This window comes from Choloepus didactylus, chromosome 22 (assembly GCF_015220235.1).
Source record: "Choloepus didactylus isolate mChoDid1 chromosome 22, mChoDid1.pri, whole genome shotgun sequence".
In the NCBI taxonomy this organism is placed as follows: domain Eukaryota; kingdom Metazoa; phylum Chordata; class Mammalia; order Pilosa; family Megalonychidae; genus Choloepus; species Choloepus didactylus.
In genome coordinates this window covers 991,719-1,063,807 of record NC_051328.1, presented here as the reverse complement: position 1 = coordinate 1,063,807, position 72,089 = coordinate 991,719, and the positions used below count along the sequence as shown (strand labels likewise).

General features: G+C 39.0%; 1 long non-coding RNA gene and 1 pseudogene across 1 annotated transcript; both read right to left on the bottom strand.

Moving 5' to 3' along the window:
- Positions 1–17,964: 17,964 nt before the first annotated feature.
- LOC119519052 lies at positions 17,965–28,646 on the bottom strand (annotated as a pseudogene).
- A 7,671-nt stretch (positions 28,647–36,317) lies between these two features.
- Positions 36,318–71,578, bottom strand: LOC119518860. Its single transcript, XR_005213860.1, has 4 exons — positions 71,063–71,578; positions 69,684–69,827; positions 61,435–61,483; positions 36,318–40,533 (listed from the first exon to the last, which is right to left on the bottom strand). It is a non-coding gene; the product is annotated as an uncharacterized LOC119518860 (long non-coding RNA).
- Between the last annotated feature and the right edge of the window lie 511 nt (positions 71,579–72,089).

Genomic DNA, 72,089 nt, shown 5'->3' with positions numbered 1-72,089 from the left:
TACTGATGGTAAGTCTTGTTGGCTCTACCTTTGAAATATATCTCAAATCCTCCCACTTCTCTCTTTTGTTCCAGGACTGTTGTCGTGGTTTGGAGCAATATACCCCAGAAAACATGTTCTTATTCTATTGTTGAAAATATGTTCTATTCCTGTTGGTGTAAACCCATTTTATATAGGAACATTTGATGAAGTTAATTTGTTAAGGTATGGCCCAACTGAATCAGGATGGATCTTAATCCTATTACTGGAGTCCTTTATAGTCATAATGAAAGTCAGACACACAGAGAAATCCATAGGAAGGAGTCAGAAGCTGGGAGTCAACGGAACTGAGAAGCCAGGACAGGCCACCATGTTCATTGCCAAGGACCGAAGACCACCAGCAGCCAGTCCCAGAATGACAGTCTTCTGGGGTAAAGTATCACCGTGATGACACCTTGATTTTGGATTTCTTTCAGCCTCAAATTCATGAGCCAATAAATTTCCATTGTTTAAGCCAAACCCATTGCATGGTATTTGTTTTAGCAGTCAGGAGACTAAAACACCTACCAACTCTGTCATTTCTCATCTGGGCCACAATGATAACATCCTAATTGGTCTTCCTACAATTCACTCTCCATCAAGCATCTACAGTGATCTGTCCAATGCCTAAACTGGATCATATCACTTTCCTCCCTAAAGTCTCTCAAAGGCTCCTGAAAGCCCAGGATGAAACCTTTACCAGGCTCACATCAAAGCACTCTCTCTTTTGGTGCCTACATTTCACACACATTAACCTCTGTTCCTTTCTTCAAATTTTGCTCTTCTTTCTTCATCAAATAGACCAAGCTCCTCTCTGCCCAGACTTAGCCCTCGCTATTTCCCCTTTCTTGAATATTCTTCCCCTGGTTCTGACTGGGACAGCTGATTTTCATCTGTTAGGCCTTGGCCCTCTGACCACACCATCTCAACGAGTGTCAGCCCTCACTGTTGGCTGCCTTGGACTCTCTCTCATCACAACTGGAAATTAGTCTTTCTATTTTTGGTTTATTTGTTATTGTCCATGAACTGTCAAAGCATCTGACCTGTTCACATGATGCTTGACACATGGTAGCTACTGATAAATGTTTGTGCAGTGAATGAATGTACACTAGTTTCTTATTTTTCCCTTTCGCTCCCTGCTCTTTCTTCCCTCAAGGCCTCTGCATGTGCTGCTGAACCCGTCCTTCCCTTTAGGTCTTATCTTGAGAAGCCTTCACTGACTCCTTCAACCTAAATTAGACATCTCTTGTATGGGTTCCCACACTGCCTGTGAGCCCGTCTCATTGTATTTATCCCATGCCATTGTCCTTGCCTGCATAGTTCTCTGCCTATAAGCTCTGACAGGGCAGGGACATAACTGACTCCCAAACCATTGTAACTTGGAACCTGCATGGTGGTTCCCAGACAACATGATCTAGGGAATCTGGACCACTGGACACATGGTCCTGGTTGGTAATATTGTCATTTGGGTGGCCATTTAAGCCTTTTTTATTCCTTATGTCTTTTGACTTCCATATTTGAGCCCCTAAACTTGGCTCTTCTCTTCTAAAGAGCTCCTTTCCCTCAGAAGGCCTGCTACAGTAATTGTTTCTTCTTCTGCCATACTTGGTTCCTGAGCTTTCCTCCCGGGAAGTCTCCTAGGATGACACAGTAATCAGCTTTTGTCCTGAAGGGGTACCATCCTGAAGAAGGGAGGCTGAATCTTCCTGTGTATCCAAATTTACCAGCTGTCTTGCTGTGTGACATGAAGAGTGTAAGTCATTGGGTCTCTCAGTGTTTGCCTCCATTTTCTCACCTGCAGAAGGGCCTCAATGATAGAGTCACTGGATGCCTTTGGTATTGTCCTGTTCTGTGCAGGAGAGAGGAGCTGCTCCTGCCAAAAAGAAGAATGTGAAGATGAGGAGACAAGCTCCATGCAGTTTTTGTCTGCACAATTTTTAAGGAATTTTGGGATAATTTTATTAAGCCAAAGTTATCAAGAAAGCTTTCATGGCTTTATGGTCATATGACTTTTTGTCAGACTAGCATCTCTTTAGGGGAATGCCTCTTGCCTATTATTATTAGTCTCTGTGGTCCAGGTTAGGACCCCTCCATCCCCTGGCTTCAAGACATTTGACTCACACCTGGCCAATAGGTAATTAGGCTAATTCAAGAAGAGACTACAAAATTGTGGATGGGGTGTAGAGAACCTGAGGCCAGCTGAATGGGGAACTCCTATCATCTCTAGATCCTAAGGGAACCTGGAAGGAAAGTCATGTAGGGAAAATCTGGCTGAGGGAAAGAGCCAGGGGATCCCATACCCTAATCTCATTCTCCTCCCTTGCTGTGCTCTTTTTCTGGGGAAGCAGAAGGAATCTGCAGTACTTCATCAGAGAACAGGGTGGAGAGGATGGAGAGAAGATCTGGAGGAACCTGTGAGAGATGCCCAGCTCATGTGTGAATCTGCAAAGAGCCAGGGGAATAACCAGCTCTTGAGTAAAGCCCGTTATGCAAAGGGAAGGTGAAACTGGTGAAGGATCTGGTTAATGAGCAATTAGTGTATAGAATTTATATCTTGTTGGTTTGTCTGTTTGAGTTAAAAAATTCTATTCTACAATTATTTAGAAATACATCCCTTTTTCATAAAATCTTATAAGGTGAAACATGTTAGCCATGGTTTCACCACTGAGGAAAAATAAGATATGGGAATTTATTTCTCCCCTCCTCCTTTTTTAAACCAGTGAATTATGCTTGGGTGGGTCTAAAATATCTACAACAAATTATGATGATAATGCTTCACATTTAGTAAACACTTCTTAAGTGTCATGTGCTTTTTCTTAGTCAATCATCGTGCAACACTAAGAGGTTATTTCCCCCCAATTTTAGAAAAGAATAAACTAATTTCAGAGGTGTACACAAACTGACCATTGCAGCACTGGGACAGACAGCAGCCTGCATGACTTGGAGCCTGAGTTGGCAGTCTCTCTGTTGCCCTCCTAGCGCTGTGACCAGAGGTTTTCAGGAACCAGCAGGGAACCAGCCTGCTCTAACACTGTCAAGCACCATGAGAAAGCTGCTAATGGTGAGCTCCAGGGAAGAAGATTCCTTTAAAATCCATAAAGCATAATTATGTAGATATTATATGGTACCATCTCATGAAACTCTCACTCTAGTGGAAAAGGCCCTCCATAGTGAATCTTCCGTGAGAGACCATCTCTCTCCATTACTCCAAATAAAGTGAATCTATACTGTAGAGCTCTTAAGAGTACCTTATGACACTATCTGAATCTTTCAATGAAATAAAAATGACTATAAATTAAGTGAAACTGCCTGTATCCTTTATATACACATTTGACCTGCTTGTTATATCAGTTGTTAGAATCTATTCAAGCATCACAAGAAGAGTGAATACAGAGGAATTAAACATGTTGAGACGCAATGGGATGAGCATGAATACAAGATCATGAGTCCTTGTTCCCACCCACGGCACCCAACCCTCTCTTCCCTCCCACCCACCTCCAGAAATGCAGCTGAAACATTTTCCTTTTAACAATTAATTGAAGGCTGGCTTATCAGCAGCATTACCCATGGAATTAACTGTGAAGCTAGAAAGTGGAGGTAAGGAGCCCGTTATTTGGATTTCTTCCAGGGAGGATTTGAGTCTCATTCTCCTGTCAGATGCTCGAGTTTACATTTAAATGTCTGGGAACCATAGGTGTTTTGCCATTCACTGTTGAAGTCACTGCTGAAGTTCACTGTTGAAGTCACTAAAATATTCCAGAGAGACAGCAGGATGGAAAGAAAGCTTTTCACCAGAAATCAAGGGCTTGGAGTACAGCCACATCTCTGTTCCAGGAGGTCTGTGGCTGGGCCACTACTGCCTGTCACAGCCCTCAATTTCTGAGAAAATGGAGAAATGGAGATGATTGTGGCCACCCTGTGCTCCCACTGCCCAGGGCTGATTTGGGAAATAAGTGAGGTAATGACAGAGAAAACACTTCGAAAAGTACAGAGCGGAATGCAAGTTATTATTCCTATTACTCAACCCTGATTTCAGAGAGTTATTTTGAGGAAAATGTCAGTCCTGGCCTGGTGCACTGAGAAGTGTGGGAAGGGGCCTCAGTGGGGCTTGGGCTCTTCACTGCCTACCCCTTCTCCTGAAGACCCTGCTTGAGCTACAAGTCTCTCTAAGCCTGGGTTTCTTTACCAGTAAGAACAAGGTTCTACTGCCTCATGGCTTGTTTTAAGAATTTAATAATAACAATAAAAGCTAACCTTTTATGACGTGCTTGCTATAGACAGGTTTAAACTGTGAAAATGGTCAAGTTATTCAGTCTTCTTCCATTGTCACTTCTGGGTTTCATGCCATGCCTTTTCCTGCCCAAAGATTATAAAAATATTTTTAAAATAGTTTCTTCTGATACTTACATGATTTTTGTGCATTCATCTCATTAAGCCATCTAGAATTCATTTTTGTTTATGGTGTTGGGAGTTTGATCTAAATTTAACTCTTCCCAAGTGGATTGCAAATTGTTGTATGTATTGAATATTTACCTCTCCAGGTTGAAATGTCATCTTTATCACATGCTAAATTCCCACATGGATCTATTTCTGGACTGGTAACCCTATTCCATCAATCTCTTTTGTCAATATAACTGTCAATACCACACTGTTGGAATTATCATAACTGTAAATACAGTGGAAGGATTCTGCATCATTATCCCTCCCCACTTCTGGAATTCTGCCATATTTTCCTTTCCAGAGTAACCATAGAATTTTGTGTCTTTTCAAGATCATACGTCTTAGCATGCCATGAAATGTCATTGTCCATAAAGCTGGCTTAGGCACTGTTGTCTGTAAGCTCATCACAGGATGTGCCCTCCTTATTCATCTCTACAATTAAATAAATGAGCTTCATTAAGTACTAACTGAATGGAGAATGCTACATGTAATAGCAGGGAGCTCACACCTCTTCTGAAGAGGAGATTGTATCACTGGCTATGTTTGCTTCATGTCCGGGATTTTCACCAACTCTTTTAGCATCTAGTTCTTTCCACAGTCTCAACCACCCACCCACCGTCACCTCTCAGACTAGGAGTCAGGGACCTGGATTCTGACACTGGCAATTATGGTCACAGTTTTAGGGGCCTGAGCAAATCCCTGCATCTTGCCGCACAGCCTGGTTTCCTCATGTATGTGTTCTCTCTGGCTCCATGTAATACAAAATATCAGTGCTGGGCTGGTCACAGGCGTTTGCAATTTCCATTTGGTGAATTTCTTAGTGAAAAGGTATTTAAAAGCTTAAAATTTAGTCTGAACTTTCTCATCCTGAGCTGCTTAAAAAAATCTAATTATATGGCTTGCCTTGAGCTCTCCCAACACAATTAGTTTAGACAGTGAATCTTTCATGGTAAATTACCAGGCTGGTGACCTGTGGAATGCCTGCTTTCAAAAAGAGGTGGACTTTGTCAGGTTGCACTGGGTATGGGATTGTTCCAACTAACTCCAACTTGGAAATGAGAATGTTCTTGGCAACTAGTTTTCAAGGGTTGGGGACCCAATCTTTATGAAGAGTAAGGCCTCTTTGCCTCACATGAATCACAGATTTCTCTGGGTAGTTTCTTTTATCAGGGGAGCCCAAAGTCCAAGCAAGTGTCAACCATTGGGTTGGCCACTTGGGTTCTAAAGTTCAGTTCTTTGAAGGCAGTGAGTAGAGGGTCTACACCCATGAGCTCCCAAAGGCACTCTTTGCCATACTGACTAATTTCAAACCTTTAAAAAATGTGCCCCTGAATGCTTCTAGTTCTGGGATTTCCAAGATTGGAGTCATTGCATAATGATATTCCAGAATATGGGCTTTTATCTGCATTGCTGTCCTTTTGCTTGCCTACTTTTTAAAGAAATTATTAAATGAATTATTTGCTTGCATGAAAGCAACCACCATTTAAATCATGGTAATTAACTTTTGAGACTGTGTATGATTATATATATATAGCCTAAATGCAGTATTAACCTTCCATCAAATAATGTAAAAGAAAAAATCCATGCATACCCTCCTCCTTTTCCTCCTCTTCATCGTTCTCTTCCTCCTCACCCTTTCCTTCTTCCTCCCCTTCCTCCTGCTCCCCTTCCTCCTCTTTTTATTTCCTCTCTTTCTCTCTCTTATCCCTTTGTCTGAAGACTTCAGGAGTGAATTTCTAAAGTTGATTGACAGTGTATCTTTTACTGAAAGTGATTCTGTTTTCTAAGGGCCTAGAGAAGATTTAAATGAAACAATGTGTCCATCTCTTGTAGAATAAATGTTAGATATGATGAAGTAGTTAAACATAACCATGGTCTTTGTGTAGTGGGACAGAGAAAATGAAAAGTTGTAAGGGCTGTTTTCAGTCAGAGCTGGTGGGAAAGCAGTTTTCCTGAAGCTCAGTGGATGTGACTTTGACAATGATGATAAGGAAAGAGAGACAGGAACAGAGAGGTGTCAAAGGCATTTGCTGAAACTCTGAAACTTTTGTGACTTTAGGATAAGATACATTTAAAAATTTATTCATTAAGCACCTATAAAACTGGTGAAAACAAAGTTCTGGAAATCAGACATCTTTTGAAGGTCCTTCAGAAGAGCTAGGTGTCCAATGGAATAAGGAAGCCTTTCTTGGAGCCTGCATTAGCTTCCAGGAGCCACGACTGGTGCCTCCTCAGGGGAGAAGGAAAACTTGTGCCCAGGGGACTTTCCTCCGTTGCCCTTCCTTATAGGTTGCCTCTTTGGTCAGATTTTAATTTTCATTTTGTACTTTTAACTTAATGTATTTTGGCACCCATGACTCCTGTGATTACAGCCTTTGTCAAGGGCGGGGGACACAATAGGACAATGCCTTTGGATAATAAAAGAAAAATGTGCTGGATGTCTAATATGATTCATGCAATGTGCAAAGCAGTTTATATACATTAATTTTAAAAACAACTCTCTAAGGCAGATTCTACTTTTTCTATTTCATAAGAAAGAGGACTTCATGGTTTGCCTATGCTCCTGGAGTCTTATGGACTGGACTGTCTGGGGGTGGATGAACTCCTATTTTCTGTATTTCTATCTCAGCAGTTACAAAATTAATTCTTTTGATTCTAGATAACAGAAAACCCTACTCAGATTGGTTTAAGCAATACAGAAAATTCATTGACTTGTGTAATTGAAAAATATGTAGCTGCAGTGTGATCCAGCCTCGAGCAGTATATCCAGGATTTATTTTCTCTATTTCTTGCCTTCACTTCATTGATGTTGGCTCCATTCTCTGGCAGCCTTTTTCTTCAAAGCCTCAAGATGGTTGTCAGTAGTTCAGAGGGTACAGCCTTCCTTGTGCATGCACAGTAGGAAAGAGAAGTTTCTCTACTGGACAGTTGAAGAAAAGTCCTGGGCTTGGCCTAGTACAGGTCAAATGTCCACCCAAGAACAAATTACAGTAGCCAAGATGGTGAATACCGTACATTGTTTAGCTAAAGCTAATCAGGATCCTCCTCTGGGTCTGGAGGGTAGGGTTAATTCCTCTCAAAGATCATGGCATGAGAGTGAGGGGGGTGGTGGATCATTTGGAGTACTATTTTAACAAAAGAAGAGTGAAAGGGCAGCAAGAACAACTGATAGCCACCACAGAGATGGAGAAGATGAGCTCACTGTTGGTCCTACCAAATTGCTGATCAGGTCATTTAGTCTTGATTAACGCACTGATTTTTTTTACTAGGGGATGGACTTACCTTTTTATCCCCTTAAATTGTTGGTCAAATTTGATCTGCATAGTTCTGATAATGAACAGATTAAATTATAGTGTAACATGACTTTTAAATTATATCTTATGATTTCTATATATGTTGTCTTCTTTATTCCTCTTCACAAACTTTTGAGGTGGGAAAGGATAAGATTATCACCTCCACTTTTAGGTGAGGAAACTCAGGCTTAGAAACTGTTGATGATGGGTGTGGGGTATACTTGCTTTTGGCCCAGCTATTCATATGTATTAGGCCTTTTCTCTACAGACACATTTGACAGCACATTTTCTACAGTCACTGTGGTAGGGGCTGTTGACAAGACTCCACATGATGCCATGAGCAGGCTATATTTGGCTTATTCAGTTCTGGGCACCAGGCTTTGGAAAGGTCATTGGTCAACAGGAAGATGTTCAGAGGAGGGTGGCTGGGTAGAGAATGTAACACAATGCCATGCATTCTGAGATGCAGCCAAAGGTAGTGTGGAGTTTTTGGAATGGGGGAGAAAAAGCTACAAGGTGATAGAATTGCTGCCTGTACATGCTTGAAGGACTGCCAAGTGGAAGAGGGAGCCATTCTGACTCCAGTTGGAGGCAGCTCCCAGGTAGGAATAAAGAAGAGATTCCTAATTATGTAATCTGTTTTTTTTTTTTTTTTTTTTTTTGGTACTACTTGAGCAAGGGTTAAATTATAACAGATTGCATTTGTTGGAAGACTGGATTGGATTCAATGAAATTATCTCCTGGAGTCCTTTAAGTTTAGGAATTCCAAGTTCCCTGCTTTCAAGCAGCTTACAATCTAGTCAGGGAGTTAAGGCAGGTACATAAGAGACACTGCCATGAAGAGGTAGAACATGGCCAGGTAATGCAGAGGTGGCTTCTGTGGCTTATCCACCTGGGTTTGAATCTTTGCTCTACCACCTGCCAGCAGTGTGGCCTTGGACAAGCTACATGAGTTCTCTGAGGCTCAGTTTCCTTAATTGTAAAGTGGAAATACAGTGATAACAGTGACATAGGCATTCAGAACAGAGCTTGGCATATAGAAAGTGTTCATTAAAAGCTAGTGATTAATTTTGCTATACAGAGAGATATCAATGCAGTGGGCAGGGATTGGGGTTTCTGACCCCATGAAGTTTGGCTGACAGTTGTGAAAGTGGGGAGGAAGCAGGAAAGGTTCAGTGGCAGTGGAGTCCTTGAGATGTGACAAGAAGGACAGGCTTGCCTCACTCCAGTTCCTGGGCTGGTTCAGGTTCTTTGCATATATCTCATCCCAAACAAATTTTCATAAACCCAAGTTAATACAAACATTATTAGGAGGGCCTCTGGGGGCTTTAATTGTGGGCACACAGCTGAGAGGTTTGGATAATAGTGTAGCCAGACATCAGGGGAGACACTCCTGGCAGGGGTGGGGGGGAGAGGTTCAAGGAAAGGAAGGGAAAAGTTGAGATCCAGGTGCCAGCCCCTCACCCCAGCCCTCTGCCCAGGTACTGCAGCCACTGATATTGCTGGGCCTGGCACGTGAGTGCTGAGATGATGGTTCTTATTGAAATTTAATTTAAGGTTTTTCCCTGGCATCAAGCTCTCTCCTCTACTTATTTACTTATACTCTGTAACTTGTTTCTCAGCACTGCATAAAACTTAATAATAAAATGGTCTTAGTTTCTGTACTTAAGAATTTAATTCTTTCAGCTCAGAGTGCAAGAGTGCCTTTGGAGTTCTTTCCCTCTGGGCTGCTGAAGTGCTTCCCTGGAACCCAAGTCTGTTTCAGGCAAGCAGACCCAGAGGGTTTTGAGGCCAAGGAAAAAGAAATGTGCCAGACACAGTTCTAAACAGTGTGTGTGGAAAAATCTATTTAATTCTCTTAACAATATTTTAAGTTAGGTACTATTATGAGGAAACTGAGGCACCGAGTGGTGAGGTCACCTGCGCAAGGTCACACAGTAAGTGCTGAAGCTGGGAGATGAGCCCGGGTCACCTCACCCAGTCATTTCACGGCAGTGATGCTGTCAGTGCCTCACTCCTACCACCTGCATGCGCATTTCCCCACTTCTCTATTTCCCCACTTCCCTACAGGTGCTTTCTGGGATCTCCTCCCAAATAAACTACTTGCACCCAAACTCATGTCTCAGAGTCTGCTCCTATACTAACCCTTGATAATGCTGTTTTATATGGTTTTACAACACTCCATATTTTAATTTTCTGACTCCTTTGAATACTAAGGAGGTGATGTGAGTAAATTGTAAAAAATAACCATAAATTCTTTCTCTCCATGTGTCCCTGTGGTGAGATAGCCTCCTCCCACATTGATGCTTGAGAAATTAGGAAACGTTGATACAAGCCGAAACTTGAGAAGCAGTTGTCCTTTGCAGCGTGTTCCCTTGCTGTTGTTAAAACTCTAAGACCACCGTATGAATGAACCTGAGCTAGCATGCTGGAGGCTGAGAAGCTGCATGGAGAACTGAGGTCCCTGGCCTCCAGCCTGCCAACTACCCAAGTGAGGCCATCCTAGACCTTCCAGCTGTCGGTTGACCCAGTGAAGATGAGAGAGCCCAGCAGGTGTCAGCCAACTTAATCTGGGCAAGAAGAGTCACCCAGCCAACCATAGAATCATGAGAAATAATAAATGTTTTTTGCTTTAAGCCGCTAAGCTTGAGGCTAGTTTATTATGCAGCAAAAACTAACTGCTACATTTCCATTTATGTTAATGGCAAGTACTGAGCCAGCTGGTCCTTTCTGTTACCCTTGGGGTATGGTCTGCCAAGTTCCACAACCCAGCTGTGTAGCTGGATAGAATGGAAAAGCAAATATCCCTTTAAGCTTTTCTTTGAGACATAATACACCAGCCTAGATGTATGTTATACCTTCATTAATTCTTTCTAACACAGTGTTTGCATCTCAGGTCCCAGAGAGAGCCAGCTGGTTTTCATGCCTGAACAGCCAGGTGTGGATAGTGATTTTGTTGTCTTTCATCCCATTCTGAGATTTCTGTGGGAAGCAAAGGACTGGATAACCTACAAGAAACAGGACCATCTATGGTTCACCACGATTCTGACTCTTCTGCAATTACCATTTCCAAATCAACTGGGAAAAAATATAATGAATTTCATGTTTGTAAGTTCAAGAAAGGTTCGGAACACATGTTTTGAGAGTACGGCTTCATTTCTGATGGTGCCAGAAATATGTGTTTAATTTCACTGGCAGTGAATGTAACTTAAATTATTAGGATTTTGAGATGCATTCTCTCAGTCTCTCCAGCAACACATCCGCCTTCCAGCTTTTGATAAAAGTGTTTATAAAAGGTGTTATCAGACAAGGGTGACCAGTGTTCTTTTTTATTTTAGTTCCTCTTTTTCACTTTAATTATTATTCTGGTTATTTTTGTGTGTGTGCTAATGAAGGTGTCAGGGATTGATTTAGGTGATGAATGCACAACTATGTAATGGTACTGTGAACAATCGAATGTACGATTTGTCTTGTATGACTGCGTGGTATGTGAATATATCTCAATAAAATGAATATTAAAAAAAAGGTGTTATCAATCGGCAGAATTTGGGTATCCCATGGCAGAGTGAGGAAGACACAGAAGCAATGAAAAGTGACTAGGAGACAGAAAGGGTGAAGGAGCAACATGGTAGACCTCTGCCGTTTGGACGTCTCTATCAGATTAGGAAAACAAGACCAGAAATTCTCCCTCTAGAGTCACTCTTGTGTTTGTTGTTGGTGTTTTGTTTTTGTTTTCTTGTTTTGATCCCCTGAGACCATAATGTGCAGAAGAGCCAGATTTCAGTATTTCCACCCTGCAGTGACTTTCCCCTCATCTCACACCTGGGAAGACCCACACTCAACCTCTAGTAGGATGGCTTGAAACTAACCAGTGAGCTTGTAGTAGGATGAGCCTGCACCATGCACTTGGATACAAACTATAGGACATCCAAGTTGAGAGTGAAAAATGGGGCTCGGTTTAAGGGTAAGAATGCTAGATCGGTTGAAAGACTGAACTGGAAATGATGCCATATACCCACATTTGCAGTGTATGTTTTGCCTCTACCTTAGACCAGGAAGTTGTGTGTTGGTGAATGTGGCTTCTCTTCTGAGTCACTGCACACATTGTGATGCCTGCTCTAATGGCAACACATCCTTTCCCAGAAAGGTGACATAATGACAAAGCAGACCAGGGCAGGCATGTTCCTCATTTCCATTTAGGAATAGGCTTTCTTTTATTTTTTCTTGACTCATGCAGCCTTCTCAGGCCATCTTTCCATACATCATTTTAAATAGAAATTAGTACCAAAATTATGTCATTTTTCCTTTTATTGTTGCCAATAGCTCAAGTGTAATAACAAGTGACAATTAACATTAAACAACTGACACTGGGAGGAAATTGGGAGTGTGGGGACTGTGTTCATCTGGAGGACTCAGGACCATCTGAAGAGTAGGCACCACTCAGGTCCAGCCATCTGTTGCCAACAAGGAATATGGGCCCAATGTTGCCAGATTTTTGTTTAAATAAAGAAAAGAGAAGTCTGGATTTTAATGTGAAAAATATCTTTACTTACAATTTTTGCAAGGTAGGGCCTGGGTTTTAGAGGTCACCTTTTGCAGAGCAGGAAACTTGAATGATGAAAGAGCAGCTTGTGCTTCTCTTCTTCCCCTTCAGCCTTGGGGCCAGCCACTCTTGCTCCAGCCACAGGACTACCTGGGTTCTGGAAGGTGTACAGCCTACGGAAACAAGAGAAGTAAGTGTATTCAGGTTTTATTTATAACGTGCATTAGTTTCATTTCAGAACATAAATTATGCCTTCCAAATACTGAAGTGGAAAATCCATTTCAGTTTATCTGCTGAGACTGGAGAGAGTGTGACCTTGCAGGGAAGACTTGTTTATAAAATCTTGCTTTTCCCCAAAGCATTTCATATATTCAGAAAGTTAATTGTTCCATAGAGGTTTTCTTGGGTTTTATTTCATCAGAAAACAACCGGGAAGAGCAAAGGAGTTGACTGGGTCTCAAGCAAAGCAAAATGGTCTTTGGGGCCTGTTAGCTTGATGACTGCTCTCTATTCAGAGGACAAAATGGCTTCTTTCATCCTTCTCCTTGGGGGAATCTGCTTCTGGGACAACTTGCTCCCAGAGAGGATAAGTGCTCCATAAACATGCCTGTTTGGTTAATACAGTCATGAAAAGGATGGATTGGGTTGATTTTGCAAAGGCATTTCCACTGATGGCTAAGGCATTCTGGGAACAGAGTAAATGCCCCCATGTCCAGCACTGATGCTACAGCATTGCCGGGAATTCTGGGTCCCATCCTGAGTACAACTGGGAGAGCAGGACTCAGCTGCAAAGTTTGTTGGGAAAATGGGCTCACCCACACCCTGTGATTGTGTCTACCATGTCAGGGCGATAGGTGTATTTGCCACTTCACAGTCCCTAAAAATGGAGAACTTCAATTGCACCAAAAAGGGAAAGTTCTAATTGCATTTCAAATTATGACCTACAATAAACTGATGGCTGGAAACTTGTCACCAAGCATGGGGGTTCACAAAGCCTTTTTGTTGATGCGAACAGATGTTGCTAATATTTTCTCTTTTCTTATAACCAATTTCCAATTCACACAACCAGCACCAGGTTTAATTTCTCATTTCTTATTACCATTCCTTATTACTAATTTCCTTAGCTCAGTTCTGATGTGCTGCTGGTTCATTCTGGCACAGTTTATAGTAGGCAATGAGGTTTGATTCATACTTCCAGTATTTTGAATCCTTTCCACATTTAGGCTATTTGTAGTGAGTAATTCCATTTACACATAAAACCTCAATTCTTAATGTCGCAATGTTGATGAGACAGATCCAAGCTTACTGTCTGTCCATCACCACTGTGCACACACTGTGGTGTCAACCACATTAAAATCAAACTCTCTTTAGCAGGTATTGTCTGCTTGAATAATTACTGTGGATTTGTTTTAACATGCATTCTGGAGGAGAGAAATATTCTTATTCTGTACAGCTCTTCTATATATGTCTCGGTTGATTGGTTTTAGATTAGCCATTTAATGAAAATAAAATGTATTTGGAGAGCTTCAATGCCGCTGTCAGTTTATCAAGGGATCTGCAGATATAAAAATGAAATCATTTGGTGGGTTCCTCTCCCTTAATGGGAAAGTCATGCTACAGGCAACTCCTTGGGATAATGAAAGGAGCAGGGTGTGAAATGCAAACATGCAATTAGGGAGGCCTAACTGTTTGGTGTGTTTATCTGCCGTGTAATTCTCCAAACTTATTAATTTTATGCTAAAATATGTGAAATCTAGATAATATGGGCCTGATATACGATTACCCGACTCAAAATATCAAAAATCTATCCATCCCTGGACACTGGGATAATTTAGTGTTTGATCCCACACTAGATTAAGGTGGGAGAAAAGGCTGCCATGCCAATAAAATGTTTTGTGAAAATCTGTTTGCATATCATTCCACTCCAATTTAGAGTTAATGCATTGAAACCTCCTAGGTGGTCTGAAAAGTCTTGAAAATCTCAAGCATGTGAGAATGAAACATAAGCCACCTTCTCTAACTTTTCCCCTTCTGAGTTTGGAAAGGTAGATTTCTAGATAGGAGGTTGGGGAGGTTGGCTCCTTTTCCACATTTCAGTCCCAGACCATGGAAAGGAGTTCTTTTCATGTGAGGCTAGCTTTATTTAAGAGTTGGTGGTCTCCTGAATATTGTGATAAATTAACAGGCATTAGATAGTATTCCAGGATCCAAATTCCTGCCTAATTGATCCTTGAAAGTCTTCCATTTGAATCTTCCATTTATAATTCATTTATTTGAGTTTATTGCTTCCTTCCAGAGGGGTCTCTTATAGACTGCAAATGCTCCTGGGTGGGGTAACATGTAAACTTCTTACATCCTACCTAGCTCCTTTTCACTCTTAGCTTTAGGTCCTGCTCTGACATTGTGTTTGATTGAATTTTGGCAGTTGCATAGGTGATTTCCCGGCTGGTCTGGAATTAGGAGCTTGAGGATAGAGGGTGTCAGTGAAAGATGACCAAGAAGAGAGTTCATGTCCTTCTTGGGAAAGCCAAGCAGAGAGGCCTGATTTATGCATTTGTGTTTCACCTTTATCATAATTGTTCTAATGACACTATAACAAGCAGATGGCTCTGCTTATAGGAACTCTCTGGAAACCAGATGGTGCAAACATCTGAGACAAGCAGGGATGGATTGGCGAGGGGAGCCCTCATGGAGTGAAGGGCCACAGGCTCTGACCTATGCAAGGCTCTAAGACTTTTCAAGCTAAGCCACACGGCTGGGGGGTCATCTATCCAGAGATGACCATGGAGGCCTCTGGCCAGTGGGGTATCTTTAAAAACTGACTACTGGGTTGGTAGGAGAAGGCTAGTGAAGACCTTGGTCTCGTTCCTTATGGCCTTCTGCATCCACTCAAAATGGCTGTTCACTACCTCCTGAAGGGGCATCTGAGAACTCACAATTGCCATGTAGAAGGTGTGCATGTGTCATCTGTGCCATAAGGGGTACAATTATTCAGACATAGAGGCAAGTACATTTGAATATGTTATATTTGTAGCCAGGAAAAATGTTGAATAATCTAAGTTGCAAGATGCATGAAGTAGTAGTGATAAAATAATGTATGTAGTGACATTTGAACTTTGTACACAATTGATATTTAATATGTTGAATGGAACCTCTGAATGTTGAATTTCCTCAAGTTAGGTTCTGGAACCTGTTTCTCACCCCTCTTCCTCTCCAATCTTTGACCAATTGATCTCATGCATTCCTGCAGTTTCAAATGCCTTCTAGTAACCAGTGATGCCCATGTAGCCAGACTGGATGTCTCTTCTGATCCACAAAAGCACATATCTACCTGCTGGATGTCTCTTCCCAGAGATGTCTGAAACAACACATCAAGTGTGGAGCCCTTGACTTGTCTCCCAACCTGTTTCCTCCAATGTTTCTCATTTTAGTCAATGGCACCAGTGTCTACTCTGTTGTTCAATCCAAGGAATCCATTCTTGGTTTCTTCCTTTCTCTCTCCCTTCTCACCCCATTCATTATCAAGTCCAGAATATATGTTGAGCCTGTCCTCTTCCCTCCAAACCCAGTGCCACTGTCCTTCTCCAAACCAATGCTCTTTCTGTGTGCAATCAAAGCCTTCAAAGTCTCTCTGTTCTTATGCTTGCCCACTCCCAGGCCATTCTCCACACTGCAGTCCCCATGATCTCTTAAAAACATGAATTAGATCACATCCCTCTCCTGGTTAAAATCTTTCAGTGGCTCACAATTTCACGTGGAAGAAAAAAATCAATTTTCCATGATTCACAAGGCGCTGCACACCTGGCCCTTCCCTCCTTCTGTGATTTCACCTCATCTCCTTCCTCCCTACACCATGTGCCTGCTCCCCTCACATCTTCCAAGCCCCTTTCCACACACCACGTCTGCCCTGCTCCCGTCTGTGCACCCAGCTCCCCAATGTCCACATCAGCTTCTCTGCACATTCTGAGTACCATAGGTGGACTCGTCCACTCTGCATGCTGGAGACTAGCACATTCCTTAGTTATCTTAGCACAAATGTTAGCTCCTCAGAGGCTTTCCTGTCCACCCTATTTTGTTACCTTGTTCCTGTTTTTCTGTAGCTCTGCAAACCATCCACCTATTTCATTGCACTGTATCACAATTTACAACTATGTATTTACTCAGTTTCTTGTATATTCTGCCTCTCCCCGGGACTGTAAATACTCTATAAGAGCAGGAATGATGTCTTTCTTTTTTAGTTCATCCTTGAATGAATGAATAGATGAAATGCCTGCAGTGTTTTGGTAGCATAACCTCAAACTACACTTAAGTTTTGGATACTTAAAAGCCTTCTCAAAGTCAATTCCTTCAGGGAAACATCCTCAGCTTTATATTACCCCGCTCCTGGGCTCCCTTCCAGAACTTCTTACAAAACTGACCACTAACTCCTGGAAGCCCTGGGGTGGAGGAACCTTCCTTCCCAGATAAGGGTGAAAATTTTCTTGATAATAACAAGCATATATGGAATCCTGAACTGTGCAGGCATTGTTCTAGGCTCTGTCTATTTATCAATTTATTCAATTTTCACAACAAGCCTATGAGGCACTGTGACAGTCAAGACCCCAGAAAGACATCAGTGGTAACCCAAAGGGAATTTAGTTAAGTGATTATTTATAGAGATTTGAGTGGAGTTAAGGGAATAAACGAGGGATGGGGACACGTCAAGGGACTGACAGCAGGGGGAAGCTGTCGTCACCCTGTAGTGGGTGCTGTGATGCACTGCCCAAATCCCGCATCAGACCTGGGGGCTCATTACCCCAGCTGGTGGGAGTCAGCTCTCTAGAAGAAAGGCTGAGAGTTGCCCTCAACTGAAGAGAGCCTCCTGCATCCAATATCTGGTCTAAGTGTGAGGGATAGGGGTCTGCTCCTCTCAAGGGCTATTCAGCTTCAGAGCTATCCATGGAGTCAACAGGAACCTGCTCAATCCTGAGCGAAGCAGGATTGACCTGAAAGGTCAACTTCGTGGAGCAAGAGCAGAGCAGGATGAGTCTCCCCCCGAGAACCTCTTTTATTGCTCAGATATGGCCTATATCTCTCTAAGCCCACTCAGCAGGTGAACTCACTGCCCTCCCCACTACATGGGACACAACTTCAAGCAGTGTAAATCTCCCTGGCAGCACAGGATATGACTCCCGAGGATGAATCTGGACCTGGCATTGTGGGATTGAGAAAGTCTTCTTGACCAAAAGGGGGAAGCAAAATGAAACAAAATAAAGTTTCAGTGGCTGAGAGATTCCAAATGGAGTCCAGAGATCACTCTGGGGGATATTCTTATGCACTATATAGATATTCCTTTGTAGTTTTTAGTGTATTAGAATAGCTAGAAGGAAATATCTGAAACTGTTGAACTGCAACCCATTTGCCTTGATTCTTGAAGATGATTGTATAAGTATATAGTTTACACGGTGTGACTGTATGATTGTGAAAACCTTGTGCTCACACTCCCTGTATCCAGTGTACGGACAGATGGGTAGAAAAACAGGGACAAAAATTAAATGAAAAATAGGGCGGGATGGGGGAATGGGATGTTTTAAGTGTTCTTTTTTATTTTTATTTTTTTTCCTAGTAAAATTATTTTCTTTAGTGATAGTATCCATATTCAACAGCTTGAAATAAAAATTTACATGGCCTTCAATTGAATTCTATGTCAATTTCTTTTAGAATGTCCCTCTTTTCTTTGAAATAATTTCCAAACCACTCTGTATGTTCAACCTTCTGTTTAACATTCAGATACGGATTTTTGAAAAGACCACAGGTCACCAGCTCAATGAAGTGGCGAACTGGTCATTTTTTTGGAAAATCCTACAGGTATTTATCCAGAAATATGTGTTTGTGAAATTCAGAACCATCATCATTGAAACCTGCTTCACTGTTAATTGGGAACCCCCAGAGTTCCCCTCTTTCATCCACTGGATCATTTCTTCAAAATCATTCTGAAAGGGTTGTTGATTTACTGTGGCCAACTGCTTAGCAAATTCCACATCCCAGAGCAAAGTGATGTCTCTGCCTCAGGTGTCTCTTCAGTAACTGCCTTAATATCAAAAACATTATTTTTCTCAAAACTTTTTCTAAGATCAGAGGTCTTTTCGTCATCAACAAAATTTTCTGGTCCTTCATCAAATTGAATCTGATGCTCTGGTCTCATACTAATTCTAGCTGTAGCCAATCTGGCAACTTCCATATCTGATATTATGTTACTGAAGTTAACTTTCCAACTTTCTTCATCTTTCGAAGCCCTCGATTCTTCCTCGTGCTGCCGTAGCTGCCTGAGCAGCTCTGACTTGGTCATTTGCTTGTCAAAAGGGAGAGATTCTGTGTCAGCTGATGCAGCTGCCACTAACTCAAGACTCAGAGACTCATTTCTCTTTTTTGTGGTATCTTCTGTAGTGTTTTGAAGCCTACCAATTGTAGCCTCCAAACTTTTACGTGGTCCTCTGTTGGGTGGCTTGGTTGCTTGTACAGTTAGTTTGCTTAATTCAACTTTCATGCCCTTAATAGTATTTAATGTCTTTTTTCATATTCTTTTTTACATTGTCTTGGATCTTTGAAGTTCCCTTGGACATTTCATTGGTTGAAACAGACTGTTGCTCCTCTTTCTTACTATAGATCATGCTGTTAGTGCCAGAATATCTCTGGATATTATTTTTTGTCCTGGCCGTTCACTGACGAGCGGAGAGTAGCAGAATCCCTGCCATGGATGCCTCAGGGATCCCACTAGACAGAGCGTGGAGGGCAGGTGAAAACCTCGGAGTGCCCCAGCTCTTTATTTTTATTTTTATTGGAGTAATGAAAATGTTCAAAAATTGATTGTGGTGGTGAATGCACAACTATATGATGACATTGTGAACAGTTGATTGTATACTCTGGATGACTGTATGGTATGTGAATATATCTCAATAAAACTGAATTTAAAAAAAGCAGGGCAGGGAGATTGGAGAGTCAGTCTGGGGTTGGGAGATGCAGATGGACAAGCACAGGTGGGCACTATTTTTGCTGTTTGTTTAGAGTGAGGAAACAGAGAAAAGTCATGCAGCTTGTATGTGGTGGAACTAAAACTTGAATCTCAAGATCTTTGCCTTAGCCACCGCTCTATGCTGTCTGTCCAGATTACAGTGCTTCTTTTTCTTTCAGGGCTTGGTACTTCCATAAGCACCAGGCTTGGCCCTTCTATCTCTTTTGCAGCCCTCTCATTCCATCATTCAAGGCTTAAGAAATGCAGGAGGCTTGTCCAGCATCTGTGGAGCTTTGACTGGTAGTTTCTGGTATTCTCAGGGCATCTAATGGCTGTGAACACTCAAACTGGATTTAGCCAGTTCGTTTAGGGCCTGAGAGCCAGGAAGAAAAATTAGAAATTGAATGACTGATGTTACCAAATCTTTGTTGAGTATCTGTCCATGTATAGAGCTCTGGGTGGGCCCTGTTGAATTGACTAGCAACTTTGATTTCAGGAATATAATATCAAGTTGTTGTTTGAACTGTGAAATCTTAATTATGTGTAATGCCAGATGTGAAACCCCAGCATGTTATCTTCTCCTGGGCAGTGATGCTTCTGATCAGAAAGGGCATGTTCCTTAAAGTGAGCCCACAATTAGTCTTGACAAAGGAACTGTGAATGGTCCCCTAATTTGTGGGTGTGTTTATTGACCTTCCCTGTTGTGTTGACTCAGCCCCAGAGCTGTCTCAGCCAGCACCTACTTCAAGAGAACAGCTCTCATTATGTGGGAAATCTGCAGAAATAATCCAGTCTAATCAAGGAAGACCTTGCTGTTAGTTTTCCAGAGCGGCAGAAATCTTGGTTAAGCCAGGGTTAAAACCAGGGAGCAAGGGCTTCTTTAGTAGGAGTTTGGAACAGGAATCACAGTAGATGCTGGTATTTTAGTTGGCTTTTTTTTTCCTGGAGTTGACAATGCCATGGTACTATCAAAAGAAGGAGGAGGTCCTGGTAGGAAGACCAGGCAGTAAAACAAAGTCAAGGATTGTTTTGAGTTGCCTTTCTGCTCCTAGAATGCACAGAGATTATTCTCCTCTTTGGGACCCTTGAAAGTGCTTATTCCTCTCTTGGAATGGTTTCCCCAGCACTTGCATGGCTTACTGCTTTTCGTCATTCAGGTCTCTGCTCAGATGTTGTTTCCTCAAAGAGACTTTCTCTGAGCATTTTATATAAAATATATCTATCCTTTTGGGCATTTTAAATCCTATTTCCCATTTTTATTTGTTCACATAGTTTATCAGTCCATGAAATTATCTTATTTATTTTATTTCTCTCCAACTAAAATATAAGCACTCTCTCCAAATAAAATATAAGCAAAACCAGAGATTGTTAGGCTTACTGCTATACACTGAGCATAATGGGTGCTCAATAAATGTTTCGTGAATGAACGAATGTGTGAGTGAATGAATGAATTCCAAGAGCTATGCCTATCCTTATAGATTCAGATGAATTTGCTCTCCATCATTGCAGATAGATTTTGAGAGCACAGCTCAGGATATTGCTTTCAGTAAAGCTTCTGAGGTGAGACAAGATTTGAATTAAGTCAAGAGAGATACAGTTTGGCATTGGATAAAAAAGAGAATTTTAAGAATTTCCTCAACCTTAACTGGAAATCTTTGCTGAGGCAAAATTTTCAAGCCTTAGGTTATTTTACAAGTCATCAGAAGACCTGTGGTCAATCTTGGTTGTCATGAGACTAAACAAATGCAATTCTCAAATTAGCTTCTGGATGGAAACTGCATCCAACACTGAGCCAAGAGCTATTCATTTGTGTGTGCTGGACAGTGGTGCTAAGAGAGGGAATAATTGGCTAGCATTGGAAAGGGATAAATTTAGTTTGTGTATTTGGGGAAAAAATGCTTTGTCAGAGAAATCAGGTAGTGAAATGATCTGATTAATGAACATGAAATTATCAGATGCCTTGAAAAGAATGCTGAAAATACTGGGGGGAGAGTGAATGAGAAATTGAGGGATGAGACAAAAATTTTTTCATTTCGCATTGAACTTTAGACCAGCTCTGTTTCAAAAGGAAGCTGAGGATTACACTAAACAAGCTTAAAAAGGGTGTAATATCTCACTTAGAACTGGCATTTTAATGCATATTATGCCTTAATATTTTTAAAATTAAGATGTAATTTATGTAGTGAAGTTTGTAAAATGCACTAATCTTATATGTGCAGCTCAATTAATTTTTTTAAATTTTATTTTGAAATAAATTCAAACTTACAGGAACAGTTGCAAAAACAATACAAAACCCATACATAGAACTCCATCATACCCCGACCCCCCTCTGCCAATACCCTGATCCACCAACTTTAACATCCTGTCACACCACCATTTCTTTCTTTCCCTCCCTCTCTCCCTCCCTCCCTCCCTGTCATCCATCATCTATTGCTCTGTCTTCTGAACATATAAGAGCAAGCTGCACACATCCTTGAACAAACAATATAATTCACATACACATTTCCCACAAACAAGAACATTCTTTTATGGAATCCCATTAAGCGCAGCTAAGATGTTCAGGAAATTCAACATTGATACAAAGCTTACATTCTATATTTCCTTTTTTCTTTTCTTATGTCCCAACTCCTCTCCTCCATCCTCAGATCCCATCCAGGATCATCCTTGGCATTTAATTGTCATCTTTTTAGACTTTTTTTTTTCAGTTGTGGAAACATATATACAGCCTAAATCTTCCCATTCCAACCCCTCCCTAGCATTCCATTAGTGGGATTAATCACATTTAGAATGTTGCAATGCCATCACCTTCCCAACATACATCACTAGAAATTTCCCTTCACCTCAAACAGAAACCCTACACTCATTTGTTAACTCCCCATTGCCCCTTCCCCCACTTCTCGTAACCCATACTCTACTTTTCATCTCTATGGTCATATTCTCTGATACTTTCTTTGTGTTTACCATGGGGCTTACATTTAACCTCTCAAATGTATAACAATCTTGTTTTTCTTTGATACCAACTTAACTTCAATAGGACACATAAACTATGTTCCTATACTCCTCCATTCCCCCACCTTTATGTAGTTCTTGTCAAAAATTATGTATTTTACATTGAGTCCAAAACGACTGATTTATGATTATACTTTATGTATTTTAGATCCTGTAGGAAGTAAATAATGGAGTTACAAATCAAAATACAGTAGTATTGGTATTTATATTTACCATGTGGTCTTTACTGGAAATCTTTATTTCTTCATGTGGTTTCAGTCAATTGTTTAGTGTCCCTTCCTTTCATCCTGCACAATTCCCTTTAGCATTTCTTATAGGACTGATCTACTGGTGATGAAGTCTCTCAGCTTTTGATTATCTGGCAATGTTTTCATCTCCCTCTCATTTTTATCCTCCAGGTGTTTGTGAATTTTCTAAGTCTCTGATGGTTACTGACTTCTATTTGTATTCCACTGTGGTCAGAGAATGTGCTTTGAATAAATTCAATTTTTTTTAAATTTATTGAGGCTTGTTTTGTGTCCCAGCATATGGTCTATTCTGGAGAAAGATCCGTGATCACTAGAGAAGATTGTGTGTCCTGGTGAATTTGGGATGTAATGTTTTATAGATGTCTGTTAAATTTCTCTATCTCTCTCATTCCTTTCTTCATTTCTCTGTTGGTAAGGCTCCCTTTAGTATCTGAAGTAGGGCAGGTCTTTTATTGGCAAAATCTCTCAGCATTTGTTTGTCTGTGAAAAATTTAAGCTCTCCCTCAAATTTGAAGGAGAGTTTTGCTAGATAAAGTATTCTTGGTTGGAAATTTTTCTCTCTCAGAATTTTAAATATGTCATGCCACTGCCTTCTTGCCTGCATGGTGGCCGCTGAGTAGTCACAACTTAGTCTTATGTTGTTTCCTTTGTATGTGGTGAATTGCTTTTCTCTTGCTGCTTTCAGAACTTGCTCCTTCTTTTCAGTATTTGACAGTCTGATCAGAATATGTCTTGGAGTGGATTTATTTGGATTTTTTCTATTTGGAGTTTTCTGGGCATTTATGCTTTGTGTATTTATATTGTGTAGAAGGTTTGGGAAGCTTTCCCCAGCAATTTCTTTGAATACTCTTTCTAGACCTATACCCTTCTCTTCCCCTTCTGGGACACCAATGAGTCTTACATTTGGATGTTTTATTTTATCTATCATATCCCTGAGATCCATTTCAATTTTTTTTTATTTTTTTCCTCATTCTTTCTTTTGTTCTTTCATTGTCCATTCTGTGGTCCTTAAGAATACTGAGTTGTTGTTCAACTTCCTCTAATCTTGTATTATGAGTTTCCAGAGTCTTTTTAATTTGGCCAACAGTTTCTTTTATTTCCATAAGATCTTCTACTTTTTATTTACTCCTGCAATTTCTTCTTTATGCTCTTCTAGGGTCCTCTTCATGTCCTTTATATCCTGTGCCATGCTCTCATTGTTTGTCTTTAGTTCTTTGATTAATTGCGCCAAGTACAGTGTCTCTTCTGATCTTTTGATTTGGGTGTTTGGGTTTGGGTTCTCCATATCATCTGATTTTATCATATGCTTTTAAATTTTCTGTTGTTTTTGGCCTCTTGGCATTTGCTTTACTTGATAGGGGTCTTTCAGGAGATGAAAAATACCAATCTCTAATTTGTCAGCTCTACAGCTTGGTAGCATACACTTTCTCTAACTAACCAGCAGATGGCATCCACAAGTCACCTATTCCCCTCAAATCAGGTCTCCCCAACTTTGTCTTTGTGGTGTGTGGGGATCTGATTCTTGTGGGGTTCAATTGGTGCACTAAGTTTGGGTGTGTTGTTGGTGCTGTCCGTCCTGAATGCAGGGCATGTGTCTGAGTGGTTAGGGAGGCAGGGCAGCTTTAATAATCAAACCTCCCAGGTATTCTCGGAGATTTAAGTCTGTTGCAAGAGTCTAAGCCTTCATTTCAGTCTTGCTACAGATTGTCTCTGCCACTGACCCACAGGTCCTTGGTATTGGCGTAGGGTCCCTGGGCTTTCTGAGCGGATCCCCCTTCTCAGCTGTTCTCTTTCAGGACCTCTGCTGAGGGAAGGCTGTGCCATATCACAAGTGTGTGCCAGCCCTCCAGGGAAGGTCCTCCACCGGACCATGCAGGGGTGTTCCAGCCTGCTGTAAAGATGGCTGAATGGGGCGTGTTAATTTCCCCCTTTTCGCACAGCTCTGCCTTCCCAGCTCCGGGACAATTAGCTGTGGGTGCACTAAAGGCCACTGTCCATGGCCAATATTGTGTGTGCATGGTGCTGTGGGAAACACTCCCTGTCACACTGGCACCCTTGGCATGGCTCTGGAGTATGGCTACGGCCCCGGGCAGGAGCATCTCCAGCCCACCAGGAAGATGGCTGCAAGGGTCACGGTTTCTTTCTCCTTTTGGCTCCTCTCTGCTCCCCTGGCCCCAAGACAATCAGCAGTGCATGTGGGAAGTGCTATCCTCCACACTATACACTGAGGCGTTGGTACAGCCCGCTCCTGCCGTGCTTTGCTGTGCAGTTCTCACCACCATATCTGCAGCCACTCCCAGGTTTTTTTTTAAAAAGAACTAGTCCATCTCCAAATGCCAACCCATGGTTTCCCCACACTGCAGCATGGCCACCGACTTTCAGCTGGCTGGCTCACTTGTTTCAGAATGCAGACTCCCAGTTTCACCAAATCACGGTCCCTGTGGATTTAGTGGACCTTGTCCGGCTGGTGCATCGCTGGCAGTGGTGTTCTGGGTCACTTTCTGGCTTTTATCTAGTATTTTTCATGGAGGTGTTTTTTTGCCCTGTCTCACCTAGCTGCCATCTTAGGTTCTTCTCAATTAATTTTTGACTATGTAAGTATGAACAAGATATAAACATTTCCAGCACCCCAGAAGTTTCCTTCTTAGTTCTTCCCAGTTAGTATCCCCCAGAGGTAACCATGGCCTGACTTTTTATCCCCACAGAGTAGTTTTGCCTGTTGTTGAACTTCAGAATGGAATCATACAGTATGCACTCTTTTGTGCTTGGCTTATTTTGCTTAACTTAATGTCTGTGAGATTTATCCATCTATTTATTATGTTTGTGAGTAGTTTATCCTTTTGGATAGCTGGGTCATATTCCATTATATGAATATACCAAACTATTTATTTATTTTTCTGCTGAAGGGCATTTGAGTTGTTTCTAACTTTCAACTATTACAAATAAAAAGATTGTTAGAAATGTGCTTGGCTCTCTGCTGGGCCTTTTGTGGGTGGCTAGGAAGGTCAGGATTTGGAATCTGAGAACCAAAGTCTCATGTCCACTCTGAAAGATAAGCAAATGCAAACACTGGTTCTCAGTGACTTTCTATTTGGCAGAAATCAGCAAAGTCTATGAATCCTGCACAAAGTTAAAGAATTTATCAAGCCTTGGTAACCAGATAGTACCCCATTGTAATGTAGACAATTAATTCCTCCTGATACATATTGGTTCAAAAACAAGAATTATATTAATAGCCAGCATTTATTGAACATATAATATGTCCCAAGCTTTTTACCTTGATTAGCTTATTGATCCTTATTAATACCTTACAAGACAGGCATTATTTTTATCTCTTTTTTAAAAGATGAGAAACATAGTAAAGATATTTTAAATACTAAACATTGGAACAATACAAGATCTTAAATCTCTCAATGATAATAGACTTAGGTATTAGAATTTCAAAATAAGGAGGAGTTGGTAGCTTGGGCTGAGCCAGAACCAGACATTTATGAGCCTGTGTCACCAGATGAGTCAGGACTTGGACCAACATCACCACGGAGTGTTTGGGCTTTAGCCTGACTATGTCAACAGAACAGTAGTTCCCAGTCTCAGGGCCATGTACCTTAATAGGTTGGATGCTTGGTAAAAAAGCATGTTCCTGAATCCCACCCTAGGGTTACTAAACCCAAATTTTGGAGGATGCTTCCCAGGCATCTTTGTTTTAATTTGCACTCCAGGTAATGCTAATATGTAGCCAACACGGCATCTCTAGAGCCCTCTTAAGCCATGACTTTCAAAGAATACTTTGGCCCTGATTGTCTCATCTATTCAACATGTGGGTGATTGACTGAGCCTCTGAAAGCAATGACCAGATGGTTTGGTTCCATGAGGCTTTGATCACCATCTTTATATAGATCTAATTTCACATGTAATATAACTGGCACAATTCTTTCTGTGATGCCTGCTTTTATTTTCATGAAAATCGAACAATAGTACATCTAATTAGACATGGAATGCCTCCTGCTCATGAGTTTGTCTTTTGGAACTTCTCATTTTATTTTCAGTGATGGGATGGGATGGGGGGCATAATTACCTTTAAAACTTAATTTTCAACTTTATAAGTTCTTCAAGATCCATAATGGCCTATTTTTCCAGGAATGAGTAATGATGTGGTGCTTACATTTCATAAAAAGCCCATAGTGGAGAGGAAAACATATGCTACTCTCCTTGCTGATATTCCGTTTGGAGGATATTTTAGAAAAGTGTCAGGCAGATGAGTAAAATATCCTTATCCATATTCAAATTTTCCAGGAAAATCCATTTACAAATGACTTCTGATAATTTAAAGTAGCTTAATATACTGTGAGCAGAAGCCCCTTTTCCCATTTGTTTTCTTAAGTGAGAAAAATATCACCCCAATATTGTGTTAATGTAGCCGTTAAAAGTTTCCATGTATCTACTGAGAGATTTTGCCTGTGGTCCAGGGATATCAAGGGATGCATCTGCCCTCCAGGTGAATCATAAAGGTCGGGAAGGTGTGTCTGCAGGGGTCACCGGGGCACAATCCGCAGCCTGTTCCAGCCTCCCTCAGTTCCAGAGTCGGAAGCAGGTAAGTTGCCAGTACTTGCAAAAGGTGAGCAGAGATGCTCAGGTGAGACAACTTGTTCTTTAGTGGAAGAGAAAGTGTTGTGGTCAACACTCAGACTCTGGCGTTAGATAGAACTAACTGGCACATACTGACTGTGTACCCCTGAGCAAGTGAGTGAACTGTTTTTGTTCCTGCATGTCTTTATCTGTGAAATGTACATGGTGATAATATAGTGTCAGCCTCCATAGGGTTTCTGTGTACATTCCATAAAAACATACATCAAGTCATGCTTGGCACCTCAGAACACCCAATAACGTCAGCTGTCATTTTTCTTATGATATCTGGGGCTGAAGAGCCTCCTACTGTTTTCCAGTAGACTCTATGAGGCTTCAAGTATGTTGCTTTTACATTGTATGAATAAGTTACCAATTTGCTCAGTTGCCAATTTGTTCAGTTTTTGTGTGCACATGGATGACTTTTGTAATGTGACTGAAAAGCTAGATTACTTTGTGTAAAAGAAAAATGCTCCTGGAGGGCAGAGGTTGGGAGCATTTTGTGGAGTGTCAGTTACCTGGGTTGTGTGATTTGTATAGATGGATTTAGAGTGAGGGCTTGATGGACAAAAGCCTCTAAACAAAAGCCTCTACTCCCCCACCAGCTGGCCTGGGGTCAAAGATGCCACCAGTAGAATGTGAGTCAGCTGAGGAGGAGTGGAACCAGCTGAGGGTGGTGGTTGTCCTGATCAAACCTGGTACTGCCTGGCTGAGTCCTGGGCAAAACTGACAGATGTGTTTTATGGGGGAGAAGCCTAAAAACAAGGGTGCTGCAGAGCTTATAGAACCAGTGACCCAGGAAGGGCCACGAAGGCCCTGCAGTGACTGGGTCACTGCTGTAGCCCAGCTCTGCTCCCATGGCTCTCACCACATAGCTAGAAAGTATCTGGCTGCAAAGGGCTCCTCCACCCACCCCACCCCACCCAGCATTCGGTAGCAGGAGTGCTCCCTTTCCTCTCCTCCTGACACTCAGCACACCACCTCCTCCAGGGAGTCTTCCTTTCTGCTCACAAGAATCAGGCATTTCTCTGTACCTTTATAGTCCCTGCATTTTCCTACCACAGTGCTTTCTACACTGGATCTTTCTCTTTATTGAAATTTTGTTTGGAAATAATTATAGATTCATAAGAGTAAAAAATGTGACAGTTGACCCCATCACCCAGCTTCCCCCAATGGTAATATTTTATGTATGCAGTGAGGTCTCAGAAAATATGCATTGAATAATAAGTGAATGACTCCAGAAGTCTTTCCTGAATGACGTCTGTGTGCTAGCCCTGTGCAGTCCCATACTGTGGGGGTGTCCCGGACAGAGAGAGTCTCCTGCCCTCTGGGCGGTGCTGGAGTCCTGGGCAAGCAATCCAGGTGAGGAATCCAGGTTCACGCTGGAGTCCTGGGCAAGGAATCCAGATGCTGTAGTTCCAGACCTGAGTATTCCAGGGGTAAACAGGTGGGCCTAAAGCCCACAATGAAATACGGGCCATTTTCTGTTCCTCACATTTGGTTTTAGGAAACTTATTTTGGGCATCTTCTATGGCAAAACCTCTTAAACCCTACTTGGGACCCACTTGGGATTCCTGAAGTTGTCCCTGGCCTGAGTAAGTTAATGCTGTCTCCCAAAGCCTGGTCTAACTCAGAGCCTGGCACCTGCCCCAGAAAGGTCTGAAGCTATTTCTGTCGGCATGGGAAGAGCCTGGCTATGAAGATACACTAGCTGAAGAGCAATTCAAGCAGTTGTAGGAGACCCTTTTCCCAGTCAAATCCTTCAGAGGGGAGAAGTCCCTTTTTCACCACTATCTCCGTCCCCTCATTTTCAATGCATCTTTGGATTTTGTTTTCACTAGACACATAGGAGAGTTTAATGAAAGAAACTCAAAAGGAACATTTTTTCAAGTTTTTGTTTTGTTCTGACCCATTATTTTGTCCCAGTTTTTGTTTACCCTGTTTGCAGACTTGTGTAGTTGTTTGGTGAAACTTTATGAACATGGATCGTGTAGGCAAGATTAATTTTCCCCCACGATCCACTCTATTTCTGTGACAAAAAATTAGCTTAAGTTAAAAATCTGTGAATAAAATTAATTGCATCAACTAAATAAAATGCATTCTATCCAATGTGTATATAGATGTTCTGTCAACAAGACAAATGGACTCAGTAGTATAAGTATCTGTGTGGATGAAATGCATAAGAATGAATTACTTTGCCAGCAAAATGCTAACTTGCTTTAATCATTCTGTTCATAGCATAATGTAATATGATTTAGTGGGTAAAATGAATCCACTTACAAATTGTTTTATGGTCATAATGCAGTCCTTTGGTGGAATGTGAAATGATAATAATTTTATGGGCAAATGATTTTTCAATTAAAATGTCTTTTCAAAGACAAAATGGGAGTGTTACCTGATAACCACGTGCCAAATAGCAGGCAGAGAAGGCTGTTGCCTACATTAACCAAAGCCTCAATCCAAAGGCTTGAAAGCTCAAAAGGTGATTTATTTTCATCAAATTTGTAATTTTCTTCCCTCCCATTTGAGAAGTATTTGCTTCCTGTCTTTACTGATCCAATAACAAAAATTAGATACGATGACCAATCCATGAATCACCAGCCGCCATGCTTCTTTCCTGTGCCTTAATTGACTGTGCCATATTGTTCATTAACAAGCACTTAAGACCAGGGCATTTCCTTTCTGTTATCTAACATGAACCCCATTATCTTTAGTGCAATAATTACCACACCTGTGAAAATAGGATTAGATCATTACAATACAGTGACTTTTTTTTTTAATTTTTATTGGGATTGTTCAGATACCATACAATTATCCAAAGATCCAAAGTGTACAATCAGTTGTCCCTGGTACCCTCTTTCAGCTGTGCATCCATCACCACACTTAATTTTTGTTCAATTTTTAGAAACTTTTCATTACTCCAGGCCAGAAATAAAGTGAAAGATGGGAAAAAAAAAAAAAAAAAAAAAAAAAAAGGAAAAGAAAAGGAAACTCTAATCCTCCCCTATCCCTAACCAACCCCCCTCAATTACTGACTCGTAGTGTTGGTATAGTACACTTGTTACTGTTTGTGAAAGAATGTTGAAATACTACAAACTGTAGTATATAGTTTGCAATAGGTATATATTTCTTCCCTATATGTCCCTCTATTGTTAACTTCTAGTTGTATTGTCATACATTTGTTCTGGTTCATGGAAGAGTTTTCTAATATTTGTACAGTTAATCATGGATATTGCCCACCATAGGATTCAGTTTTATACATTCCCATCTTTTGACCTCCAACTTTCCTTCTGGTGACATATATGACTCTGAGCTTCCCATTTCCACCTCATTCACACACCATTCAGCACTGTTAGTTATTCTCACATCTTGCTACCAACACCTCTGTTTATTTCCAAACATTTAAGTTCATCCCAGTTGAACATTCTGCTCATACTAAGCAACCACTCCCCATTCTTAAGCCTCGTCCTATATCTTGGTACCTTATATTTCATGTCTATGAGTTTACATATTATAATTAGTTCTTATCAGTGAGACCCTGCAATATTTGTCCATATGTGTCTGGCTTATTTCACTCAGCATCTTGCCCTTGAGGTTTTGACATCTACCCATTTTTTTAAGATGGTTTTGTTCACACCCCATACATTCCATCCTAAGTAAACAATTGATGGTTCTCTGTATGGTCACATATTTATGTGTTCACCACCTTCACCACTATGTATATAAGGGCATCTATATTTCTTCCACAAGGCAGGAGGGAGCACCAAAGAAGGTAGAGAGGGAAAAGAAAGAGGAAAAAAATGACAGCTAGGAAGTAGCAAAACGAAAAGTAATCTTAAATCAAAGTAGGGTGAAGAGTCAGACAAACACCACCAATGTCACGTGTCTATCATGCCTCCCCTATCCCCCCTTCTTATCTGCATTTACCTTGGTATATCAACTTTGTTACATTAAAGGAAGCATAATACAATGATTCTGTTAGTTATAGTTTCTAGTTTGCATTGATTGCATCCCTCCCCCAATGCCTCCCCATTTTTAACACCTTGCAAGGTTGACATTTTCTTGTTGCCCTCGTAAAAGAACATATTTGTACATTTTATCACAATTGTTGAACACTAGATTTCACCAAGTTACACAGTCCCATTCTTTATCTTTCCTCCTTTCTTCTGCTGTCTCACATGCTCCCAACCTTCCTCTCTCAACCATATACATAGCTATCTTTGTTCAGTGTACTTACATTGCTGTGCTACCATCTCCCAAAATTGTATTCTGAACCACACACTCCTGTCTTCTCCTATCACTCTGCATTGCTCCCTTTAGCAATTCCTGTAGGGCAGGTGTCTTGTTCACAAAGTCTCTCATTGTCTGTTTGTTGGAAAATATTTTGAGCTCTCCCTCATATTTGAAAGACAGCTTTGCTGGATATAGGATTCTTGGTTGGAGGTTTTTCTCTTTCAGTGTCTTAAATATATCACACCACTTCCTTCTTGCCTCCATGGTTTCTGCTGAGAGATCTGCACATAGTCTTATTAAGCTTCCTTTGCATGTGATGGATCGCTTTTCTCTTGCAGCTTTCAGGATTCTCTTTTTGTCTTTGACATTTGATAATCTGATTATTACGTGTCTTGGCGTAGGCCTATTCAGATCTATTCTGTTTGGAGTACGCTGAACTTCTTGGATCTGTAATTTTATGTCTTTCATAACAGACGGGAAATTTTCATTGATTAGTTCCTCTATTATTGCCTCTATCCCTTTTCCCTTCTCTTCTCCTTCTGGGATACCAATGATACGTAGGTTCTTGTATTTTGTTTCATCTTTAAGTTCCCAGAGATGTTGCTCATATTTTTTCATTCTTTTCTCCATCTGCTCCTTTGCATGTAGGCTTTCAGGTGTTTTGTTCTCCAGTTCCTGAGTGTTTTCTTCTGTCTCTTGAGATCTGCTGTTGTATGTTTCCATTGTGTCTTTCATCTCTTGTGTTGTGCCTTTCATTTCCTTAGATTCTACTAGTTGTTTTGCTGAACTTTCAATTTCTGCTGTACGTATGCTCAGTGTTTTCTTTACAGCCTCTATCTCTTTTGTGAAATATTCTCTAAAGTTTTTGAATTGATTTAGCATTAGTTGTTTAAATTCCTGTATATCAGTTGAAGTGTATGTTTGTTCCTTTGACTGGGTCATAGCTTCGTTTTTGTTAGTGTAGGTTGTAGTTGTCTGTTGTCTAGGCGTCTGACCTCCTAGGCCACCCCAATCAGGTTTTCCCAGATGAGAACAGGTTCAGGTCACAGAAGGAGGAAATATTCAGTATCTGGTTCCCCTGATGGTTTTTCTTAGAGGATTAATAACACCTGTGCTTTTCTGTTTGGCAGGTGCAGCATGTCACTGCCTGTGTAAGAGGGTGTGGCCTGTGGCTCTCCTCCCCCAGGCTTTGGGGTCTGGTTCTGGAAAGGCAGGCGATAAAGCTGGGCCCCTCCCTTTCCTTTGGGAAGCTATGCCCCCTCCAAAGAGGTCACTGCCTATCAGGAAGTTCTTTGTTTCTTTGACTCTGCTGATCAAAGTATTTTGATTTTAAAATAGCTGAGTCTGTCTTTACTGCAAAGCGCTGCAGGCTGAAAGTGGCTGCAGTTTTCTCCACAGAAAGCAAAAGGGACAGAAAAGCTCCCAGGTTCACCCATCAGCCTTTGGGCTTCTCGTCCTGAGACAGATATGTCCCCCGACTCTCCCAAGGTCAGTTGTCCCCAAAAGCCTCTGTCTGCTGGTTGAGGATTCACTGTGTATTTAGCAGTTAACATTAAAATCCCAGATGCAGCTGGGCTGAGGTACACTCGCTTGTTCGGGGGGTGCTGCTCTCCAGCACTGCGAGGCTTCCGTGAGGGAGGGGCTCTCGGCTCTCAGCGCGGGTCCACAGTTTTACTTACAGATTTTATGCTGTGATCTCGGGCATTCCTCCCAATTCAGGTTGGTGGATGATGAGTGGGCAGTCACATTTGTCTCCCCACAGTTATTCCTGGTTATTTACTAGTTTTTTGGTCATTTATGAATTGCTCTTGGGGGGACTAACAGTTTTCCACTTCTCTCTATGCTGCCATGTTTTCTCTCCTATAGTGACTTTTAATTTGAAGGTTGTGATGGAAAAAAGAATGCTTCTATCTCAGTTAAGGGTCATAATTCCTTTTTAGTGATATGCAATACCCCCAAATGCTCTCTAGTTGTAACTTTGCTGTTTTACTCAAAGTCTTGGGTGCTTGGGAACAGTCCACTATGCCAGTGGGTTAGGGAGAGCTATGCTCCGTAGCAGCTGCATTTGTTCTCTCCATAAGGCTGACCGCAGCAGTGAGGGGTCCTGAGTGCACTCATCCTAGAGAGAAACGTGGAAGGCTGTCCCCAGCACACGTCCCCGTGCTTGCTGAACACACAATGGGATCTATTTATCCTTTTTTCATTTCTGCTGTAGCTGAGAATACCACGTACTTTCAGATATCATTTTTTCTGAGGCCAAATCTTCTGGAGATGAACCAAACAGCTCTTAAGACTGCATAGAGAAGGAGAGGGTAGGTCATTTCAGAGACAGAGGGTGGTTATGTGGATAGGTGGAAGAGGGGAGTGGGAGAGAGCAGAGACTGCTAAGTCAACAGATCTGGAGCCAGAGGCTGGCTCTGCTACTTCTTTGCTGTGTTATCTTGAGCAGGGCACTTTGACTTCCTAAGCATCCATTTCTTCATCTATGAAATAGGGGCAAAATAGTACCTATTTCAAAGGAGAAAAATGAGAGCATACACAGAAAGTGCTCACCCATCATCGCTACATAGTCAATGATGGCTATTATTGTTGCTACAGTTATTACTGCTTGGCTAGACCTGGAGTCCAGGAGGTGCAACAAAAGGAAAAAATATACAAGAAGCAGCGCTCCCCTTAGGAAGAGTATAATCTAGGGAGAAATTAATTTATGATGGTGGGGTGAAAACAAGAGGGATTTGTCCCTCTTGTATCTTGAGCCTCAGCTTCCTGCCTAAAGTGCCTGCCATGTTTTCAGGGGCATCCTGAGGTTTCTGCCTGCACTCACAGTCCCTCATTTTCTTCATCTCTTCTCCCGGGGTCACCAGAACCCCTGTGGGGGTGGTTGCTCACTTCCAGCAGCACTGTGTATACTGGCAGGGGAATACTGGGGTTTCTGCAACGTATTGCTGCCCTAGGCTCCCAAAGCCCAACTCGAGTTTTTTTCCACAGCTAATTGATAATCAGGCCCCTTCTTCCCCATTCTGGTTCATAGTTTATGCAGTCCAGGGCTCAGGTGACAACTTCTTCAGCCTTTGCCCGTGGTCTCCTTTTGCACAGACTCAGACCCAGCCTGTACAGCTGGGTGGGGCAGATGGCAGTCTTTCCTTTGTCCTCCAGTAAAAGCACACACTATTTGGGAGGGGACCACTCTTCCTCCTCTCTCAGTCCATGTGGCCCTCTGTAAGGGAGCCAGGTTCATGTCTTTCCAGCCCCAGTGATCAAATCCAGGAAGGGGACGTGACCAGTGGATTCAATTCCAGATGGGGCTGGATGATGGTCAGCCTTGGAAACTAGAAAGAAGAGTCCAGCTTGATGTGCAAATGGAACATGGGCTGCCCCATGGGTGAGGTCCAGGTCTGCCTTGTCCAGCCTGGGTGCCCAGCACCTAGCTCAGGATTGGGGCAGGGGCCTAGGCAGATACCTCATCATCCTGCAAGCAAGGATGAGCAGAGAGGAGCAGTAAATGCTATCCCTTCCCCAGCCCCTTGCTGCCCTGTGGCTGACTTCATAGTATTTGTCCCCACTGCCCTTTCCATTAGTTAAGGTTATAGTCTTGCCGACACCTCCACAAAGGGTGGGTTCAAGTGGAAGGATAGAAGGTGGACAGGAAGCTGAACTGACTCATGAAAAGCTGCTACAGGCATGATCTTATTTAATTCTCAGAACCTGAGGTAATACCATTCCCACAACCATGAGGTAACACCATTATCTCTATTTTACAGACAAGGAGACTGAAACTCAGGGAGATTAAGTAACCTACCCAAGGTTGTGCAGTTAATAAGCATCAGAGCCCAGCTTGGGACTAACTCCAAAATCTGTGTTCTCTCCCCTCCTACTCAGAACTTAATGAGATATTTTGAAATGGGATCCTAACCCTTTACCCATTCATGCCTTCTTTTTGCATTGCACATTTCTCTGCCAACTACCACTCACCAGAGATGATGAATACAAAGATGGACAAGATCTGGTAACTGCCCTTGAGGAGTTCAAAGGTAGCAGGAAGAGGGAGGGGAGACCCAGGGAAATGAATGATTTTAGTACACAGTATCTTTTGAACCTTACATCTCTTAAAGAAGATGATTTCTCAAAACTCAGTGGAAGAAAAATAGTTTATTGTCAAGGAATTATATTGCAAAATGTACTCATAATAGATGAATTTCCTTACAGATGATCTGAAACAATTAATGAAATTCTGCTGCATTTTAGCAAACTTTTAATTATATAAAAATTCAGGAAGTTGCTAAGAACAGGCTGTTAGAAAATTGGAGAATTATATGGATGGAGCGCACCTTAGCAAGCCTCTAGTTGTCAGGGCATCTCTGTGGATTCTGGTTAAGTGGATCCATTAAAAGATAGGAGAGGTGACTGATGGGATGTAATCAGACCTGCTCAGCCAGCCTCTCCTCTGTTCATATTTGGGTTGCTCTGGGAAAAATTCCCTGTTTTACTGTATGCTCTTGAGGAGTCATGAAATGTTTTAACAATGTTTTTCCTTGAGAAGGAAAGATGAAAATCTTTAATTCACACACATACACACACACAGAAGACACTTGCACAGTTTTTGAAATTAAATAATTTTTTTGGTGATTATTCCTCACCTTTGCTGACTTACAGGTAAGATTCCAGGAAATGGCAAAAAATATATACAAATACAGGAGAATGGGAAGATATTTTCTTATTAAGCTGAGAAGAGGGAAACAAATAGGTTAAAGAAACCTGAAGTCCTGTTTCTGAAAAGTCATTTCAAGTTCCATGCAGCTCAATAGAGAATGTTGTACATTTGATTGCTATGAAAGCTGGGCATAGGGATTTGTCTGCCAAACACTCAGATGAACTTGTATGCATGATTCAAACTGAAAAGTTAACCAGGCTTGCAGAAACTATTGAAAAGTCAATCACCAGGGCAAGAGAGGCAGCCAGAGCCTGGTGCACAAAAGGGTCTCCTCCAGTGCAGCATAACCTAATTCTGCAGCAGAAGTCCCCCCTTTGCCTGGAATCAGTATTTTGTAAAGTCAGATGCTTACTTTGGGAAAGCAGTGTAGAAAATCAGTGCCCTGTGGTCGGCTTCCCTTATTGCGTAAACTCTCCAACCTCCGGTGATTTGGACAGGATGAAGGCCAATTTCATTAGGATGCCTTGAGGAAACTGACTTGAAGCTCTGACAAAACACAGGTTTAGATGCTTGGCTATTTTCTACAAGTAAGGAGATTGATCAGTAATTTCAATTCCAGGTTCTTCTCTGTTTCCTATTTTGGTTAACAGGTTAAATATATTTGGACCTCATGAGGAAAGAGCGAGAGAAGGGTTTTTTTTTTTTTTTTAATGGTATTTTCTTTTCCTTGTTCAATAATTTGTTCTAATTAACCTTACTCATTTAGCTCAGTAGTATCTGAGTTTTTATCATGCACCCCATTAACAAAGCCTTTTGAACATATAACCCCAATATTTATTTATACATTATAAGTATGTGCTATTGTCTTCAGCTAATATCTAAAGGCACAATCGAGACAGGCTGAGGCTTTCGTTCACATCAGTAGATGTAAAACCTTATTGATTATTTTGCTTATTTTTGTTGTCTTTTTTGACCAATCTAATTAGATAATCACAGTTTGAACCTCATAATGTGGCTGACAAAGAGCTCAAACTACAGGATGAGAACTTTCACCCCATTTTCTTGATGGCTCTCTGTACTCACAACATCAGTATCATCTCCACTCTGAACTTTCTGTTCCTTTTAGCCTCCTGTCCATTTGATGAGCATTGATTTAGTTAAAAAAGAGATATTGCTATCCGTAAATTCACTAATCAGGCACAGTAAACTTCATATGTCACCATTAGCTGAAAAGGAACACTCAGTTCTGATCTGTGAAAATCCTTACTCTCCTCAAGGTACCTCACAGACCATGTGGGACATGTGCCCATCAGACAAATAAGCTGGGGGAGGGATCAAGGCACAAGCATATATTGAATATTAGTAAAGTTTATTTTTTCCTTATGTCTTAGATAAAAATAAATTATAAGCCATAAAAATTTCTTATTTTTTCCTTCTGTATGCCAATGCATCCCTTGAAGTGGGTGTGGGCCTTTTGGAAGCACTGTCTGACTCCTGCAGCCCCTTGTTGGAGAGGAGGACCTGGCACACAGTTGAGAGGGAGGAGATTTGGGGCCCAGTGCTCTGGGAGGTAGTGTTCTGGGACTATGAGGTTACCAAATTCCTGACGTGAAAGTGGCTTCAGAAAGGATCTTGTGGGATATCAGTGTGTTAAAGACAAACTTCACCTGCTTTACCGCCATTTTTACTTCATCCCTTATAGGTTTCTGTCCCTTATGATGTGAGTTAAACCTTCTTTTTTTTCTGGCTGATGTACTGTCTTCTGCCCTTGTTTTGAATAGGATGGTGCTGGGTTCTATACATAGTAAATGAACATATTTGTTGAACAATAGTATTGAATGTCAGTTAGTATTGATTGGCTGTCTCTGAACTCAGCAATAAAACGGCTTAAATGATGTTTATCTTTCTTCAAAATCTTATGACTCTTCAGACTCTTCAACAGTCTTTTGTTCTATCTGTTCATGTTACTATATTCCAGATCGTTCTGCAATCATCTTCGCTATCAACCAGGCCATCCATAAATTCCCTGAAATTGGGCTGTATCTAGGGCATCTTTGAGTCCCCATGGCACACAGTAAAATTCTGGCCAGTATATAGGTACTGAAACAAAATTTTAAATCAGGGGATGCAAACTGGCCACACATGGGAAAATTCAGCCCTGAAGCTGCAGAGTGTTTAAAAATTTTATTCAATTAGTTCCCAACATTTAAAAATCAAGAGATGTTGCAGAAAGATTCAGACTCCCAGCTCAGAAGATCTGAAAAACCTAGGGTACATTACTGCAACGCAACTACCAAGCTGAAGCTGGCTCATGTCCCCATCTTGACAGGGTGGGGACTCTCCAGTTTTCCCCAGTCTATACCACTCCCTATTGCCCTGAATGTCAGTTGGTCACTTGTGCTTTTGGTTTTATTATATGCAGTCGAGAAGAAAATGAATTATTTATCTAAGCTTTAGCAGATGCTCTTGGTTCCCTATACATATTTCCCCTTGGCTTTTGCCTCTTATGCTCCGAACTGCTTATTACTGGTTACAGCTTGTAACAGGAGTGCTGGGGAGTTAATGCTGCCAGAAACATCCCACAACAAATGACAGACAAGAAATTAGGATAAGAGCCCCAGCTTCCTTATCCCTGAGATGGGACGGCTCTGAGGCCTGCTCTACTTTGCCCCCTAAAGAGCCCACAGCAGGTCAGTCCCCAATGGCCCACAGTGCTTGGTAACATACCCTTTATTAGTTGCTTTCCCGTCTCATCCCACCTGCTCATGCCCTTACCAGAGCTTACTGGGGTGATCTCCAAAGAAACTATTTGTATTCAAACCCTGGTTTCAGATTCTGCTTTTGAGGAAACCCAAGGTAAGCATCTTTATTCCTATCAAAGGGAAAGGAAAAATTGTGAGAACCACATGTTTCAGGAAAATGGGAGTAAGACTATTTGTTTGCACATTGAGCATGTAGAAATATTCTTTACTTGAGCAAATTGTGTTTATGTTGAAAGAATATGCCCAGTCCACTTCACCTATTTGCATTATATTTCTTATATTTGCAAGCCCTGTTTTAACAGAATAAATAAATGAATAAATAAAAAAAGCAAATATATATAAATTACTCCTAACTGTTCTGGATTGAAATAAAGGTTACAATTTGGAATCCAATTGGAACCACCTCTTACTTTTGTAGAACCCACCTAAGCCACTTTCCAGTAGCTGCTAAACAAATGCTAATTGCAAGTTAGAAATAATCCCTTAAAGTCACTAGAGTTTTAGGGCATGGAGTGTTTCTTCATGTCTTTTTTGTCTAATTATGTCATGGTAGATGCATGAGGCTTTAGCATACTGAGCAAGTTAGATGGTAAAGTCCTTTGAAGCCCTGGCAGGCTGCTGGGTCTGGGAGACATTGTTTCACAGGGTCTGGGACTCTAGGCTTTGTGAGATGTAGAGAGAAAAGGAAATGAAAATATAGCAGTGATTCTGGATCCAAACATGCTCCACTTTTCACTTCTTTTCATAAAGGCAGTGATTGGGAACTAGCTAAAGGTAAGTATCTGTGATACTGGGGTGCACTGTTGGCCATAGACATATATATGATCAGGACAATTAAACCAGAACTGCACCACTCTGTTGGGACTCAGAGATTTTCTTTTCTTTCTCTGCTGCTCATGTTTGCTATGGAGGGAGGAGCGGCCATTTCTGTACTATGAGTATACCATTTCTGCCACAAACAAAAGTGGCTACCTGGCCAACTTTGTGTTGGATCTGATACACAGAAGTGTTATATTTAGGAAGAATGCTATTGACACATAAAGTGTGCGCTGAAAAAATAGCACTTGAAAATCAAAAAAATTTACGTTAAAATTCATATTTCTGGCCCCTGTTGAAAATTTCGAAGAGCTGGCAAAACTGGGTCCACACGGCCTGCTGGCAACCATAGCTGGGGTTAAAGAGCAGCATCTCCTTTTAGGCAAGACATGTGTTCCCCAGTTCCCTTTAGTTCTCTCACCTCCATATTATCTTCTCGAAATTCTCAGTGAACATTTGTCATTTTATTTATGCTTGTGCCCTGTAAGCATTTGAGTTTGGGAGCACAGAGTCACTTTCATGCAACAACTTTAAAAACAAATGCAAATTTGTAATACAGTTCTGGATGTCAGAAGTCCAACACAGATCCCATTGAGCTGCAATCAAGGTGCAGATAGGGCCATATTCCTTTCTGGAAGCTCTTGGGAAAATCTAGTTCCTTGCCTTTTGCAGCCTCTAAAGTTGCCCGCATTCCTTGGCTCCTGGTCTCTTCCTCAACCTTGAAGGCAACAGTGGCATGGTGAGTCTTCTCACTGCTGTCTCTCTGGTTCTCTCTTCTAATTCTTCATCTATTTTTCAGGACTCTTGTGATTACGTTAGGCCACCCAGATAATTCAGGATATTCTCACTATTTTAAGATGAGTTGATGAGCAAACTTAATTCCATTTTGCCATTAATTCACAGGTTCTGTGGATGAGAACATAAACATCTTTTAGAGGGCCACTAATCTGCCTACCACACTAACATTTTCCTTTAAAAAAATTAATAGATTTAAAAAAAAAATGCAGTTAGGATTTACAGAATAATTGAGCAGAGAGTACACGGAGTTCCATATACCCACCCACATTTCCACTCCCTCACTCCCACACAGTTTTCCCTATTATTAACATCTTGTATTAGTGTGGTACATTTGTTACAATTAATGAACCTATATTTACATATTATTATTAACTATACAGCACAAGTTCCATTAAGTTTCACACTTTGGGTTGTACAGTTCTATAGACTTTGACAAATGCATAATGGCTTTACCACCCTAAAAATTCCCTGTGCTTCCCCTATTCATCCCTCCCTTCCTTCCCCTCCTGCCCTTGCAACCACTGATATTTTTTGACTGTGTGAGTTTTGCCTTTTCCAAAATGTCCTATAGCAGGAATCATTCAGCATGCAGCCTTTATAGACTGGCCTTTTTTTCACCTGAAAATAAGCATTATGATTCCTCCATGTCTTTTTATGTTTTGATGGCTCATTTCTTTTACTGCTGATAATATTTTACTGTATGGCTGTACCACACAGACTGTTTATCCATTCACCTATTGAAGGGCATTTTGGTTGCTTCTAGTTTGGGCTGATAACACTGCTATAAACATTTATGTGCAGGTGTTTGAGTGGTCATATGTTTTCAAAGCCTTTGGGTAAATATGTAGGCACTCAATTGCTGGGTCTTATGATAAGACAAAGTTTAGCTTCATAAACTACCAGACCAGCTTCTAAAGTAACTATACCATTTTTACATCCCCACAACAATTACTGAGTTCTTCTGTTGCTCCGTATTCTAGCCAGCAATTGGCATTGCTAGTTTTTTAGATTTTAGCCATTCTAAGAATTGTGTACTAGTATTGCATTGTTTTTTTTTAAATTCAGTTTTATTGAAATACATGGATGTATACAATCATCCATGGTATACAATCAACTGTTCACAGTACGATCATATAGTTATGCATTCATCACCACAATCTATTTCTGAACATTTTCCTTACATCAGAAAGAATCAGAATAAGAATAAAAAATAAAAGTGAAAAAAGAACACCCAAACCATCCCCCCATCCCACCCTATTTGTCATTTAGTTTTTATCCCCATTTTTCTATTCATCCATCCATACACTAGATAAAGGGAGTGTGATCCACAAGGTTTTCACAATCACACTGTCACCCCTTGTAATCTACATTATTATATAATTGTCTTCAGGAGTCCAGACTACTGGGTTGGCGTTTGATAGTTTCAGGTATTTACTTCCAGCTATTCCAATACATTAAAACCTAAGAGGTGTTATCTATATAGTGCATAAGAATGTCCACTAGAGTGACCTCTCGACTCCATTTGAAATCTCTCAGCCACTGAAACTATTTCATTGCATTTTGCATCTCCTTTTTGGTCAAGAAGATATTCTCAATCCCACGATGCCGGGTCCAGATTCATCCCCAAGAGTCATATCCTGCATTGCCAGTGAGATTTACACCCCTGGGAGTTTGGTCCCACGTAGGTGGGAGGGCAGTGAGTTCACCTGCTGAGGTGGCTCAGTTAGAGAGAGAGAGGGCCACATCTGAGCAACAAAGAGGTACTCAGGGGGAGACTCTTAGGCACAATTATATGCAAGTTTAGCCTCTCCTTTGCAGTAACAAGCTTCATAAGGGCAAGTCCCACAATCAAGGGCTCAGCACATCAAACTGCCAGTCCCAATGTTTGTGACAACATCAACACCAGTCCAGGTGAGGAAGTCCAACACTTCTGCACCTTCCCCCAGCTCCTTGGGGAGGGGTGGGGGGAGGCTGTAAATATATTTTTTATTCTCTGCCCAAATTACTTTGGGATGTGTCACTATTTCACTCTAACCTATACTAACCTACCGTAGCTTACTTTCTATTCAAAGTTCGATGTAATTGTGGTGTTTGAACAAACTGACTATAGAGTTATACTGTTTAGAAAATATAGATCCTGCACCAAATAGACATCTCTTCCCTTGGTCTCATATGGATGTTGAAGTTTTAAAACAGTCAGTTTTGACCTTTACCCTTTGGCCTGGTTTGCCCTAGTCTTAACCAGATCTGCTTCATTCATATCACTAATTGAAGTCTGGGCTCTTTTTCAGCTTTTTTTTTTAACAGTTGCTGTATGCACTAATAGTGACATTCATATCTGCTGAGCTGTAGCTCAGAGTTTCAGGTGTCTCAGAGATATGCATTGTTCCAGAGACCAATCAGGTTATACACTAAGGGATCAGCATCTCAAAGTTTACAGATAGGCATTACAATTCAGTAATAGAGTTGACTGCTGTAAGAGTTTACAATCTAGGGATTATTACAATAATCATTTCCACATTAGGCTATGTTCTAAGATTCAATTCTGAGTTTACACATTGTAGTTAGTCCATATTGGTGAGGCATTATAGTGTTTGCCTTTATTTCTGGTGTACCTCACTCAAATACTGTGTACAGGATCCATTCACCTCATTGTGTGTCTCACAGCTTCACTCCTTTTTATAGTTGCTCAGTATTCCATTGTATGCATATGCCACGGTTCACCCTTCTGTTCCTCAGTCAATGTACCCCTAGGTCACCTCCACCCACTGCAAATCATGATTACTGTTTCCATGAACAACAGTTTGCAAATGTCCATTCATGTCTCTGCTCTCAGTTCTTCAAATGACATACCCCATAATGAGGTGGCAGGACCCTATGGTCCCCACATACTTAACTTTTTGTGGAACCTCCACACTGACTATGCCAGTTTGAATGTATTGTGTCCCCCAAACGCCATTATCTTTGATGTAGTCTTGTGGGGCAGACATTTTGGTGCTGATTAGATTTGCTCGGAATGTGCCCCACCCAGCTGTGGGTGGTGACTCTGATGAGATATTCCCATGGAGGCATGGCATCACCCATTCAGGGTGGGCCTTGATCAGTGGAGCCATGTAAATGAGCTGACTCAAAGAGAAGGAACTCAGTGCAGCTGTGAGTGACATTTTGGAGAGGAGCAAGCTTGCTAGAGAGGAACGTCCTGGGAGGAAGCCATTTTGAAACCAGAGCTTTGTTGCAGATGCCAGCCACTTGCCTTCCCAGCTAACAGAGGTTTTCCGGACACCATTTGCCATCCTCCAGGGAAGGTACCCAATTACTGATGTGTTACCTTGGACACTTTATGGCCTTAAGACTGTAACTGTGTAGCCAAATAAACCCCCTTTTTATAAAAGCCAATCCATCTCTAGTGTTTTGCATTCTGCAGCATCAGCAAACTAGAACACTGACCTTCAGAAAGTCTACACCATTCTACCTGCTCATCAACAGTAGATAGGTACATCCCTCTCACCATGTTTTCTCTAACACTTTTACTCCTATATATATTTTTCCTACAATTTTATAGCATTATATTCACATACCATACATTTATCCACAGTGTACAATCAATTGTTCATGGTATCATCATAAAGTTGTACATTTATCACCACAATCAGCACTTGAACATATTGATTACTACAAGAAAAATTGTTTTTTTAGCAATAATAAGAAAGATGATAAGAAAAATAAAATGTCATACAATACAATATAATTGTAAGGACAAAAAATAACACCACTACCAAGAATCCCATATTCCTCCCCTATATCCCTGTCTCATATACACTTTAGTATTGGCATATTGCCTTTGTTACATTTAATGGAGCTTTATTACAATGTTACTGTTGACCATAGACTCCAGTTTGCTTTGATTATGTTTTTTCCCTAATACCATCCCTTTTTCAACACTACATGGTTGACATTCATTTGCTCTCCCACATGAAAAACATCTTGATATTTGTATATTTAGTAACAGTCATTGGCCACTCCAGTTTTTGCCAAGTTATACAGTCCCAGTCTTTATCATTTATCTTTACCTCTGGTGTCATACCTTCTCCTATCCCACCTCCTTCAGCTTTACTCACAGACATCTTTGTTCAGTGTACTTACAATACTGTGCTACCATCACACAGTATTATGCTGTCTGTTTCTGGATCTATGAAATCAATCCTGCTAAACATTCCGTAGTCTTTCAGCATCAAATGCCTAATCTCTACCATCTTTCTATCTCCTGGTCACCCATGTTGTCAGCTTTTAACTCCCAAAGTTTGTTCATTAATGTCTGTTCATATTAGTGAGAACATACAGAATCTGTCCTTTTGTTTCTGGCTAACTTCACTCAACATAATGTCCTCAAGGTTCATCCACGTTATTATATGATCCATGCCTTTGTTCTGTCTTAGAGCTGCATAATATTCCATCATGTATATACCACACTTTGTTTATCCACGCATCTGTTGATGGACATTTGGGCTGTTTCCGTCTCTTGGCAATCATGAATAATGCTGCAGTAAACACCAGTTTACAAATGTCTGATTGTGTCTTAAGTTTCAGTTCCTCTGAATATATATCTAGCAATGGAATAGCTGGGTCATATGGCAAATCTATATTTTGCTTCCTGAGGAACCTCCACACTGTCTTCCAGAGTGGTTGCACCATTCTACATTCCCACCAACAATGAATAAGTGTGTGTCTTTCTCCACATCCTCTTCAGCATTTGTCATTTTATGTATTTTGGATAATTGCCATTCTGGTAGGGGTGAGATGATATCTCATTGTGCTTTTGATTTGTATTTCCTTAATAGCCAGTGAAGTTGAGCATTTTTTCATGTTTTTGAGCCATTTGTATTTCCTCTTCAGAAGAATGTCTGTCCATGTCTTTTGCCCTTTTTTTTTAAGTGGGTTGTTTGTCTTTCTGTTATTGAGTTGTAGGATTCCTTTTAATATTTGGGATATTAAACCCTTATCTAATATGTGGTTTCCAAATATCATCTCCCATTGAGTAGGTTGCCTTTTTACTTTTCTGACAAAGTCCTTTGATGTACAAAAATGTTTAATTTTGAGGAGATCCCATTTGTCTATTTGTTCTTTGGTTGCTCATGCCTTGGGTGTGAGGTCTAAGAAACCACCTCTTATCACAAGATCTTTAAAATATTGCCCTACATTTTCTTCTAAGAGTTTTGTGGTCTTGGTGCTAATCTTTAGGTCTTCGATCCATTTCAAGTTAATTTTTATATAAGGTGTGAGATAGGCATCCTCTTCATTCTTTTGGAAATGGATATCCAGTCCTCCAAACATCATTTATTGAAGATGCTGCTCTTTCCCAGTTTCTTTGAGTTGACTGCCTTATCAAAGTTCAGTTGTCTGTAGATGTGAGGGTCTACTTCTGAACACTCAGTTTGATTCCATTGGTTGCTATATCTGTCTTTATGCCAGTACCATGCTGTTTTGAGCACTGTAGCTTTGTAATATCCTTCAAAGTTGGGTAGTGTGAGACCTCCCACTTCGTTCCTCTTTCTCAAGATATTTTTGGCTATTTGGGGCACCTTGTACTTCCAAATAAATTTGTTTATTGGTTTTTCTATTTCTGTAAAGTAAGTTGTTGGGATTTGAATTGGTATTGCATTGAATCTATAAATCAGTTTAGGTAAAATTGCCATCTTAACTATATTTAGTCTTCCAATCCATGAACATGGTATGTTCTTCCATTTTTTTAGATCTTGCTCAATTTCTTTTTGCAGTTTTTTATAGTTTTCTGTGTAAAGGTCTTTTGTGTCCTTGGTTAAGTTTATTCCTAAATACTTGATTCTTTTGGTTGGTATTGTAAATGGAATTTTTTTTCTCAATTCTCTCCTCTTGTTGCACATTACTTGTGTATAGGAACACTACAGATTTTTGCATATTGATCTTGTAGCCTGCCACTTTGCTGTATTCATTGACTAGTTCTAGTGGCTTTGCTGTAGATTTTTCTGGATGTCCTACATATAGAATCATGTCATCTGCAAATAGTGAAAGTTTTACTTCTTCCTCTCCAATTTGGATGCCTTTTATTACTTTTTCTTTCCTAATTCCTCTAGCTAGAACTTCCAGCACAATGTTGAATAACAATGGTGATAGTGGGCATCCCTGTCTTGTTCCTGATCTTAGAGGAAATGCTTTCAGTCTCCCCCCATTGAGTATGTTAGCTGTGGGTTTTTCATATATCACCTTTATCATGTTGAAAAAAAGTTCCCTTCTATTTCTATCCTTTTAAGTGTTTTCATCAGGAAAAGATGTTGAATATTGTCAAATGCCTTTTATGCATCGATCAAGATGATAATATGGTTCTTCTACTTTGATTTATTGATGTGGTGTATTACATTAATTGATTCTCTTGTGTTGAACCAGCCTTGCATACCTGGAATAAATCCCAACTTGTCGTGGTGTATAATTCTTGTAATGTGTTGCTGGATTCAATTCGCAAGTATTTTGTTGAGGATTTTTGCGTCTATATTCATTAAAGAAACTGGTCTATAATTTTCTTTTTTTGTGGTATCTTTGTCTGATTTTGGTATTAAGGTGATGTTGGCTTCATAGAATGAGTCAGGTAGCTTTCCCTCTTCTTCAAATTTTTTGAAGAGTTTGAGCAGGATTGGTACTAATTCTTTCTTGAATGCTTGGTAGAATTCACATGTGAAACCATCTGGTCCTGGGCTTTTCCTTTTTGGCAGCTTTTTGACGACTGACTCAATCTCTTTACTAGTGTTTGGTTTGTTGAGATCATCTATTTCTTCTTGAGTCGTTGTTGGTTGTCTATGCTTTTCTAGGAAATTGTCTATTTCATCTAAGTTGTCTAGTTTATTAGCAGATAGTTGCTCATAGTATCTCCTCATTGTCTTCTTAATTTCTGCAGGGTCAGTAGTTATATTTCCTTTCCCATTTCTGATTGCATTTATTTGCATCTGCTCTTTCTTTCTTTCTTTTTTTTTTTGTTACCCTTGCCATCGGTCCATCAATTTTATTGATTTTCTCAAAGAACCAACTTCTGGTTTTGTTGATTCTATTTTTCTGTTCTCAATTGCATTTATTTCTGCTCAAATCTTTGTTATTTCTTCCTTTCTATTGGCTTTGGGGTTAGTTTGTTGTTCTTTCTCTAATTCCTCCAGGTGAACAGTTAATTCTTCAATTTTTGCTCTCTCTTCTCTTTTAATATAGGCATTTAGGGCAATAAATTTCCCTCTCAGCACTGCCTTTGCTGCACCTCATGTTTTGATAAGTTGTGTTTTCTTTGCTATTTGCCTCGAGATATTTACTAATTTCTCTTGTAATTTCTTCCTTTACTCACTGGTTTTCTAAGAGGGTGCTGTTTAGCCTCCATATGTTTGTGAATTTTACAACCTTCTGCCTGTTATTTATTTCCAACTTCATTCCATTATGGTTTGAGAAAGTGTTTTATATAATATCAATCTTTTTAAATTTGTTGAGACTTGCTTTGTGACCCAATTTGTGGTCTGTCCTAGAGAATGTTCTGTGAGCACTTGAGAAAAAAGTGTATCCTGCTGTTGTTGGATGTAGTGTTCTATAAATGTCTGTCATGTCCAGTTCATTTATCATACAATTCAACATCTCCATTTCTTTAGTGATCCTCTGTCTAGATGTTCTATCCATTGATGAGAGAGGTGTATTGAAGTCTCCAACTATTATTGTGGAGGTGTCTACTTCTCCTTTCAGTGACCTCAGTGTTTGCCTCATGAATTTTGGGGCATTGTGGGTTGGCACATAAATATTTATGATTGTTATGTTTTCTTGATGAATTGACCCTTTTATTAATATATAGTGTCCTTCTTTGTTCCTTTTAATTGTTTTACTTTTGAAGTCTGATTTGTCTGATATTAGTATAGCTAATCCCACTTTTTTTCTGGTTCTTGTTTGCTTGAAATATCTTTTTCCAACCTTTAACTTTCAGTCTATTTTTGTTCTTGTGTCTAAAGTGAGTTTCTTGTAGACAGCATATAGATGGGTCTTGTTTTTTAATCCATTCTGCCAGTCTGTGTCTTTTTATTTGGGAGTTTAATCCATTTACATTTAGTGTTGTTACTGTAAGGGCAGTACTTTCTACTACCATTTTGTATTTTGGAATTTATATGTCATATCTTATTTTTTCTTCTCTCTCCTTTTACCTTTACTGATAATCTTCAATTCTGTACTCTTCTCCAACTCTCTCTCCCCTGTCTTTTCCTATCAGCCTGTAGCACTCCCTTTAGTATTTCTTGTAGTGCTGGTCTCTTGTTCACAAACTCTCTCAGTGTCTGTCTGAAAATGTTTTAATCTCTAATTCTTGAAGGAAAGTTTTGCCAGATATAGCATTCTCAGTTGGCAGTTTTTCTCTTTCAGTATCTTAAATATATCATGCCACTGTCTTCTTGCCTCCATGGTTTCTGTGGAGAAATCTGTGCATAGTCTTATCGACCTTCCCTTGTATGTGATGGAATGCTTTTCTCTTGCTGCTTTCAGAATCCTCTCTTTGTCCTTGACATTGGACAATCTGATCAGTAAGTGTCTTGGAGTAGGTGTATTGGGATCTATTCTATTTGGGGTAAGCTGTACTTCTTGAACCTCTAATTTTCTGTCTTTTATAAGAGTTGGGAAATTTTCAGTGAATATTTCTTCTATTACTCTTTCTGCCCCTTTTCCCCTCTCTTCTCCTTCTGGGATACCCATAACATGTATATTTGTGCATTTCATGTTGTCACTGAGCTCCCTAAGACCCTGCTAATATTCTTCCATTTTTTTTCACCATCTGTTCTTTGGTGTGTATGAATTCAAATGTCTTGCCTTCCAGTTCACTGATCCTTTCTTCTGTCTGTTCAAATCTACTGTTGTGTTCCTCCATTTTGTTTTTCATCTCCTCCATTGTGGCCTTCATTCCCATGAGTTCTGCCACTTGTTTTCTCAAGTTTACAAATTCTTCTTTATGGTCATCCAGTGTCTTCTTTATATCCTTCATCTCTTTCCCTATATCTTCCTTCAGTTCATTGAATTTATTTAGCATTAGTTGCCTCAACTACTGTATCTTGGTTGAACTATTAGTTTGTTCCTTTGGCTAGTCCATATTTTCATGTTTCCTGGTATGGCTTACCTTAAGTTGTCTAGGCATCTGATTTTCTTGATTAGTTTATTCTGGAGCTTGTTTTCTGTCTTTTACCTAGGGGTTTTCTTGTTGGTTGGCTTTGTTCTTTGGTCTCTGTTATTCAGTTCAACTTACTATAGACATCTAATTTAGGTTCTATTTAGTTGATCAGAATTTTTCACCTCTTGTTTTTTCTGTTTCTTGCCCTGCCTCTATATAGACTTTTTATGAGAGGGTCTCCTTAGAAATGGTTGACCCCAGTCATATTTTCCCATCCTAGAGAGGCCCAGGTCTCATTGGGAGGGCATGGAGTTTTCCTGAGAATGAGACCCTCCTATGAGGCCTTTAGAATTGGTGCTTTTCCTCTCCTGTCCAGTGCTTGCCAGCCCACAGCTTCCCCACCAGTGTATGGGGGTATGGAGACTTTAATTTTCCTGGTGACTCTGATCCTTTTGGGGGCATGGCTGACTGAAGCCAGAATCTGAATTCCAGCCCCTGGGGTCTGAGTTCCCAGAAGGAGGACTGCCAGTGGAGCTGGACCTCCCTCCACTCTCCCAATCCTAGGAACTCCAGTTGTCTCTCAGGGGCACTATTCCTTTCTCCCCTCTCCTCTTTGGGGCCTCTCCAGCTAGATCCCTTTTTCAGCCTGAGTTGTCAAATAAAGATGGGGGTGCAGACCTTCAGAAGTAATCTGGAACTTAAAGATTCTGTGGGTACTCTGCCTGCCCCCAAGCCCAGACTAGTCTCTCAACCTGGGTATGATAGAAAATAACCACCTATGTTACTTTTAGATTAAAAAAATAGAAAAGAAAAACAAGAAAAAAAAAAAAAAAAAAAAAGTCCATTTTAAAAGTTTTTCCCCAGCCTGGAAATTTTGTCAGTGTCAGAGTAGAGCATTTAAAAATGTACTTTGGGCTACTGTCTGATAATTACTCTCCAACAGCTTCAATTCCACCCCTGCAGGGGCTACTGAAATGCAAAAAGATAAGGAGTCAGTAAGAAGCCAGAAGGGGAAAATGTAGGGTAAAAAATGGCTTTTTTTGGAGCCTGGGAATGGGTGCCCACTTTTGTGTACCCCCCTTCTCAGAGCCCAGCCCTTCTTTAGCACCACCAGCTCCCAAAATTAGTTAATTAATTTGTTAACTAATTCTGCAGTTGTGGCTGGGTTGAGACCCCCTACTTGCCCTCAGCAGATTGCTGTTTTTGGTTTTTTGTTTTTCCCCTTTCAGGGAGCCAGCAGCAAGACAGTCTGTGAGGTCTGGGTGGGAGGGGCACCAGATCCCTAGTCCAGGGAATTTACAGTGTTCCCTGTGATCTCAGCTTTTCCTCCGATTCCAAACTTGCATCTGATGTGTGACTGGTTACTGGAGACCCCAAAAACAATTGTTTCATATAGTTCCTGATTAATTGCCAGCTGCTCTAGGGGAGAGATGAAATTCTGCACCTCACCACTCCACCATCTTGCCCTAACTTTGTCATCCTTTTTTGAAGTAGAAATTCATGCTTTAAATAATTAGTAATTTTAGGAGATTTTAAAAATTTATTTTTTTACCTTTAGCATGTGTCCAATTTCAGCTGAAATTAGGAGACATAAAAGTGAATAAGAATCTTTCAGCATGGGAATTTTATCCTACTGAGAACTTGTAATGTGCATGTTGCATTCCCGTGCATGTGCTTGTGTACATTCATGCATGTGTGTGTGCATGAGTGCTTGTGGGTGTGTGTGTGTATTCTTGAGGAGGGGGATAAGAGTCTAAGAACATTTATGATCATTTAACATCCTATTCATGGTACAGAGAAGGTAATTGAAACTTAGTGATAGTGGGGATATTTTTTCATTATGGCCATGAAAGGAGAGGTAGAAAACATGTTATCCATGTTTTAAAATTGCAATTCCATTTTCTTTATCATGTAATCCTGCATCTATTAAATGAAGAGTATGGAAACAATGTCAAAAGAATAATTGTCAATAACTGAAAGGACAAAGAAGGAAAGGTGGCAGTATTGAAGAATAATTGTGAACTTGGCCTTGAATAATTGAATAAACACCTGCAGAAATGCCCTTGAAGAAGAACAGTTGGAACAAATAAACAAAAAACATGAAATGGCAAACTACCAAGTAGATTAATACACACCTGGAACCCCAATTAGTTGGGAATGAGTGAAGTTGACCACAACTGGAGAGGAATCATGGTAGAAACCACAGTGCATTGAGAACTAGTCATTTCTACCAACCAATTCAAAATGGCGAATCGTTATCTTCCAGTATCCCAAATATCCCCTTAATCCATCTGGTTCTCTCACTCCATCTTCTTCAAGCATCCAAGAAAGAACTCCAGAAAATTGCTGAATGAAGAGAATCAGATCATAGGGTCATGCTGTAGCCAGAAGAGAAGGAATTCTACAAATCACTCTTTCCCATAGTGATTCAGAATATTGATGGAATTATATGATGCCTTCTCCTCAATGTGTCACATGTTTAAATAGCAAAAATCATGAAGACATTACACTTTGGTTCTAACCTTATTACTAACTAGATAAGAGGTTAGGGGAAATCACTTAATCATAATTTTTAGTTTCTTCTTGGCTTAGTTCAGTCATTTTACATTATAATTTGACTACAAACTTAAGTTCTACTGAATATTACCAGGCATTTTGAATTCAGGGGGTTTCCTACTGACACTTTTTAACATACTTCTGACTATTGAGAGTTTTTAAAACAACAAGGCAAATAAAGGCCCAGGAGTTATGGCTGGTGGGCTGGGATTCATCAAGAGACACTAACACACTTCTATGGAGATTGCAGCTTCTGACTGAATGTGGCCAGTGACACAGTCTTCACACAGAAAGTACAGAACTTCAAGGCATGGGACAAAGTATGTACAATTTTATTAATGAACAACCTACAGAGACAGTATTTTAGGAGCCAAAAATACTCTTAGGAGACCAGGAAGAAAATGCTTTTTTAAAATTTTATAATTATTTTATTAAAAAAAAACAAAACAAAAACATTTCCAAACAAAACAAAGCAAAGCAATGGGAAAAACAAATATCCTGAAATAACTTCATTCCTTCCAATGTACTCTTACCATACCAAAAGAAAATTAGCAAACCATAGTCATACCTGAGCATTTCCATATTGTAAAGATCACTCTCACTATCTTGTCTGTTCTTATTAGATTATCATTCCCCCTTCACCAGCTGCTGTCTATCTCTAGGTCCCCTATATTCTACAATATAACAAATATTTTACATTTTTTGCAGAATTCACATTAGTGGTAACATACAATATCTCTCCTTTTGTGTCTGGCTTATTTCATTCAGCTTTATGTCTTCAAGATTCATCCATATTTTCCTATATTTCATAACTGCATTCCTTCTTACAGCTGCATGGTATTCCATCATGTGTTTACACCACATTTTGTTTATTCACTCATTTGATGAAGGACAGTTAGACTGTTTCCATCTCTCGGCAATTGTGAACAATGCTACTATGAACATCAGTATATAGATATCTGTGTATGTCACTGCTTTTAGATCCTCTGGGTACATACTGAGAAGTGAAAATTCTTGATCTCAGGGTAACTCAGTATCTAGTTTTCTGAGGAACCACCAAACTGACATCCAGAGAAGCTGAACAGCCCACTGGCAATGAATAAGAGTTCCAATTTCTTCACATCCTCTCCAACATTTTTAGTTTCCTTTTTGTTTAATGGCAGCCTTTCTAATTGGTGTGAAATGATATTCATTGTGGTCTTGATTTGCATCTCCCTAATAGCTAGCAAAGATTAACATTTTTTCATGTATCTTTTAGCCATTTGTATTTCCTCGGCAGAGAAATGTCTTTTCATATCTTTTGTCCATTATATAATTGGGCTCTTTGCACTATTGTCATTGAGTTGCAAGATTCCTTTATATAAACAAGATATCAGTCTTTTATCAGATACATGGTTTCCAAATATTTTCTCCTATTGAGTTGGCTGCCTCTTTAGCTTTTAGACAAATTGCTTTGAGGTATGGAAGCTTTGAATTCAGAGGAGTCCCCATTTCTCTATTTTTCTTTCATAGCTTGTGCTTTATGTGTAAGGTCTAAGAAGTAACCTACTCATACTAAGTCTTGAAGGTGTTTTCCTATATTATCTTCTAGGAATTTTATCATATTGTCTCATATTGAGATCTTTGATCCATGTTGAGTTAATTTTTGTATAAGGTGTAATATAGGGGTCCTCTTTCATTCTTTTGGATATAGATATCCAGTTCTCCCAACCCCATTTGTTGAAGAGGCTATTATATCCCAGATCAGTGGATTTTGGGGTCTTACCAAAAAGCAGTCAACTATAGATCTGCAGTTCTATTTCAATATTCTGAATTTGACTCCATTGATCAATATGTCTATCTTTGCAAATATCATGATGTTTTGACTACTGTGGCCTTATAGTAGTCTTCAAAGTCAGGCAGTGTATGTCCTCCCAATTCATTTTACTGTTTAAGAATGTTGTTAGCAATTTGAGGCATATTTCCTTTCTAAATATATTTGATGACTAGCTTTTCCAAGTCTGTAAAATAGATTTTTGGAATTTTGAGGGGAATTGCATTGAATCTGTAGATTAGTTTGGGTAGGATTGACATCTTAATGATGTTAGGTTTCCTATCTATGAGCACAGAATATCTCTCCATTTCTTTAGGAGCACTTTTCTTTTAGTAGAGTTATGTAATTTTCTGTGTAGAGGTCTTTTACATCCTTGGTTAAGTTTATTCATAGGTACTTAATGTTTTTAGTTGCAAGTATAAGATCATATCACCTGCAAATAATGAGGGTTTTCCTTCATCCTTTTGAATTTGGTGCCATTTATTTCTTTGCCTTCCTGAAATACTCTGGCTAGAACTTCTAGCACAATGTTGAATAATAGGGGTGACAGTGGGCACAGTCTTGTTCCTGATGATATAGGGGAGGCTTTCAGTCTCCAAACACTGAGTACTGTACTAGCTGTGGGTTTACATACATGCTCTTTATCATATTGAGTAAGTTTCCTTCAATTCCTAGCTTTTGAACTGTTTTTATCAAAAAAGGATGCTGGATTTTTTTGAATGATTTTTCAGCCTCTACTGAGATGATCATTTGGATTTTCCCTTGTGATTTGTTAATGTGTTGCATTATGTTGATTGATTTTCTTATGTTGAACCACCCTTGTGTGCCTGGGATGAATCCCACTTGATCAGTGTGTATAAATTTTTAATGTGTCTGAACTCAATTTGCAAGTAAGGTGTTGTGAATTTTTGTGTCTATATCCATTAGGAAGATTGGCCTATAGTTTTCCTTACTTGTAGCATCTTTATCTGATTTTGCTATTAGATTGATGTTGGCTTCATAAAATGAGTTAAGTACTGTTCCATTTCCTTCAATTTTTTGAAAGAGTTTAAGTAGGAATGGTGTCAGTTCTTTTAGGAAAGTCTGGCAGAATTTCCCTTATAAAGCCATCTGGCCCTGAGGTTTTATTTGTAGGAAGCACTTTAATAACTGATTGGCTCTCTTTACTTGTGATTTGTTTGTTGAGGTCTTCTAATTCTTTTCTACTCAGTCTAGTTTGTATGTGTGTTTCCAAGAAATTATCCATTTCCTCTAAATTATCTATTTTGTTGACAGAGTTATTCATAATATCCATTTATGATGTTTTTATTTCTTCAGTATCCATAGTAATATCCCCCCTCTAATTTATTATTTTACTTATTTGGGTCTTCTCTCTTTTCAACTTTGTATATCTGGCTAAGGGTTTGATGATTTGGTTGCTTTTTTCAAAGAAAAACTTTTGATTTTATTTATTCTTTCTATTGTTTTTTTTTCATATCATTTATTTCTGCTTTAATCCTTGTTATTTCTTTTCTTCCTCCTACCTTAGGGTTAGTTTGCTGAACATTTTCTAGCATCTTTTGTCCAATTAGCTCTTTGATTTTAGCTCTTTCTTCCATTTCAATGTATGCATTGAGAGTTATAAATTTCCCTGTCAATTCCACCTTTGCTGTATCCCATAGGTTTTGATATGTGGTGTTCTCATTTTCATTCATCTCCAGATATTTAGTAATTTCTCTTGCAATTTCTTCTTTGACCCACTGATTATTTGGTAGTGTGTTGTTTAATCTCCAGATATTTATGAGTGTTCTGGATAGTTGCAATCCATTTTGGTCAGAGAAAGTGTTTTGAATAATTTCAGTCTATTTAAATTTATTAAAGCTTGTTTTATGCTCCAGCATATGATCTATCTTGGAGCAAGTTCCATGAGCACTAGAGAAAAATATATATCTTGGTAATTTGGGATGTAATATTCTATATATGTCTGTTAAGTCTAATTCATTTATCACATTGTTTAGGTTCTCAATTTCCTTATTGGTCTTCTGTCTGTATGTTCTGTCTTTAGGATATTGTATTGAAGTCTCCCACAATTATTGTGGAAACATCTATTGCTTCCTTCAGTTTTGCCAATGTTTGTCTCATGTACTTTGGAGCACCTTGACTGGGTGCATAAACATTTCTGATTGTTATCTCTTCTTGGAGAATTGTCACTTTTATTAGTGTATAGTCTCCTTCTTTGTCTCTTTTTTGACATACTTGCATTTAAAGTCTATTTTATATGCAATTAGTATTGCTACCGCAGCTTTCTTTTGGCTGTAGCTTGCATGGAACACTTTTTCCATCCTTTCACCTTCAGTTTCTTTGTGTTGCTAGGTGTAAGGTGAGTCTCTTGTATAAAACATATTGATGGTTAATATTTTTAATCCATACTGCCAGTATATATCTTTTAATTGGAGAATTTAATCTATTCAGATTCAGTGTTATTACTGTGAAGGCAGTTCTTGAATCAGCCATCTTATACTTTGGTTTTTATTTGTCAGATCTATTTTTTCCTTCTATTTTCTTTAAGGTATCCTTACTAAGACTCCAGTTCTGTTCCTTTCTCCAGACCTCTCTCTCTCTCTCTGTTCTTTTTTTCTCAGCTGTTAGAACTCCCCTTAATTGTTCTTGTAGTTCAAGACTCTTGTTAACAAATTCTCTCAGTACTGGTGAAAATTTTAATCTCTCCTTCAAGTTTGAAGGAGAGCTTTGCTGGATAAAGTATTCTTTGCTGTCAATTGTGATGCTGTTTTTTATCACCCTTGCAAATTCTTCTTTATGCACGTCTAAGGTCTTCTTCAAGTCCTTTATATTCTAAGCCCTAAAATGATGTTTGTGAAAAATTCTTTAACTGCTTCATATGATATTTCTTCATATGCTTTGTAATTTTCTGTTGTTTTTGGTCTCTTGACTTTTGCTTATCTTTATAGAGTTCTTTTAGAATATGCAGTATTATTTGAATATTTTTCTATAATTTGACAGAGCTATAATTTTGTGGGGTACATTTTCCTGACCTACTATCAGATTTGCCAAAGAAGTCCTTAGAGAAAATCATTTTCTGACATTATTATACAGAAATATATAGGCTGGAAGGATAATAGAGAGATAAGTTATACGGCTTTATCTTGCTTACCTGTAATTAATGTTATTTTAGGTAAAATCTGTAGTTTGGTCTTCATCATAGTCCATATGGACCATTGGAATTAATTTTTTCATTTAGAAGAAATAATAAATCAAGTACACACACTGGAAGAAGTCAATGATCCATTATTCTTGTATAATGTAGTAGTCACCAGAACTCTCATGATACTACATTAAAATTACATAATGTATAAAGACTCCTTAGACCTAAAATTATGAAGAATTAATTTGAACTTAAAATATTAACATTTTCAACTACATACAGTATTTTCAAAATAGGTAGATAAAACAAAGGAAACACAGAAAACATAAAAAACAGAGGCAAAAGTAGGTAAGTGTGAAATACATATGCACATTTCATAGAATGTAGTATTTATACATATAATGATAGCCTATTTTAGGGTTCCAGACACATACAACTTTTTTATTAAATAAAATTGTTAGAAATTATCAAAATGAAGTCAATTAGTTTAAGTGTGTGAAACTAAACTCTCTACCATCATACTCAGAATAGAAATCACCCCTTCTTGTCTATACTGGCATGATTTTGCTTTTTGTCTTCATTCACATTATTTTGCCATTCTTCTGTGTTCACTGGCATGAACTTCTTTTTCCAGGAGTCTCTTATTCAGGCCAATGGCTTGATTTTTCACTGCAGACACTTCCCAATACACCCACCAACTCTTTAAAGGAAAACATCCATAGACAATTTAGCCCTAAAATTCTTTTAATCCCTCTCATCACAATCCTCACCCTACTGTTACCAGCAATCCTGCACCATTGTTATCTGATCCTTATTTAATTTTAATCAAACTCCACCCCTCTATACCCACTTTAAAAAACTTTCCTTAAATAAAACTCACAATTCTCAAAAAATTCTGACCTTGCCTTTCCTCTTCTGAGACACTGCCAAGACTGTGAAGTGGTGTACTCCTTACCTTGTTAAGCAATAAACTCAACTTTATCTCACCAACAGGTTGTGTTAGTGATATTTGGAGAATCAGTTTTCAAAATAGGGTTACAGTAAGTAAGAACTGCATATGTGGTAAATGAGATCACCCAAGACACAACTCCCTATAGGGAGCTGTGGTACATTCTTGTGCCATTGAGGAGTTATATTGGTCACTTGATATAGATAGCAACATAACTACCAAACCATTTTTACAACTATTCTGATATTTAAATTTCATTTGGTATATGGACACTATTTTTCTGGTTCTTCTTGTAAATTTCTGAATTAGTTAACTATTTTGGAGCATAAAGATTAGGAAAAGCCCCTGTCATAAGGATGTACTGACAGGTGGGTACTGTGCCTCATCTGTCAAAATTCCTGCTTAATTCACAGATTAGCTGATCATTAATTTCTTGTGATTTGCTTATCAATGAATAAATCCTTTCATATACACACATATTATTTTTCTTGTGATTTTGTGCTTCTCATAATTATCTCTGATATTAAAGGATTCTATCATCATCATCATCATCATTTGGTATTAAGTCTTCCAAAATAGTATAGCAATAACATTCTTGACTGTTAATCTCCCTTTCTTTCTTTTTTTCTCTATTTCTTGTTCTTAATAAAAATGTGATGCTAAGATTTATCCAATATCTACTTCTTAGGAAATTGCATGATTAATTTTACATGAATTAAATATTATTTATAAGATGTGAACATGGATAGAGCATAAGTAATTCATTTATGTAAAGCAGACTGTAGATTTTGATGATGTTAGAAAATCAAATTTCAAAGTATTTAATATAAATGAGAGAATGAAGGGGTATTTAAATCTGGCAAATTTTGTGAACTTACCTATTGAATTAATTAAAAATATGATATAATCTATAATATTATAACTAAAGTAATAATGTCATTATTCTTGAGTTCCAAGAGAGGATGCTAAATTTTAAATTTAAATGATAATTTAAAACTTGAGACTGTAGGAGAACATGATTCCTGTAAAATTCACATAAAAGTCTAGTATTTTTCTGCCTGGGAAAACACCATAAAAGTAGGTGAAAGCTGTATTCAGCTTAGATTTCAAAAAAGCACAATATAATTCTATTGTAGTGTTCCAAATCAGTGTTTGGAAATAAGTGATATTTCAGCCAGGGAAAACACTATACAAGGGACTGAATGCTGTATCAGCTTAGTTTTCAGAACTGAGCAACATAATGCCTTCACAGACTTCCAAGTTGCTGTTTGCAAAAAAAAGTGATTTTTCAGCCTTGAAATACACCACAGAAGGGAATGAATGTTGTATTCAGCTTAGATTTCAGAAGGGAGCAACATACTACTTTTTTAGAGTCCCAGGTCAACTGTTTGCAAAAAAGTGATATTTCATTCAGGGAAGACAACATAGAAGTGAACAAAAGTTGTATTCAGCTCAGATTTCAAAATGGAGCATGAGACAGCTTTCACAGAGTTCCAAGACACTGTTTACAAAAAAATTATTTTTCAGCCTGGGAAAACACCATACAAGTGAATAAATGCTGTATTCATCTTAGTTTTAAAAAAGGAGCAACATACTGCTTATGCAGAATTCTGAGTCACTGTTTGCAAAGCAGATTTTCACCCTGAGAGAACACCATAGAAGTGAGTGAAATCTGTATCTAGCTTCATTTTCAAAAAAGAAACATACTGCTTTCACAGAGCTCCAAATCAATGATTGCAAAAAAGTGGTTTTTCCAACTGGGAAAACACCATAGAAGTGAGTGAAAACTGTATTTAGCTTAGTTTTCAAAACTGAGCAACACAATGCTTCCACAGAGTTCCAAGTCACACTTTGCAAAAAAGTCATTTTTTAGCCTGACAAAACACCAAAGAAGTGAATGAAAGCTGTATTCTGAATAGTTTTCAATACAGATCAACATACTGCTTTCTCAGACTTCCAATCACAGTTTGAAAAAAGTGATTTTTCAGCCTCAGAAAACATGATAGAAGTGATTGAAAGCTGCATTCAGTTTAGTTTTCAAAACAGAGCAAAATACTGCTTTCACAAAGTTCCAAGCCACTGTTTGCAAAAAAGAGATTTTTGAACTATGAATACACGATAGATGTGAAAGAAAGCTATATTCAGCTTAGTAATCAAAATGGAGCAACATGCTGATTTCTCAGTCTTCCAAGTCACTGTTGGCAAAAAAGTGAAATTTCAGCCGAGAAAACACCATGCAAGTGAGTGAAAGCTGTATATAGCATAGATTTCCAAAAAAGAGCAACATAGTGCTTTCTCAGAGCTCCAAGTCACTGTTAACAAAAAGGTGATTTTTTAGCCTGGGCTAACACCAAGGAAGTGAAAGAAAGCTGTAGTCATCAAAATACTGCTTTCACAGGGTTCCAACTCATGGTTTTCAAAAAAGTGATTTTTCAGCCAGGCAAGACACCAAAGAAGTGAAAGAAATCTATATTCAGCTTAGAATTCAAAGTGGAGTAACATACTGCTTTCTCAGTCTTCCAAGTCACTGTTGGCAAAAAAGTGATATTTCAGCCTGAGAAAACACCATAGAAGTGAGTGAAAGCTGTATTCAGCTTCGATGTCAAAAAAGGGCAACATAATGCTTACACAGAGTTCCAAGTCAGTGTTTGCAAAAAGGTGCACTTTCAGCCTTGGAAAACACCATAGAAGTGAATGAAAGCTGTATTGAATTTAGATTGGAAAGTGGAGCAAAATACTGCTTTCACAGATTTCCAAGGTATTGCAAAAAAGTTATTTTTCAGCCTGGGAAAACACCATAGTAGTGAATGAAAGCTGTATTCAGCAAAATACTGCTTTCACAGATTTTCGAGACACTGTTTGCAAAAAAGTGATTTTTGGGAAAACACCATAGAAGTGAATGAAATCTGTATTCAGCTTAGTTTCCAAAATGGAGCAACATGCTGTCATCATGAATTTCAAAGTTACTGTTTGCAAAAAAATGATTTTTAAACCTGGCAAAACACCAAAGATTTGGATGAAAGATGTATTCAGCTTAGTTTTCAAATCGGCACAACACACTGTTTTCTCAGATTTCAAAGTCATAGTTTGAAAAAAGTGATTTTTTAGCCTTGGAAAACACCTAGAAGTGAATGAAAGCTGTACTGAGTTTAGATTGCAAAATGGAGCAAAATATTGCTTTTGCAGATTTCCGAGACACCGTTTGCAAAAAGTGATTTTTCATCCTGGGAAAGCACCGTAGAAATGAATGAATGCTGTATTCAGCTTAGTTTTCTATATGGAACAACATACAGCTTTCACAGTATTTCAAATTACTGTATGAAAAAACTGATTTTTCAGTCTGGAAAAACAATAAAGAAGTGAAGGAATGTTACATTCAGCTTAGTTTTCAAATGGGAGCAACTTACAGCTTTTGCCGACTTCCAAGTCACTGTTTGAAGAAAGTGATTTTAATGCCTGTGAAAATACCAGAGAATTGAATGAAAGCTGTATTCAGTTTTGAATGCAAAATAGAGCAAAATACTCCTTTCACTGAGTTCCAAGTCACTGTTTGCAAAAAGTGATTTTTCAGCCTTGGAAAACACCGTAGAAGTGAATGAAATCTGTATTTGCCTTAATTTTCAAAACAGGGCAACATACTGCTTTCACAGACTTCAAAGTCACTGTTTGCAAAAAAGTGAATTTTCAGCCTGGGAAAACAAGAATGAGGTGGCTGAAAGCTGTATTCAGAAAAATATAACTTTCATAGAATTCCAAGTCACCATTTGCAAAAAGTGATTTTTCAGCCTGGCAAAACACCAAAGAAGTGAATGAAAGCTGTATGCAGCATAGTTTTCAAAATGGAGAAACATTGCTTTTGCAGATTTCCAAGTCACTGTTTGCAAAAAAGTGTTTTTTCCACCTAGCAAAACACCAAAGAAGTGCAAGAAAGCTGTATTCAGCTTACTATTCAAAACAGAACAACATACTGCCTTCTCAGTCTTCCAATTCACTCTTGGAAAAAAGTGATTTTTCATCCTGAGAAAACACCATAGAAGTGAGGAAAGCTGTATCCAGCTTAAATTTCAAAAAAGAGCAACATAATTCTTTCACAGAGTTCTAATTAAATGTTTGCAAAAAAGTGATTTTTCTGCATGGGAAAACACCATACATGTGAGAGAAAGCTGTATATAGCTTAGTCTCCAAAGCTGAGCAACATAATGCTTTTACAGTGTTCCAAATCACTGTATGCAAAAAAGTGAATTTTCAGCCTGGGAAAACACCACAGAAGTGAATGATAGCTGTATTCAAAAAAAATACTGCTTTCACAGGGTTCCACTCACTGCTTGCAAAAAAGTGACTTTTCAGCATGAGAAAAGACCATAGAAGTAAATGAAATGAGAATTCAGATTCATTTTCAAAATGGAGCATCATACTGCTTTTGCAGAGTTCCAAGTCACTTTTCCAAAAAAGTGATTCTTCAGCCTGGGGAAACAACAAAGAAGTGAATGAAATTTGTATTCAACCTGAATTTTAGAACAGGATAAACGTACTGCTTTCATAGTGTTCCAATTCAGTTTGCAAAAAAGTGATTTTTTCAGCCTGGGAAAACAACATAGAAGTGAATGAAAATTTTGTACAATATAGATTGCAAAATGGAGCAAAATCCTGCTTTCATAGAGTTCCAATTCACTGTTTGCAAAAAAAGTGATTTTTCAGCCTGCAAAAACACCATAGATGTGAAGGAAAGCTGTATTCAGCTTAGTTTTCAAAATGCAGCAATATATTTTTTTGTGAATTTCCAAATCATTGTTAGCAAAAAAGTGATTTTTCAGCCAGGCAAAACACCAAATTAGTGAATGAAAGCTGTTCAGTTTAGTGTCAAAATGGAGCAACATACTGCTTTCTCAGACTTCCAAATCACAGTTTGCAAAAACATGATTTCTCAACTTGAGAAGACACCATAGAAGTGAGTGAAAGCTGTAATCAGTTTAGATTGCAAAAAAAGAGCAACATACTGCTTTCAGAGAGTTCCAAGGCACACTTTGCAAAAAGTTATTTTTCAGCCTGGGAAAACACTATAGAAGTGAAGGAAAGCTATATTCTGTTTAGATTGCAGAATGGAGCAAAATACTGATTTTGCAGAATTCTAAGTCACTGTTCACAGGAAAGTGATTTTTCAGCAAGGAATACACAACAGAAGGGAATGAAAGCTGTATTCAGCTTAGTTTTCAAAATGGAGCAACATAATTCATTCACCGAGTTCCAAGTCACTGTTTGCATAAAAGTGATTCTTCAGCCTGGGAAAACATGATACAAGTGAATGAAAGCTATAGTCTGTTTAGTTTTCAAAATGGAGCAGGATAGTGCTTTCACAGATTTCAAAGTCACTGTTTGTCAAAAAATCATTTTTCAGTCTAGGAAAACACCATAGAAGTGAATGAAAGCTGTATTCTACTTAGTTTGGAAAATGCAGCAACATAATGCTTTTGAATATTTCCAAGTCAGTGTTTGAAAAACAGTGATTTTTCAGGCTGGCAGAACACTGAAGTAGTGAATGAAAGCTGTATTCAGGTTAGTATTCAAATGGAGCAACATACTTCTTTCAGATTTCCAAGTCACTTTTTGCAAAAACATGATTTTTCAGCCTGGGAAAACAGCATACAAGTTAGTGAAAACTGTATTCATCTTAGTTTTCAAAGCAGAGCAACCTACTGCTTTCACTGTGTTCCAAGTCACAGTATGCAAAAAAGTGATTTTTCAGCATGGGAAAACACCACAGGAGTGGGTGAATGCTGTATTCAGCTTAGTTTTCAAAACTGAGCATCATACTGCTCTCATAGAGTTCCAAGTCACTGTTTGCAAAAATGTGATTTTTCACCATGGGAAAACAAGGAAGTGAATGAAATCTGTATTCAGCAAAACACTGCTTTCACAGGGTTGCAAGTCACTGTTTGCAAAAAAATGATTTTACAGCCTGGGAAACCATGACAGAAGTGACTGAATGCTGTATACTTTTTAGTTTCAAAAGGGAGTAACACAACGCTTTCACAGAGTTCCAAGTCAGTGTTTGCAAAAAAAATGAGTTTTCAGCCTTGGAAATCACCATAGAAGGGAGGGAATGCCATATTCAGCTTATATTTCAAAACTGAGAAACTTACTGCTTTCTCAGAGTTTGAAGTCACTGTTTGCAAAAAATGATATTTCAGCCTGGGAAAACACCATAGAAGTCAACAAAGCTGTATTAACCTTAGTTTTCAAACAGAGCAACATACTGCTTTCACAGAGTTCCAAGTCACTTTTTGCAAAAAAGTGTTTTTTCAGCCTGGAAAAACACAAAATAAGTGAATGAAAGCTGTATTCATCTTAGTATTCAAAACTGAGCAACATACTGCTTTCTCACTCTTCCAAGTAACAGTTTCCAAAAAAGTGATTTCTCAAACTGAGAAAATACCATAGAAGTGAGTGAAAACTGTATTTAGCTTAGATTTCAAAAAGAGCAAAATACTGCTTTCACAGAATTTCAAATCAGTGCTTGAAAAAAGTGATTTTTCAGCCTGGGAAAACAAGATACAAGTGAATGACAGCTGTATTTAATTGGTTTTCAAAACTGAGCCACATACTGCTTTTGCAGTCTTCCAAGGCACTCTTTGCCAAAAAGTGATTTTTCAGCCTGGGAAACACCATAGAAGTGAAAGAAAATTGTATTCCATTTAGATTGGAGAATGGAGAAAAATACCAATTTCACAGAATTCCAATTCACTGATCAGAGAAGAGTGACTTTTCAGCAAGGAAAATACCACAGAAGGGAATGAAAGCTGTATTCAACTTAGGTTACAAAATGGAGCAAGATACTGGTTTTGCAAAGTTCCAGGTCACTGTTTACAAAATAGTGATTATTCAGACTGGGAAAACACCATAGAAGAGAATGAGAGGTGTATTCAGTTTAGACTGCAAAGCAGAGCAAAATACTGCTTTCATAGAGTTCCAAGTCACTGTATGCAAGAAGGTGATTTTTCAACATGGGAAAACAACATAGAATTGAGTAAAAGCTGTATTCAGGTTAGCTTTCAAAATGCAGCAACATACGGCTTTCACAAAGTTCCTGTTCACTGTTAGTAATAAAGTGATTCTTCAGCCTGGGAAAACACCATAGAAGGGTATGAAAACTGTATTCAGCTTACATTTCAAAATGGAACAACACACTGCTTTTGCAGTCTTCCAAGTCACTGTTTGCAAAAAAGTGATTTTTCAGCCTTGTAAAACACCATATAAGTTAAGGAAAGCTGTATACAGCTTAGTTTTCCAAACAGATCAGCATACTTATTTCAAAGATTTCCAACTCACTGTTTAAATAAAAAAGATTTTTCAGCCTTGCAAAGCACCAAAGAAGAGAATGAAAGCTGTATTCATCTTAGTATTCACAATGGAGTAATATAGTGCTTTCTCAGACTTCCAAGACACCCTTTGCAAAAAAGTGATTTTTTGCCTTCTAAAACAGCATACACATGAGTGAAATCTGTATTCAGGTGAGTTTTCAAAACTGATCAACATAATGCTTTTGCAGAGCTCAATGTCACTTTTTGCAATAAAGTGATATTTCATCCTGGGAAAACACCACAGAAGTGAGTGAAAGCTTCATTCATCTTAGTTTTCACAGTGAAGCAACCTACTGCTTTGACAAAGTTCCAAGTCAGAGTTTGCAAAAAAGTGATTTTTCAGTCTGGGAAAACACCATAGGAGTGAGTGAAAGCTGTATTCTGTGTAGTTTTCAAAACAGAGCAACATACTTCTTTCAAGGATTTCCAAGACACTGTTTGAACAAAAGTGTTTTTCACCATGGGAAAACAACAAAGAAGTGATTGAAAGCTGTATTCTGCAACATACTGCTTTTGCCGAGTCCCAACTTACTTTTTCCAAAAAAAGGGACTTTTCAGCATGGGAAATCACAAAAGAAGTGATAGAAAGTTGTATTCAGCTTAGTTTCAGAAGGGTGGAACTTAATGCTTTCACAGAATTCCAAGTCACTGTTTGCCAAAAAGAGAGTTTTCAGCTTGGGAAAGCACTATAGATGTGAGTGAAATTTGTATTCAGCTTAGATTTCAAAATGGACAAACATAATGCTTTCACAGATTTCCAAGACACTGTTTGCCAAAAAGTGATTTTCAGCCAGAGAAAAGACCATAGAAGTGAATGAAAGCTGTATTCATGTTAGTTTTCAAAACTGAGTAGCATAATGCTTCAGCAGATTTCAATATCACTGTTTGCAAAAAAGTGATATTTCATCCTGGGAAACACCACAGAAGTTAGTAAAACTGTATTCAGCTTAGCTTTCAAAAAGTAGAAACCTACTGCTTCACAGAGTTCCAAGTCATAGTTTGCAAAAAAGTGATCTTCAGCCTGGGGAAACACTGTAGAAGTGAGTGAAATCTGTATTCAGCTTAGATTTCTAAAGTGAGCAAGATACTGCTTTTGCAGATTTCCAAGTCACTGTTTGCAAAAAAGTGATTTTTCAGCCTATGAAAACACCATAGAAGTGAGAGAAAGCTGTATTCAGCTTAGTTTTCAAAACTGAGCAACATACTACTTGTGCAGAGTTCCAAGTCACTGTATGTAAAAAAATGATTTTTCACCATGGGAAAACAACAAAGTATGAATGAAAGCTGTATTCAGCAACATACTGCTTTCAGAGAGTTCCAAGACATTGTTTTCAAAATAGTGATTTTTCAGCATGAGAAAACACCGTAACAGTGAGTGAAAGCTGTATTCAGCTTAGCTTTCAAAAGGGTGCAACATAATGCTTTCGCAGAGTTCCCAGTCATTGTTTGCAAAAAAGTGATTTTCAGCCTGGTAAACACCTTACAAGTGAGTGAAAGCTGTATTCAACATAGGTTTCAAATCTGAGCAGCATAATGCTTTTGCAGATTTTCAAGTCACTGTTTACAGGAAAGTGATTTTTCAGCCTGGGAAAACAATAAAGAAGTGAATGAAAGCTGTATTCTTGAAAACACTGCTTTTGCAGAGTTCCAAGTCACTGTTTGTAAAAAGTGATTTATCATCCTGGGAAAAGACCATAGAAGTGAATGAATGCTGTATTCAGGTTAGTTTTCAAAACGGAGAAACATCCTGCTTTCACAGACTTCCGAGTCACATTTTGCAAAAAAGTGATTTTTCAGCCTGGAAAAACCTCATAGAAGAGAAAGAAAGTTGCATTCAGCTTAGTTTTCAAAATGGAGCAACATACTGCTTTCACAGTGTCCCAAGTCACTGTTGGCCAGAAAGTGATTTATCAGCCTGGGAAAACACCACAGAAGTCAATGAAATGTGTATTCAGTTTAGATGGCAAAAAGGAGCAAAATACTGCTTTCATAGAGTTCCATTCACACCAAAAAAGTGATTTGTCAGCCTGTGAAAACATCATAAAATTGAGTGAAAGTTGTGTTCATGTTAGTTTTCAAAATGGAGCAACATACTGCTTTCACAAATTTCCAAGTCTCTGTTTGCAAAGAAAGTGTTTTTTTTCAGCCTGGGAAACACCATAGTAGTGAATGAAAGCTGTATTCAGGTTTGTTTTCAAAATGGAGCAGCATAATGCTTTTGCAGAGTTCCATGTCATTATTTGCAAAAAAGTGATTTTTCCATCTGGGAAAACACCATAGAGGTGAAAGAAAGCTGTATTCAGATTAGCTTTCAAACAGAGGAATGTACTGATTTTGCAGATTTCCAAGTTACTGTTCATAGAAAAATGATTTTTCAGCCTTGGAAAACACAGCAGAAGGAGCTGAAAGCTGTACTCAGCTTAGTTTTCAAAACAGAGCAACATACTGCTTTCACAGACTTCCAGGTCTCTCTTTGCAAAAAAGTGATTATTCAGACCCTGAAAACACCTTAGAAGTGAATGAAGGCTGTATTCAGCATAGTTTCAAAATGGAGAAACATACTGCTTTCAAAGACTTCCAAGACACTCTTTGCAAAAAAGTGATTTTTCAGCCTGGGGAAATACCACAGAGGTGAATGAAAGCTTTATCTGTGTAGTTTTCAAAATGTAGCAATATACAGCTTTCACAGATTTCCAAGTCACTGTTTACAAAAAAGTAATCAGACTGGGAAAATATCACAGAAATGAATGAAACCTGTATTCAGCTTAGTTTTCCAAATGCAGCAACATACTGGTTTCAAAGATTTCCAACTCAAAGCTTTTAAAAATGTGATTTTTCATCCTGGTATAGCACCAAAAAAGTGAATGAAAGCTGCATTCTGCTTAGTATTCAAAACAGAGCAACATACTGCTTTCTCAGAACTACAGGTCACTGTTTCCCAAAAAGTGATTTTTCAGCCTGGGAAAATAGCATACAAATAAGGGAAAGCTTTATTCAGCTTAGTTTTCAAAACAGAGCAAAATACTGTTTTCATAGAGTTCCAAGTCACTGTTTGCAAAAAAGGGATTTTTCAGCCTGCAAAAACACCAGAGAACTGAATAATGCTTAGTTTTTAAAATGGAGCAACATACTGCATTCACAGATTTCCAAGTCAATGTTTACAAAAAAGAGATTTTTCAGCCTGGGAAAGCACCATAGTAGTGAATGAAAGCTGTATTCAGGTTACTTTTCAAAGCACAGCAACATATGGCTTTCATGGACTTCCAAGTTAATTTTGCAAAAAAGTGATTTTTCAGCCTGGCAAAACATCGTAGAAGTGAACGAAAGTTGTATTCAGCTTAGTATTCAAAACAGAGCTACATGCCACTTTTGCAGTGTTCCAAGTCACTGTTTGCAAAAAAGTGATTATTCAGCCTTGGGAAACACCATAGAAGTGAATGATAGCTGTATTCATTATAGATTGCAAAACGGAGCAAAATGCTGCATTTGTAGTGTTCCAAGTCACTGTGTGCAAAAAAGTGATTCTTCAGTCTGGGAAAACACCATAGAATTGAGTGAAAGCTGTATTCAGCTTAGTTTTCAAAATGCAGCACCATACTGCTTTCACAAAGTTTCAATGCACTGTCTGCAAAACAGTGATTATTCAGCCTGGGAAAACACCATAGAAGTGACTGAAAGCTGTACTCTGCTTAGTTTTCAAAATGGAGAAAAACACTGCTTTCAGAGATTTCCAAGGCACTGTTTGCAATAAAGTGGTTTTTCAGCCTGTGAAAACACCATAGGATAGAATGAAAAGTTTATTCAGTTTAGATTGCAAAAACAGAGAAAATCCTGCTTCCATAGAGTTCCAAGTCACTGTTTGCAAAAAAGTGATTTTTAAGCTTGTGAAAACACCATAGAATTGAGTGAAAGCTGTATTCAGTTTAGTTTTCAAACAGGGCAAGATACTGCTTTTGCAAAGCTCCAAGTCTCTGTTTGCAAAACAGTGATTTTCAGCCTGGGAAAACACCTTAGAAGTGAAGGAAAGCTGCACTCAGCTTAGTTTTCGAAACGGAGCAACATACTGCTTTCTCAAACTTCCAGGTCACAGTTTGAAAAAAAGTGATTTCTCAAGCTGAGAAAACACCATAGAAGTGTGTGAAAGCTGTATTCAGCTTAGTTTTCAAAATGGAGCAACATACAGCTTTTGCAGAGCTCGAAGTCACTGTTTGCAAAACAGTGATTATTCAGACTGTGAAAACACCATAGAAGTGAATAAAGGCTGTATTCAGCTTAGTTTTCAAAAGTAAGCAACATACTTCTTTCACTGAGTTCCAAGTAACTGTTTGCAAAACTGAATTTTCATCCTGGGGAAACAGCAAAGGAGTGAATGAAAGCTGTATCCAGGAAAATACTGCTTTTGCAGAGTTCCAAGTCTGTTTGCAAAAATGTGATTTTGAAGCCTGGGAAAACACCATAGAAGAGAATGAAACCTCTATTTTAGTTAGTTTTCAAAATGGAGCAACATACTGCTTTTGCAGTCTTCCAAGTCACTTTTGTAAAAAGGGAGTTTTTCAGTCTGGGAATACACCATAGAAGTGAATGAAAGCTGAATTCAGCTTAGTTTTCAAAATGCATCAATGTACTGCTTTTGCAGACTTCCAAGTCCCTGTTTGAAACAAAGTGATTTTTCAGTCTGGGAAAACACCATAGAAGTGAGGGAAATCTGCATTCAGCTTAGTTTTCAAAATGGAGAAAAATACTTCTTTTGCAGATTTCCAAGTCACTGTTTGCAAAAAAGTGATCTTTCAAAGTGGCAAAACCACATGGAAAGAAATGAAAGCTCTACCAAGTGTAGTTTTCAAAAAGGAACAACATACTCCTTTTGCAGACTTCCAAGACACTTTTTGCAAAAAACTTTTTTTCATTTTGAGAAAAGATGATAGAAGGGAGTGAAAGCTGTGTTTAGCTTAGAATTCAAGAAAGAACAACACACTGCTTTCACAGATTTCCAAGTCACTGTTTACACAAAAGTGTATTTTCAGGCTGGCAAAACACCATAGACAAGACTGAAAGCTTTATTCAGCTTATTTTTCAAAACTGAGGAACATAATGTTTCACCTAGTTCCATTTCACTGTTTCCAAAAAAGTGATTTTTGAGTTTGGGAAACCACAGAAGTGAGTAAAAGTTGTACTCAGCTTAGCATTCAAAAAGAGTAACATATGGCTTTCACAGTGTTCCAAGACTGTGTTTGCAAAAAAGTGACTTTTCAGCCTGGGAAAACACAATAGAAGTGAACGAAATATGTATTCAGCATAGTTTTCAAAATGCAGCAACATACTGCTTTCACAGAATTTAAACTCACTGTTTGCAAAAAAGTGATTTTTCAGCCTTTGAAAACACCATAGAAGTGAGTGAAACCTGTATTCAGCTTAGTTTTCCAAATGGAACAACATACTTCTTTTGCAGATTTCCACACCACTGTTTGCAAAAAGTGATTTTTCATTCTGGGAAAACAACATAGAAGTGAATGAAAGGTGTATGCACTTCAGTTTTCAAAAGGGAGCAACATACTGCTTTCACAGAATTCCAAGTCACTGTTTGCAAAAACTGATTTTTCATTCCAGGAAAACAACATAGAAGTGAAGGAAAAATGTCTTCAGATTCAGTAACAAAATGGAGCAGCATAGAGCTTACTCAGATTTCCAGTCACTGTTGCAAAAAATTGATTTTTCTTCATGGCAAACACTTAAGATGTGAATGAAAGCCGTATTCAGCTTCGTTTTCAAAACTGATCAACATACTTCTTTCACAGATATCCAAGTCACTGTTCACAAAAAAGTGATTTTTCACCCTGGGAAAACATAAAAGAAGTGAATGAAAGCTGTATTCATCAAAACATTGCTTTTGCAGAGTTCTAAGTCACTGAATGAAAAAAGTGATTTTTCAGCATGGGCAATCACTGTAGAAGTGACTGAAAGCTGCATTCAGCTTAGTTTTCAAAATGGAGCAATATACTGCTTTCACAGAGTTACAAGACACAGTTTCCAAAAACCAGATTTTTCAGCCTGGGAAAACACCATGGTAGTGAATGAAAGCTGTATTCAGCAACATACTGCTTTTGCAGAGTTCCAAGTCACTACTTGCAAAAAGGTGATTTTTTCTGTCTTGGAAAACATCATAGAAGTGAATTAAAGCTGACACTGAGTTTAGATTGCAAAATGGAGCAAAATGCTGTTTTTACAGTTTCCCAAGATGCTGTTTGCAAAAAAGTGATTCTTCAGCCTGGGAAAACAACATAGAATTGAATGAAAACTGTATTCAGTTTAGGATGCTGAATGGAACATATACTGATTTAGCAGAATTAAAAGTCACTGTTCAGAGAAAAGTGATTTTTCAGCCTGGAAAAACTCTACAGTAATGAAAGCTGTATTCAGCTTAGTTTTCAAAACAGAGCAACACAAGTCACTGTTGGCAAAAAAGTGATTCTTCAGACTAGGAAAACACCACAGAAGGGAAGGAAACCTGTATTCAGCTTTGTTTTCAAAAAGGAGAAACATACTGCTATGGGGAGTTCCAAGTCACTGTTTGCAAAAAAGTGATTTCTCACCCTTGTAAAAGACCATGGAAGTGACTCGAAGCTGTATTCAGCTTTGTTTTCAAAACAGAGAATCATACTGCTTTTGCAGAGGTCCAAGACACTGTTTGCCAAAAATTGATTTTT